General features: G+C 42.8%; 3 protein-coding genes, 1 long non-coding RNA gene and 9 other non-coding genes across 16 annotated transcripts; 1 reads left to right on the top strand and 12 right to left on the bottom strand.

Annotated features, from left to right (window-relative positions):
- The first annotated feature begins 2,634 nt into the window (after positions 1–2,634).
- Positions 2,635–4,184, top strand: LOC127910704 (uncharacterized). 2 transcript variants are annotated; one of them, XM_052475517.1, is made up of 2 exons: positions 2,635–2,974; positions 3,437–4,184. In XM_052475517.1, exons 1-2 carry the CDS (start codon positions 2,660–2,662, stop codon positions 3,875–3,877), a joined length of 756 nt encoding a protein of 251 aa, XP_052331477.1. In that variant the 5' UTR covers positions 2,635–2,659; the 3' UTR covers positions 3,878–4,184. The 2 variants fall into 2 exon arrangements, with proteins under 2 accessions (XP_052331477.1, XP_052331478.1); XM_052475518.1 differs by lacking the exon at positions 2,635–2,974 and adding an exon at positions 2,995–3,370.
- An 18,921-nt stretch (positions 4,185–23,105) lies between these two features.
- On the bottom strand, positions 23,106–24,903 carry LOC118401594 (uncharacterized). The gene is made up of 3 exons (XR_004829290.2): positions 24,132–24,903; positions 23,748–23,835; positions 23,106–23,346 (listed from the first exon to the last, which is right to left on the bottom strand). It is a non-coding gene; the product is annotated as an uncharacterized LOC118401594 (long non-coding RNA).
- On the bottom strand, positions 23,419–23,555 carry LOC118401612 (small nucleolar RNA SNORA57). The gene has a single exon (XR_004829304.1). It is a non-coding gene; the product is annotated as a small nucleolar RNA SNORA57 (small nucleolar RNA).
- Positions 23,915–23,987, bottom strand: LOC118401608 (small nucleolar RNA SNORD82). The gene has a single exon (XR_004829300.1). It is a non-coding gene; the product is annotated as a small nucleolar RNA SNORD82 (small nucleolar RNA).
- On the bottom strand, positions 24,642–24,778 carry LOC118401614 (small nucleolar RNA SNORA57). The gene has a single exon (XR_004829306.1). It is a non-coding gene; the product is annotated as a small nucleolar RNA SNORA57 (small nucleolar RNA).
- An 846-nt stretch (positions 24,904–25,749) lies between the features above and the next one.
- ncl (nucleolin) lies at positions 25,750–33,046 on the bottom strand. Of its 3 annotated transcripts, none has more exons than XM_052475489.1 (16): positions 32,881–33,045; positions 31,715–31,810; positions 31,507–31,621; positions 31,234–31,347; positions 30,755–30,865; positions 30,329–30,478; positions 29,931–30,014; positions 29,610–29,736; positions 29,144–29,280; positions 28,715–28,841; positions 28,475–28,611; positions 28,149–28,281; positions 27,671–27,816; positions 27,336–27,465; positions 26,721–27,010; positions 25,750–26,507 (listed from the first exon to the last, which is right to left on the bottom strand). In XM_052475489.1, exons 1-16 carry the CDS (start codon positions 32,896–32,898, stop codon positions 26,446–26,448), a joined length of 1,977 nt encoding a protein of 658 aa, XP_052331449.1. In that variant the 5' UTR covers positions 32,899–33,045; the 3' UTR covers positions 25,750–26,445. The 3 variants fall into 3 exon arrangements, with proteins under 3 accessions (XP_052331449.1, XP_052331450.1, XP_052331448.1); XM_052475490.1 differs by having other exon boundaries at positions 29,931–30,015; positions 30,333–30,478; XM_052475488.1 differs by having other exon boundaries at positions 31,234–31,621; positions 32,881–33,046.
- Positions 27,164–27,299, bottom strand: LOC118401607 (small nucleolar RNA SNORA75). Its single transcript, XR_004829299.1, has one exon. It is a non-coding gene; the product is annotated as a small nucleolar RNA SNORA75 (small nucleolar RNA).
- On the bottom strand, positions 27,885–28,016 carry LOC118401606 (small nucleolar RNA SNORA75). Its single transcript, XR_004829298.1, has one exon. It is a non-coding gene; the product is annotated as a small nucleolar RNA SNORA75 (small nucleolar RNA).
- LOC118401615 (small nucleolar RNA SNORA57) lies at positions 29,353–29,489 on the bottom strand. Its single transcript, XR_004829307.2, has one exon. It is a non-coding gene; the product is annotated as a small nucleolar RNA SNORA57 (small nucleolar RNA).
- LOC118401610 (small nucleolar RNA SNORD82) lies at positions 29,806–29,878 on the bottom strand. The gene has a single exon (XR_004829302.1). It is a non-coding gene; the product is annotated as a small nucleolar RNA SNORD82 (small nucleolar RNA).
- On the bottom strand, positions 30,558–30,631 carry LOC118401609 (small nucleolar RNA SNORD82). Its single transcript, XR_004829301.1, has one exon. It is a non-coding gene; the product is annotated as a small nucleolar RNA SNORD82 (small nucleolar RNA).
- Positions 30,958–31,094, bottom strand: LOC118401613 (small nucleolar RNA SNORA57). The gene has a single exon (XR_004829305.1). It is a non-coding gene; the product is annotated as a small nucleolar RNA SNORA57 (small nucleolar RNA).
- Positions 33,047–54,882: 21,836 nt separating the features above from the next.
- Positions 54,883–60,251, bottom strand: nppc (natriuretic peptide C). Its single transcript, XM_035799216.2, has 3 exons — positions 60,031–60,251; positions 58,285–58,577; positions 54,883–55,332 (listed from the first exon to the last, which is right to left on the bottom strand). The coding sequence occupies exons 1-2, from the start codon at positions 60,121–60,123 to the stop codon at positions 58,308–58,310; spliced, it is 363 nt and encodes a 120-aa protein (XP_035655109.1). The 5' UTR covers positions 60,124–60,251; the 3' UTR covers positions 54,883–55,332; positions 58,285–58,307.
- Between the last annotated feature and the right edge of the window lie 697 nt (positions 60,252–60,948).

Here is a 60,948-nt window from a genome sequence, read left to right as displayed (position 1 = left end):
TATACATCAATGTTGTTGTTTGACGCAATGCGGAACATATCCCAATCCACGTGATCGAAACAATGAATGCAGCCTCAGGATATGTGGTTTCCAGTTTACATAGAGTCAAATAAAGTTCGTTCAGGGCCATCGATGTATCTGCTTGGGGAGGAATATATGCAGCTGTGATTATAATCGAAGAGAATTCTCTTGGTAGATAATGCAGTCGACATTTGACTGTGAGGAATTCTAAGTCAGGTTAACAGAATGACTTGAATTCCTGTATGTGGTTATGATCACACCACGTCACGTTAATCAAAAGCCATACCCCCCCTGCCCCTCTTCTTATGCTTGTTTCTGTCGGCGCGATGCGTAAAGAAACCAGCTGGCTGTACCGACTCCGATAGTGTGTCTCGAGTGAGCCATGTTTCCGTGAAGCAAAGACAGTTAGTCTCTTTTATCTCTCTGGAATGCTACTCTTGCTCGGATTTCATCAACCTTATCAAGAGACTGGACATTGGCGAGTAGTATGCTCGGGAGCAGTGCGCGATGTGCTCATCTCCGGAGCCTGACCAGAAGACAGCTTCGTCTGCCCCTTTCACAGCGTGTTGTTTTGGTTCGCCGGCTGGGATCCGATCCATTGTCCTGGGTGGTGGGCAAAACACAGGATCCGCTTCGGGAAAGTCGTATTCCTGGTCGTAATGATGGTGAGTTGACGTTGCTCTAAAATCCAATAGTTCCTCCCGACTGTATGTCATAAAACCTAAGACTACTTGGGGTACCAATGTATGAAATAACACGTAAAAAAACAAAATACTGCATAGTTTCCAAGGGATGCGAAGCGAGGCGGCCATCTTTGTCGACGCCGGAAGGAATACAGCTCAGGGATTCGTCAGCTCTCGGTTACTGGCCCCACACTTTAACCACTATGGTACCTGCCGCCCCTATGCTTAGTCTAATACAGTGACAACTAAAAGACAAACAGCTGTTGTCTGCTATTGATTGTCTAGATGTGAGTCCACACCCATGGTTTCTCAGGCCTCGTTTTAAAAAGGGAAGAAGGAAAACCTTTAGGTAAATACTTTAACCCTGTTTATACCTGGTTCTTACATGCTTCCTTTGTTCTGATCTTGTCCCCATTCTGATTATGCACAAACATTTTGACAGGTGTACGTGATTAAAAGCCACATTGTGGTCTGATTGTGATTAGACCTTTCCAAACCACCTCCAGAGGTAGACAAACACACATTGTGTCTGTATATCTGACAAGTGTAGACAGATCTGGACAGTGAAACCATTGAAATCATCATTGTCCCACCCTCTACAATCATTGACAAGAGATGCTATTGACTTACGGCATCAACATGTGTCATAAAATGAATAAATATTATTTTGAAGTAATATTTACCAAATAACTTGTATACAGGGAGGGGCCAGGATATCTGGTCACAATGCAGACAAAGTGGACCGATAAGAGACACATTTTACTGCCATGTGTAGATGTAACATCAGAGACACATTTGACTACCATGTGTAGATAGATTCAATAGCAGACCAGAGACACATTTTACTACCATGTGTAGTAGATTCAACAGCAGATCAGAGACATTTTCCTACCATGTGTAGATATGTCTCTGATGTTACATTTTACTACCATGTGTAGATTCAACAGCAGAGACACATTTTCCTACCATGTGTAGATGTTGTTTTATTTATTTCACCTTTATTTAACCAGGTAGACTAGTTGAGAACAAGTTCTCATTTGCAACTGCGACCTGGCCAAGATGAAGCATAGCAAAATCGACACATACAACAACACAGAGTTACACATGGAATAAAAAAACATAGTCAATAATACAGTAGAACAAAAGAAAACAAAAGTCTATATACAGTGAGTGCAAATGAGGTAAGATAAGGGAGGTAAAGGCAATAAATAGGCCATGGTGGAGAAGTAATTACAATATAGCAATTAGAGATACTAGGGTCCAAGAAGAGATACTAGGGTGCAAATGAGCAAGATAAATACTGTATGGGGATGAGGTAGGTAGATAGATGGGCTGTTTACAGATGGGCTGTTTACAGATGGGCTATGTACAGGTGAAATGATCTGTGAGCTGCTCTGACAGCTTGTGCTTAAAGCTAGTGAGGGAGATATGAGTCTCCAGCTTCAGAGATTTTTGCAGTTCGTTCCAGTCATTGGCAGCAGAGAACTGGAAGGAAAGACGACCAAAGGAGGAATTGGCTTTGGGGGTGACCAATGAGATATACCTGCTGGAGCGCGCACTACGAGTGGGTGCTGCTATGGTGACCAGTGAGCTGAGATAAGGCGGGGCTTTACCCAACAGAGACTTGTAGATAACCTGTAGCCAGTGGGTTTGGCGACGAGTATGAAGCGAGGGTCAACCAACGAGAGTGTACAGGTCGCAATGGTGGGTAGTGTATGGGGCTTTGGTAACAAAACGGATGGCACTGTGATAGACTGGGGTAGCCAGGTGGAAAGCATGGCCAGCCGGAGAGAAATGATTATTGAAATTCTCAATTATAGTGGATTTATTGGTGGTGACAGTGTTTCCTAGCCTCAGTGCAGTGGACAGCTGGGAGGAGGTGTTCTTATTCTCCATGGACTTTACAGTGTTTCCTCAGAGCAGTGGGCAGCTGGGAGGAGGTGCTCTTATTCTCCATGGACTTTACAGTGTTTCCTAGCCTCAGTGCAGTGGGCAGCTGGGAGGAGGTGCTCTTATTCTCCATGGACTTTACAGTGTTTCCTAGCCTCAGTGCAGTGGGCAGCTGGGAGGAGATGCTCTTATTCTCCATGGACTTTACAGTGTTTCCTAGCCTCAGTGCAGTGGGCAGCTGGGAGGAGGTGCTCTTATTCTCCATGGACTTTACAGTGTTTCCTAGCCTCAGTGCAGTGGGCAGCTGGGAGGAGGTGCTCTTATTCTCCATGGACTTTACAGTGTTTCCTAGCCTCAGTGCAGTGGGCAGCTGGGAGGAGGTGCTCTTACTCTCCATGGACTTTACAGTGTTTCCTAGCCTCAGTGCAGTGGGCAGCTGGGAGGAGGTGCTCTTACTCTCCATGGACTTTACAGTGTTTCCTAGCCTCAGTGCAGTGGGCAGCTGGGAGGAGGTGCTCTTACTCTCCATGGACTTTACAGTGTTTCCTAGCCTCAGTGCAGTGGGCAGCTGGGAGGAGGTGCTCTTACTCTCCATGGACTTTACAGTGTTTCCTAGCCTCAGTGCAGTGGGCAGCTGGGAGGAGGTGCTCTTACTCTCCATGGACTTTACAGTGTTTCCTAGCCTCAGTGCAGTGGGCAGCTGGGAGGAGGTTCTCTTATTCTCCATGGACTTTACAGTGTTTCCTAGCCTCAGTGCAGTGGGCAGCTGGGAGGAGGTGCTCTTACTCTCCATGGACTTTACAGTGTTTCCTAGCCTCAGTGCAGTGGGCAGCTGGGAGGAGGTGCTCTTATTCTCCATGGACTTTACAGTGTTTCCTAGCCTCAGTGCAGTGGGCAGCTGGGAGGAGGTGCTCTTACTCTCCATGGACTTTACAGTGTTTCCTAGCCTCAGTGCAGTGGGCAGCTGGGAGGAGGTGCTCTTATTCTCCATGGACTTTGCAGTGCTTCCTAGCCTCAGTGCAGTGGGCAGCTGGGAGGAGGTGCTCTTACTCTCCATGGACTTTACAGTGCTTCCTAGCCTCAGTGCAGTGGGCAGCTGGGAGGAGGTGCTCTTATTCTCCATGGACTTTACAGTGCTTCCTAGCCTCAGTGCAGTGGGCAGCTGGGAGGAGGTGCTATTACTCTCCATGGACTTTACAGTGCTTCCTAGCCTCAGTGCAGTGGGCAGCTGGGAGGAGGTGCTATTACTCTCCATGGACTTTACAGTGTCCCAGAACTTTTGAGGTAGTACTTCAGGATGCAAATTTCTGTTTGAAAAGCTAGCCTTTGCTTTCCTAACTGCCTGTGCATATTGGTTCCTAAATTCCCTGAAAAGTTGCATATCACGGGGGCTATTCGATGCTAATGCAGTACGCCACAGGATGTTTTTGTGCTGGTCAAGGGCAGTCAAGTCTGGGGTGAACCAAGGACTATATCTATTCCTAGTTCTACATTTTTTGAATGGGGCATGCTTATTTAAGATGGTGAGGATGGCACTTTTAAAGGAATAGCCAGGCATCATCTTCTGACGGGTTGAGGTCATGGTCATTCCAGGACACCCCGACCAGGTCAATTAGAAAGGCCTGCTCGCAGAAGTATTTTAGGGAGTGTTTGACAGTGATGAGGGGTGGTCGTTTGGTCGCAGACCCATTACGGATGCAGGCAATGAGGCAGTGATCGCTGAGATCTTGCTTGAAAACAGCAGAGGTGTATTTGGAGGGCGAGTTAGTTAGGATGACATCTATGGGGGTGCCGTTGTTAACGAATTTGGAGTTGTACCTGGTATGTTCATTGATAATTTGTGTGAGATTGAGGGCATCAAGCTTGGATTGTTAGATGGCCGGGATGTGAAGCATTTCCCAGTTTAGGTCACCCAGTAGCACGAGTAGCAAGATAATCCATCCACCTGATAGGTGTGGCATATCAAGACGCTGATGAAACAGCATGATCATTACACAGGTGCACCTTGTGCTGGGGGGCAATAAAATACCACTCTAAACTGTGCAGTTTTGTCAACACAATGCCACAGATGTCTCAAGTTTTGAGGGAGCGTGCAATTGGCATGCTGACTGCAGGAATGTCCACCAGAGGTCCTGTCAGAGAATTGGATGTTCAATTCTCTATCATACGCCAACATCATTTTGAGAATTTGGTAGTACGTCCAACCGGCCTCAAAACCGCAGACCACATGTAACCACATCAACCCAGGTCCTCCAGATCCAGCTTCTTTGAATGTGGGATCGTCTGAGACCAGCCACCCGGACAACTGATGAAACTGAGGAGTATTTCTGTCTGTAACAAATCCCTTTTGTGGGGAAAAACTCATTCTGATTGGCCGGACCTGGCTCCCCAATGGGTGGGCCTGGCTCGCAAGTGGATGGGTCTATACACTCCCAGGCCCACCCATGGCTGTACCCCTGCCAAGTCAAGTGAAATCCATTAGATTAGGGCCTAATTTATTTTGAGTGATTTCTTTATATAAACTGTAACTGTAAATGTGTTGAAATTGTTACGCGCTGCATTTCTATTGTTCTATTATAGGACTAAGTGAACAGCCCTTTGAGTAACAACCTTATTCCTGGTACAAACTCCAGCAACCTCACTAATTTCTGAGTATCTAACTGGAAGATGTAAATAGATGTAAATATGCCCCGTAGTTTTTCCATAGTTCATAGGCCATTGGATGGAGGCAGCATTGAAAAAGACAAACTTTGGTTTTGCCTGAGTGGCCCAACTTCAGTTATTACAACACCAAACCAAAGATGTTAGTGCCCCCTGCTGGAAATATTAGGCACTGTCGTCTTCTGCAAAAACAAAAAATCTTTACTTAACCAGGTAGACCAGTTGAGAACAATATAATAATAATAATAATAATAAGAACAGTTCTCAATTACAACTGCGACCTGGCCAAGATAAAGCAGAGCAGTTCGACAGATACAACGACACAGAGTTACACATGGAATAAAACAAACATACAGTCAGTAATACAAAATCATACATAAACAAAAACAACAAACAAACGTACAGTCAATAAAACAACAGAAAAATCTATGTCGTGTGTGTAAATGGAGAAGAGTAGGGAGGGTAAGGCGATAAATAGGTCATGGAGGCGAAATAATTATAATTCAGCATTAACACTGGAGTGATAGATGTGCCGAAGATGATGATGTGCAAGTAGAGATACTGTTGTGCAAAAAGAAAAAGAGCAATAAAATATGTTTCTTATATTGGCTACTTTTCCTCTCTGGAATCACTATCACAATATGTACCTTTTATTGTAATTCATTTTATCTAAATTAGGTTCGTGCTGCTTTTGACCTGTAGTAATGGTGACTGCATATTATTGCTTGGTAGGTATGTGTATGTACTATGTATGAATGCATTGTATTATTGAATATGCACTGGCAATGCAATTGCTATAATACAATGATGTCTATTCTGCCTTTTTTTGCTTAAAAAAAACTATAATTAAAAAACTGTTGATCTCCAAAAAGAAAAAAAATGATAGATGTGCAGTCGATTGGGCCTAGGGATTGGACGGTTTTATCCCTAGACTCTAGAGTCTATGGATAAACTAGTCTCGAATGGGCATCCTTCTAAATCTCTTCTCGTTAACTCTTGATTATTGGTTCGCTAATCGCGTTAAGATTATCCTCCGTTTTAAAATGTTAAGGACTACGTCGTGGATTGTAAATTGTGTGTCTTGCTGTGCTTTCCTGTAACAGAACATACAGAAACCATTAAAAAAAATATATATAAAAAGGTTTCCCCGTGACATCATTTAAAGAACATTTTAAAAACAGTGATCTTCAAAACACTAAGACATTCACGGTGATGTGGGGAGCAAGGCCATACCCTTCCTCTGGCTAGAAACTCAATAGAGCTTTTGGAAAAAAATCACTGCTTTTATCCTTACTTTTAAAATCCTTACTTTTACCTTTAACTACTGTGCCATTATGCAGAATTTAAATTGCCCGTCGACAAATTTCAAACTACAAGATGGTACACCGTATTTAAACCGAAAACCCTCCCACTTAAAATGAATGTACCCTGTTGAATAAAAACGCTGAGAGAAAATCACCAACCGAAAACCCTCCCACTTAAGATAAATGTACCCTGTTGAATGAAAACGCCAAGAGGAAATCGACAACCGAAAACCCTCCAACTTGCTGGCCAACAGATGTTCTTGTGGACTTTGCATTCATTGAACAATCTACCCTAATCCTGACTAATCATAAAACTGTATGACAATGGTCCAGCTGTCATGGAATGTGCGCCAGGCTCCAATTTAAACTGTCATGTGTGGTCTGAGCTCCATAAGGATTCAAATAGGCTACATGTCCCAGATTATTGATGATCCCTGTAGACAAATGTGAAACCATAAGTAAAAAAAAAAATAATTTTAAACCATCGCTATGTGTATTTACAATCCTCTTCTCCAAACAAATGATTAAAGTACCTAGTGCTTATCAATGGCTCTTATACAATTTATAAATTACAGTGCATGGAGAGAACATCTGAAAAAATAAAGTAGATATTTTTTTCTACTTGGAACCGAAAGGTTTGCTCAACCTTATTCATGGTTTCCTCGTGGGTAAAGGTGGTGGAATTATCAGGGAATTAAGTCAAGGTCAGAATATGGTTTGCCTGTACACACTTTCTGCACACCTTCATTTCTTAAATTTCCACCCCAAATTAATAACGGGGTGAATAGCATACTATTCTCATGCTTAAATTCAAAGTCAGAATACAAGTAAAGAGAAAAGTGCATGAATATTTACAGGTGCTTAATTCAGGTCAGATTTCCCCCATAGTTATTAAATGCCAAAAAGACAGTAGTAATGTCACATAAAGCTAAGTCCAAGTTCCTGCAAAATACTGCACGAATTTGCAGTCCAAGGCTACGGAGCCTCAGAATTTATCTGGTAAACCTGTCCGGGGGATTCTCCCCATTGGAAAACCATGAACTAGGGGAAAAAAAAGTTTTAACAAATATTTCCAGAAGTCAGCTTGTTTGACTTGTATGTAAGTATGACCTGCTCTGTATGAATAATGAGACTAATCAAGAGATGAATCAATAACCAGGCATGGACAGGTTAATCATTAATCAGCTTTGTGGTGTTAAGATGGTATTAAATCTAGTTTCGTGGATATTATGAAAGGTGTACAGCAGGGACCCGTTCTTTTTGCTATTGGTATAAATAATACTGGTCTATCTGTTAAAATGTGCAATATTCATGTGTATGCAGATGATACCATAGTCCCAACTGTAGGCCAGGCATTGCACTAGCTTTAAGCACCAACTGTCAGAGCAGCTCACAGAGCCCACCACATAGGCCACCTATAATTTAGCCCAAACAACTACCTCTTTCCCTACTGCATTTATTTTGCTCCTTTGCACCCCATTATTTTTATTTCTACTTTGCACATTCTTCCACTGCAAATCTACCATTCCAGTGTTTTACTTGCTATATTGTATTTACTTTGCCACCATGGCCTTTCCCTCCCTTATCTCACCTCATATATAGACTTGTTTATTGACTGTATGTTTGTTTTACTCCATGTGTATGTTTATTTATTTTACGAGGCAAGTCAGTTAAGAACACATTCTTCTTTTCAATGACGGCCTGGGAACCGTGGGTTAACTGCCTGTTCAGGGGCAGAACGACAGATTTGTACCTTGTCAGCTCGGGGATTTGAACTCGCAACCTTCCAGTTACTAGTCCAACGCTCTAACCACTAGGCTACGCTGCCGCCCCTGTGTCATTGTATCTGTCGAACTGCTTTGCTTTATATTGGCCAGGTCGCAATTGTAAATGAGAACTTGTTCTCAACTTGCCTACCTGGTTAAATAAAGGTGAAATAAATAATAATAATAAAAAAATTGTTAAGAGTTGCAATCTGACTTTGTTGCCTTGACGCAACGCAATTCATTAATGTAATTCATTTTTTTCTATAATAATAATGATTTATGTTCACCGTACTTTTAAGGCTCGGGATATTTTTCCAATAAAAATCTTATTGCAATGTTACAGTGCAGAAAAGCCACATCCCTGATTGGCAGATGTGTGGCAACCCTGAATAGAGGCACCTTCTGCTCATCAGTTGTTCTTTACAAATGCTGTTTTGAATTAAACAAAAATTGTACCCACACATTGAAGAAAGCTGTAAAGCTGAAATGTCTGTGTATGCTATCCCCGATGCAGTAAAAAATATATATATATTATTTTATTAAATAAGGAAGTATTGTTTGTGCAACATTTTTTGGAGTGCCAACCCATTACACCGGTTGGTCTGAAATGGGTTTTTTATGCACCAGCCAAGCTTCTGGGAGAGCATGATAGCTCTCTTTTGATTGGTTAAAACTTCTAGATAACGTGGACAAGACTAAATACACTACATGACCAAAAGTATGTGAACACATGCTCGTTGAACATCTCATTCCAAAATTATGGGCATTAATATTGAGTTTGTCCCACCTTCGCTGCTGTAACAGCCTCCACTCTTCTGGGAAGGCTTTCCAGTAGATGTTGGAACATTGCTGTGGGAACCATTCAGCCACAAGAGCACAAGAGCATTAGTGAGGTCAAGGCACTGATTTTGGGTGATTAGGCCTGGCTCGCAGTCAGCATTCCAATTCATCCCAAAGATGTTCAATGGGGTTGAGGTCAGGGCTCAACCCCATTGACTGGTCAGGGACAGTCTAGTTCTTACACACCAATCTTGACAAACCATTTCTGTATGGACCTCACTTTTGGATGGGGGCATTGTCATGCTGAAACAGGAAAGGACGTTCACCAAACTGTTTCCACTAAACTGGAAGCACAGAACCGTTTAGAATGTAATTGTTTGCTGTAGTGTTAAGACTTCCCTTCACTGGAACCAAGGGGCCTAGACCGAACCATGAAAAACAGCTCCGAACATTATTCTTCCTACACCAAACTTTACAGTTGGATGGTGAAGTGTGATTCGTCACTCCAGAGAACGCATTTCCAATGCTCCGGAGTCCGATTGCTTTGAGCTTTACACCAACCACTCCAGCCAACACTTGGCATTGCACACGTTGATCTTAGGCTTGTGTGCGGCTGCTCGGCCATGGAAACCCATTTCATGAAGCTCCTGACGAACAATTATTGTGCTGACGTTGCTTCCAGAGGCAGTTTGGAACTCTGTGGTGCTACGAGCTTCAAGACTTGGCGGTCCAGTTATGTGAGCTGGTGTGGCCTACCACTTTGCGGCTGAGCCGTTGTTGCTCCTAGACGTTCCCGCTTCACAATAACAGCACTAGCAGGGCAGAAATTTGACAAACTGACTTGTTAGAAAGGTGGCATATGACGGTGCCATGTTGAAAGTCACAGAGCACTTCAGTAAGTGGCTGAAATTCACTCACTTGAAGGGGCATCCACATAACAACATATACACTATATATACAAAGGTATCTAATCCTCACAATTCTCAGATGGACTAAATATTGGTTCTCCTAAAACATAGTTAAAATAATATATTAGTATTTCTTTTTATGTATTTTGGAAATAACCCTAACCCTATCCTTAAATAGCAGGCTATGGTGACACCATTTACCAGAATGAAGCAGCCAATACTGTTAAACCGTTGGATGCCAATTGCCATAGCGCCCTTCGCGTTATCACAGGTGACAGTTTTAATACTCATCACTGTATCCTGTATCAAAATGTTGTCTGGTCCTCAATAAAGCAGGTCACTTCATTATTTAGAAAGCTCTACTACACAAGCCTCCGACTTACCTAACTTTACTGTTAAAATCTAAATACCAAACCCATTCACAGGGTTGGTTAACCCTTGAGGTTCCTCAGGGTCTCCACCAAAGTAGGTACAGTGCCTTCAGAAAGTATTCAAACCCCTTGCTTGATTAGCTAACTAGCTAACTGAGACTTGCTACATTCGGTTCATGTCCTTTGCAGATGTCACATTACTGACAAAAGTTTGTCCTTCGAAAAAAGATCTGTAAGGGGAGATGTAAAATAAGAATTTTGTGTAAATGTTCATTCATAGTCATAACATACGTTTACAGACCTAACGTTTACGTTTGATGTTTTCTTCCAATCCCAACAATTTACATATAGATTTTCTTACGATCCTAACGATAGGTACGTTCAACCTTTTGGCAGCTATCTTGCTCCATAGAAATCCCAAATCCCACATCATGCTGGAAAGGCGACTTCATAAAGCTGACTTCATCGGGTTTAACTGCCGTCTCGCACCGAACTGCGCATGTGCGAGCCGTCAAATCAAAAGGTAGTCCTTCGATATATCGTTGTTTTTTGACGAAAATGAAAACGTGTCAGTTTGTCACTCTCACGAGGTTACGGTAATAACAATATTATATACTTAAGACATTCTCGAATCTAAGTTGTCTCTTTAGATTGAGAAAATTAACAGCTTAAGGAAGAATTTTTAACTTCTCTCTGTCTGTTTCGCAAGAATTCCCGGAAGTCTTGCGATGTTGCGCCTCTGTCCTTAGACACTCTGTGGTTACACATGGAGGTAAATTAACGACGGAATTATACAAGCATGTAAAGTATGGTTTGCACACATAAAATATGAGTTGCACCTTTATAATGGGTTTTGTAGTTGCCTTTTTTTGCTGCAAACATTTAACTTCTTTTGCAAATAAATGAAACACTTGCAAGCGCATAACCTGAGGTGTGAATAAATACAACACCTGCAAACATGTCAATTGAGATGTGAATACTTTCAATAAGATTTGCAAGCATGCAACTACATTTACTAAACTTGCGACTGGTGATGCTTCTGTGAAACAAAACTATACTGGGCAAAAATATAAACACAAATATCAAATCAAAACATGCAAAAATTTGTGGGGAACCTGTAGCTCTGTCCTGTAGCTCAGTTGGTAGAGCATGGCGCCTGTAACGCCAGGGTAATGGGTTCGATTCCCGGGATCACCCATACGTAGAATGTATGCACACATGACTGTAAGTAGCTTTGGATAAAAGCGTCCGCTAAATGGCATATATATATTTTATTTCAATGATTTTAACAGTGTTACAGTTCATATAAGGAAATCAGTTAATTTAAATGAATTCATTTGCCCTAATCTATGGATTCCACATGACTGGGCATTGTGCAGCCATGGGTGGGCATAAACCCCACTAATAGTCGGCAGAACCCAGAAGATGAGGCAGACACAGCAGTACTTGAGACGGTGTTGTAATAAAGTAAAAAGGAAAGTTCTTCAGGCCAAAAAATATAAATCCACAAAGTCAAAAGTAATTCCAAGAGTACAAATGTAATCCTCCAAGACAAAAAGGTAAATCCACAAGGTACAGCAGAAAAAAGCCTCAAAAGATAATCAAAAAATAAATAAACAAGAACAAAAACAGAGGACCACAAGCGAGTCCAACTGGAGCAACAAATGTTCACAGCATCACTGGGGCTGGGTGCCAACATTCAAACACAGAGCAAAGAACTGAGGAAAACTAAGGGTTTAAATACAATCAAGGGAAACGAGGCACAGGTGCCAATAATAACTGGAAACAAGGGAAAACAAAAAGGGTCAAAAAGCCCCTGGGGGCATCTAGTGACCAAAACCGGAACAACCCTGGCCAAATCCTGACACAGGGCTTTTTATTCTGACCAATCAGGGGAGGTGTTATCATTCTGGAATGTGCAGGACATGTGTTTCACTCTATACTTCAGTGGTTTCACCTTGGAGACAGGTGAAAGCATGGCTCGGTGAAATCCACCTCAGGTGAGTTTTTTTAAACATAATAATCCGTTTAGTTAGTTGGACTAATGCATGTGTAAAGCAGCACAAGCAGATTGTGAATAGAAGCAACATTAACGACAGTGTAAAGTATTCATAGGTTAAACATCCGTGCAGATAGCTATCGTTGGCAAGCTAAAATCCGGTGTTCTCCCCTCAATTTAAGCTAGCTAACGTTATACTGCATTCAAAGTCAATCTGCATGGCGACACAAAATGATGACAAAAGGTTTTCCTACTAATCATTTGCACCCTGTGTAAATATTGTATATCCAATCCACTTGAATGCAATTTTGATGTTCATCAGCTCCATTTGACAATGCATTATTGTGACGAAACGTGCAACCATGACTAGCTTGTATAGCTGTAGGCTAACGTCTTGGCGAGTGCTGAGTGGTTCCCCTGATCCGAGTTGCCTACCTGGGGTCGGCCGGCCGGGCCACTGGCTGCGAGTGACCTACCTGCAGGTCCATCAGCCAACAACCAACTATCCACCAAGAAGTGCAAAGGTTATTATTGGCTTATTTCTCAAATAATTTGACACAGCGGAGAGTGAAAATGTGGCGCCTCCATTATTAGCGTGAACCCTAGTAATTACTGCTTCATGTTACCTTCTCTTTTATCCATCTGTGAAATCATAGATCATTTCCATCTACGTTCCGCAGAGATCGCCAACGGGGATAAGGAGGTTTCTGGAACAACCAAGGGTCACTGCCGTCAAGCAGGTGTTGCTCCAGTTCTATCTTATGTCTGAAAACACTGATAGAACTCCCAAAGGCTCAGATGAGCTAATGCTCCTGCAAGCAGGGCTTGGAAGGAGAGTCATATCAATGGCAGAAGATACATGTTACACAGAGGTTAGTATCGTTTCTAATATAAAGATCTAGATGAGATATACACTACCGTTTAAAAGTTTGGGGTCACCTTGAAATGTCCTTGTTTTTGAAAGAAACTTTTTTTTGTCCATTAAAATAACATCAAATTGATCAGAAATACAGTGTAGACATTGTTAATGTTGTAAATGACTATTGTAGCTGGAAACGGCTGATTTTGAAGGGAATAGCTACATAGGCCCATTATCAGCAACCATCACTCCTGTGTTCCAATGGCGCGTTGTGTTAGCTAATCCAAGTTTATCATTTTAAAAAGGCTAATTAATCATTAGAAAACCCTTTTGCAATTATGTTAGCACAGCTGAAAACTGTTGTTCTTATTAAAGAAGGAATAAAACTGTCCTTCTTTAGACTAGTTGAGTATCTGGAGCATCAGCATGTGGGTTCGATTATAGGCTCAAAATGGACAGAAACAAAGAATTTTCATCTGAAACTCATCAGTCTATTCTTGAAATTAAGGCTATTCCATGTGAGAAATAGCCAAGAAACTGAAGATCTCATACAAGGCTGTGTACTACGCAAACTGTCTCTAACCAGAATAGAAAGAGGAGTGAGAGACCCCGGTGCACAACTGAGCAAGAGGACAAGTACATTAGTGTCTAGTTTGAGAAACAGACGCCTTACAAGTCCTCAACTGGCAGCTTCATTAAATAGTACCCGCAAAACACCAGTCTTAACGTCAACAGTGAAGAGGCGACTTAAGGATGCTGTCCTTCTAGGCAGAGTTGTAAAGAAAAAGCCATATCTCAGACTGGCCAATAAAAAGAAAAGAAGATGAGCAAAAGAACACAGACACTGAACAGAAGAACTCCTCCGTAATGTACCTGTCCTCTTCCTCTTGAGAAAAATCTTTTCAATCTCCTCAGGGGGAAGGGTGTTGTTGTGCCCTCTTCACGACTGTCTTGATGTGTTTGGACTATGATAGTTTGTTGGTGATGTGGACACCAAGGACCTGAAACTCTCGACCCACTCCACTTCAGTCCCGTCGATATTAACGAGGGCCTGTTTTGCCCTCCTTTTCCTGTAGTCCACAATCAGCTCCTTTGTCTTGTTCACATTGATAGAGAGGTTGTTGTCCTGCTACCACACTGCCAGGTCTCTGACCTCATCCCTACAGGCTGTCTCAGCGTTGTCAGTGATCAGGCCTAGCACTGTTGTGTCGTCAGCAAACTTAATGATGGTGTTGGAGTCATGCTTGGCCACGCAGTCGTGGGTGAACAGGGAGTACAGGAAGGGATAAGCACGCACCCCTGAGGGGCCCCAGTATTGAGGAGCAGCGTGGCAGATGTGTTGATGCCTACCCTTACCACCTGGGGGGCGGCCGATCAGGAAGTCCAGGATCCAGTTGCAGTGGGAGGTGTTTAGTCCCATGGTCCTTAGCTTAGTGATGAGTTTTGTTGGCACGATGGTGTTGACCGCTGATGCAGTCAATTTACAGCATTCGATTGAGTGCGATTGAGATTGCGTCATCTGTGGACTCAGTACTTTGTTGAAGCGCCTTTGGCAGTGATTACAGCCTCGAGTCTACCTGAAGCTACAAGCTGGACACACCTGTATTGGGGAGTTCCCATTCTTCTCTGCAGATCCTCTCAAACTCTGTCAGGTTGGATGGGGAGTGTCGTTGCACGGCTATTTTCAGGTCTCTCTAGAAATGTTCAATCAGGTTCATGTCCAGACTCTTGCTGTGCCACTCAAGGATATTCAGACTTATCCCGAAGCCACTCCTGCGTTGTCTTTGCTGTGTGCTTAGGGTCATTGGGTCACTTAGGGTTGTTGTTTTATTGGAAGGTGAACCTTCGCCCCAGTCTGTGGCCATGAACGCTCTGGAGAAGGTTTTCATCAAGGATCTCTCTATACTTTGCTCCGTTCATCTTTTCCTCATTCCCGACTAGTCTCCCAGTCCCGGCCACTAAAAAACACACCCACAGATGGTGCATGTTTCCTCCAGACGCGACACTTTTGTCATTTAGGCCAAAGAGTTCAATCTTGGTTTCATCAGACCAGAGAATCTTGTTTCTCATGGTCTGAGAGTCTAAATGCTTTTTGACAAACTCCAAGCTGGCTGTTATGTGCCTTTTACTGAGGAGCGGCTTCTGTTTGGCCACTACCATAAAAGCCTGCTTGGCGGAGTGCTGCAGCAAGGATTGTCCTTCTGGAAGGTTCTCCCATCTCCACAGAGGAGCTCTGTCAGAGTAACCATCAGGTTCTTGGACACCTCCCTGACCAAGGCCCTTCTCTAGGAAGAGTCTTGGTGCTTCCAAACCTCTTCTATTTAAGAAGGATGGAGGCCACTGTGTTCTTGGGGACATTCAATGCTGCAGACATTTTTTGGCACCCTTCCCTAAATATGTGCCTCCACACAAACCATTCCTTTTGCTCTGATATCCACTTTCAACTGTGGGACCTTATATAGACAGGTGTGTGCCTTTACAAATAATTTTCAAACAATTGAATTTACCACAGGTGGACTCCAATCAACTTGTAGAAACATCAAGGATGATAAATGGAAACAGGATGCTCCGGAGCTCAATTTCAAGTCTCATAGCAAAGGGTCTGAATACTTATGTAAATAAGATATGTGTTTTTATATTAGCAAAAATGTGTAAAAACCTGTTTTCGCTTTGTCATTATCGGGTGCTGTGTAGATTAAGGAAATTTTATTATTTAATCCATTTTAGAATAAGGCTGTAACGTAACAAAATGTGGAAAAAGTCAAGGGGTCTGAATACTTTCTGAATGCACCATATAGGAAGTGTATTTATTTTAAATGACTATATTACCAGTGTTAACCTTCCTTCAGAATTCTGTCAGTGAATTTAAGTGTTAACATTTCTCCAACTCAACCCCACCAAGTCTTCATAGTATCCAAGTGCTCGGGGTGATGTTTTTTGTACAAAGATTGTGAATGACATATCATGCTGTAACTATGCATGTATACCAGAGAGGACAACGCAGCAAGGCCATGGCTGTGGACTAGTGATGCGCAGGGTTGACTCATAACCCACAGTTCCTGCAGTTATATCTGCTTGAGAGGCGTGTCTCGGATCATGAAATATATATACACATATATTTTTTTATGGGGGGGGTAATTGCATTTTCTCCCTGGTCTCTGAACATCTTTGCTGCATGAGAGAAGCAGAGGTGAAAGATTGAAGCAATAGTTATACGGATATAGGACATTCTGGTGAGCAAGGGATTATTCCGTATTCTAGGGCAACAAGAAATGACGGAAGAAAAGCTGCATGTAGGCCTCTCTCATTATAGACAACAAATATGCTACCAAAATGTCGGCACAGACTCAATTCGTCAGGGGATGAGCTCTACATGTTGACTCCAACAGTTGTGTCAAGTTGGCTGGATGTCCTTTGGTTGGTGGACCGTTGTTGACTGTGAAAAAAACAAACAAAACAGCAGCATTGCAGTTCTTGACACAAACCTGTGCATCTGGCATCTACTACAACACCTAGTTCAAAGGCACTTGCATATTTTTTTGCCCAATTACCCTCTGAATGGCACACAAACACAATCCGTCTTAAGGTTTAGAAATCCTTTTTTAAACCGGTCTCCTCTCCTTCATCTACAATGATTGAAGTGGCTTTTAAAAGTGACGTTGTGGCGGGCCGGGTGCCTGCAGGCTTGACCTCGGTCGTCAGTTGAACAGTGTTTCCTCTGACACATTGGTGCAGCTGGCTTCTGGGTTAAGAAGGCAGGTGTTAAGATACTCGGTTTGGCAGGTCATATTTTGGATGCATGACTCGACCTTACTCTCACAAGCCCGTTGGGGAGTTGTAGCGATGAGACAAGATCAAAATTCTCCCACAGCCCCATCCCCTGCAGTGCAGCAACATAAATGTCACTGCCAAAAGCCTGCGATGGTCCCATTGAGTCAACCGCTACCATCAGTCCCGCAACAACTTCTGCACTCAGTTTCAGGCACCTGGACGCTAGTGTTTGTGTCATCAGGGCCGTAGACCACTGCTGTCCCAATTTACATGTGGGATGTTCCCAAGTCCTGTAACATGAACAACACTTAAAAACAAAGGGTTTATATACTGTACGATTCTGCTGGTCTTTACTTGGCAGGGTCCCTGCCAATGGCGTGACTTGCTCTAAAGAATTTCACATCGTCTGAAAATAACAAGTATATTGGAATTCAGCAAACACACTAATAATATACAATAATAAAAGTAGAAAATGTTTACTGGTTCCTTAACATTTCATAGAAAACTATAACAATGCTGTCAAGTCAATAGTATCCCTCTGACCATGGACCACTGCCGTTTCCTGATGACAAAGATTTCAAGGTGAGCCGTCTCCCACCAGAAATATGCTGTAGCTTGCCCATCTCCAAGGCAAATATGGTTGAAAAACAAAGTCATTGAGTAAAACACATTGTAATTTACCTTTATGGAAAACAAAAGCCAGGGAGGTTGAGGTGAGACTGTTTGTGGCAGCACCACGGTACATGTATTGATCCCTGACACCAATGTATCCAGCTATTCCTCTGACAATGGGTTATATAATGCCATTCCCAAAAGTCCCTAATCTGTCATGCACCTGTTTACTGTTCTTATGGATACCCCCCCACACAAACAGCTTTGCAAAACATGAGAGCAAGAGCAAGCAAAGGAGTCGGGGTATAGTCTTCATGAATGCTTATGGTTGGACATCCAGTCATCCCATCCTCAAATTCCATATCAGTGTGTGCTTCTGCAGCTTGATAGAAATTAGTGACCAAACGATGTAGCTTACTAAAGGCGTTCGACCACTTCAAGGGGAATCCCGATTTGGTTTGCAACGGAACTGAGCACTACAAACTCCAAGAAGTCAAGGTCGAGGGGAGCTCGCTCTAGCAATTGCATCAAGTTAAATTTGAGCCTTTCCAACACGATTTATAGCAGCAAATCTTGAAAAATGAAGACTATTTTTGTTCTTTTTTCTTATAGTTAAGGTGAACGTTTGGAGTAGTTCAAGCTAAACTTCACTGACTAATGCTTGGAGCCAAATGTATCTCTGTGCATCTGTACTAAATAAAGCAAGCAGTGGCAACAGCCCTTGTGCACGCAAACAACAGCTCATGGTCCCCTGGCGCAGCCATTTAGGTGAATCACTAACATACCTGGCAGCATGAGTCCAAATGAGCCCCGCTGGGCAACTGAAAGATGTCCTGGCAGTGACAGGGATTTATTGGAGAATTGCCTTTTAATTTCTTCTGTAATTCAAACCAATATTAAGAAAGGCCAAACTAGTCCCATGTAAAAGATGAATCACGTCGTCTGGATGTCCATTGGTCTCATGTGCAGCACAGTCACACAGATATATTAGCTTGCCATGGTTGCCCATTTCGTCACAATAATGCATTATCGAACAGCACTGATGAACATCAAAATGGCATTATAGTGGATTGGATATACAATATTTCCGCAGGGTGCAAATGACAAGTAGGAAAACTTTTGTCATCATTTTGTGTCGCAATGCAGATTGACTTCAGATGCAGTATAACGTTAGCTAGCTTAGATTGAGGGGAGAACACCGGATTTTTAGCTTGCCAACGATAACTTTGATTGCTATTTGCGCGAGGTTTAACCCTATGAATACTTTTACATACTTTACATTAACGTTAATGTTGCTTTTATTCACAATCTTCCTGTGCTGCTTCTCACATGAATAAGTCATATTCCAACTAACTAAAAGGATTAATGTCAAAAACTCACCTGAGGTGGGTTTCACCGAGCCATGCTTTCACCTGTCTCCAAGGTGAAACCACGGAAGTATAGGGTGAAACACATGTCCTGCACATTCCAGAATGACAACACCTCCCCTGATTGGTCAGGAAAAAAAAACCTGTCCACCAGAGCTCGTGTTTCTGTGCTGCTTGCTTGTAAGATTTTTAATCTGCAATTTTTTTTGGCATAGTTTAGTCACAAAATGGAGTGCTAAAGCTATGGGTCCACAGATTCAACATCGGCAAATTTAGTTTTGATTCGCAGACGTCACAAATTAAGTAAATTAGTTGGATTAATTCTCAAATGTCGTTGCATGTTTGCAAATCTTATTGAATTGATTCACATCTCAATTTTACATGTGCAAGTTATACTTTACATGCTTGTATAATTTTGTCATTAATTTACATCCATAGTTACGTGATTTTTAAATTGATTCAATTTCGATAAAACATTTTTTTTAAAGTATTTATTTTTAAACCGGCCAACTCATAAAAGCCCATAATGTCAAAGTGGAATTGGGTTATTACACCAAACCGGTAGGATTAGGTCTTTGACATTGTGATTTTATACCCAAAAAAATGCAAAACTATTCTGAACATATTTAAACTTCAAAGAAAACATATTTCCCCATCTTGGGCATCAACGCCCTATTAGCATAGGCCATTCTGATGTGGATTTGTCTTCAACCCCGTTGTGGACACTATGGACGTTGTCTGATTAGGATACGTAATTAAACCAACATTTCCATATTAATCCGGTGTCCCTCAAACCAATTAAATTACTGAAAACATAAAATCTGAGACCTCAATTAAAAAAAAAAAAATAAGTATGGTTTCACTTCCGAATTCAAACTAAAATAAATTCTCATAATGGCTCTTAACATTTTAGACTGAGTTACACAAAACATTAAATTAATATTTCACAAACCTTCCAAAATGTTATCACAAAATTCTCACGTTACTAGGGTAACGGGGGTAAAGAGATGCATACGGTTTCCACATAAATTGGTTATTTACTCTCAAATTCACTCCAAGATTTTCAATAACATTTTTATTTCATAGATAGAACCATGTAAATGAGGACAACATAATTTTAATTAGAAGAGCTTTATTAACCCAACTGCAGTAAGACACTAAACAAAAACATAGCAGACATTAACATTGAACCGGTCATGAGAGCAGGTCAGCTTACCAAACCGGTCATCAGAGCAGGTCATGAGAACCGGTCAACAGAACAGGTGAACAGAACATGAAAGCGTGTGAACATTATGACCTTTTCAGAGTAATGTAGGCTCCCAGAACTGCTGTTACAACACCTACGTCATCACAACCATCTTCTACACTCCTCAACAGCTACTGGAGGAATGGAAAGACCCGAAAAAAAAAAACACTACAGGCTGGGTTCCCATTGGGCACACTTCCTGTTGTCAGGCTGTGGCATTGAGGTATGTTCTGTGTGTTTGAGTGTGTGTGCAGCATGGAGCTGGTTTCACAGGTAGGTCAATATTTTAGGGTTGTGTGTGTGTGTCTGCCTCTTGCGTCATGGTGTTCATCCTGATAGTATGGCCCACACCTCTTGTTCAAGATCTTTATGTGGCAAGATATCAGTGGATGTCAACACGAGCAGACCAGAAGTAGCCGTTTGATCCGACCCAGATGTATACACTTCACCCGGACATGTGTTTTCATGTGTTAAAGATGATGCCTGGATACTGTAGGTCTTCATTGTATCTGAGACTACACCAAAGCAGCCTTGGATTTCCCCATTTCCTTCCATGGCTGTGAGTTTCCTTCACCGACTTACTTTTTTTGGAACAAATTCTTATTTTCAATGACGGCCTAGGTGGGTTTACTGGCCTAGGAACAGTGGGTTCACTGCCTGTTCAGGGGCAGAATGACAGATTTGTACCTTGTCAGCTAGGGGATTCGAACTTGCAACCTTCCGGTTACTAGTCCAACGCTCTAACCACGAGGCTACGCTTGCCTCCCCTCCCTCTAACCACGAGGCTACGCTGCAGATCAAACGAAAACAAGTAGAGTGACGGGGTTTCGTTTTTGGGCACAAAATGGACACCACTCCGGTGAAGAACTGGAGACCACATGGCATGCAAGAAATATATATTTTTTAAATTAAGTTTTTGGTAAGTAGTAGTTTATTTAATGTAACAAAAGTTAACCCCAATCTAACAAAAATCTATGAAATATAGATATCTTTTATAACTTTGCCTGTCTTTACACCATGTTGTTCAGAAGACTTGTATGTCACCAGATAAGTACACTATTTTATGTGGGGGGGTCGTTGGCACAACGGGGTTGAGGGTAGACTGAGGTACACAACTAAATGGTGTGATTCAAGTCAATTAATCATGCATTTATTTGGGGAAAATATATTCAACAAATGAGCACATATATATGTTGACATTTATGGCTCATTTGTGCCAAAGTACAAATTCGGCAAAGGCCACGACAAACTGCTCGGTGTGGACTCACTGTGTGCAATAAGTGTTCAAAAAAATAATGTGGGACTTCCTGATCTCTGTACCTCACAAAATATATTCTCTTTAAAAAAAAAAGGTCCCTCAGTTGAGCAGTGAATTTGAAATACAGATTTAAACACAAAGACCAGGGAGGTTTCTTGCCCTGAATACATTGGGTTTGGGGCAAATCTAATAAAACACATTACTTAGTACCAATTCAAGCAGAGAGGTGCCTGCATCATGTGACAGGTATTCCTGTAATCATCAAGGACTGGGTCGCGTTTACAGATAAATCAAAACGGAAGTTAAAACAAGCTAAATCCAAGCGGAAAATCTGGTTTACACCAGACAGTGAGTGGGTGATGAATTCACCTTTCAGCAGGACAATAACTTATAACTACACTAGAGTTGCTTTCCAAGACAGTGGAAGGTCCTGAGTGGCCGAGTTAATTTATTTAAAATCAGCTTGAAAATCTATGCTAAAACCTAAAAATGAGTGCATAGATATGGACAGCGGTCTAAGGCACTGAATCTCGGTGCTAGAGGCGTCCCTACAGACCCGGATTAGGGTCCCCATCACAACCGGTCATGATTGGGTCCCATAGGTTGGCTCGGTGTCGTGAAGAGTTTGGCCGGGGTAGGCCATCATTGTAAATAAGAATTTGTTCCTAAACTATCCTAGTTGTGCAAATATTGTTTTAAAAAAAAACATGTGCGCAAAGCTTACTCACCCTGAAAGACCGCTGCAATCCCTGCCAACGGTGATTCTAGCATGCATTGCGACTCAAGGGTGTGAAATGCAATATTCATACAAGCAATTCATTTCAATTTCAATAAATGTGCAAATAAACTATTAAAAAAACCTTTGTCATTACGGGGTATCCTTTGTAGATGGGAGTAAAAAATATCAATGTAATCTTATTTGATTTCAGGCTTTAACGCAACACGAATAAGTCAAGGGGTATGAAGAGTTTCTGAAGGCACTGTTAAATCCTGCTTTATCCTTCTCAACTAACATCAAGGCGGTGGCCCGTTCCTGTAGGTTCATGCTCTACAACATCCGCAGAGTACGACCCTGCCTCACACAGGAAGCGGCGCAGGTCCTAATCCAGGCACTTGTCATCTCCCGTCTGGATTACTGCAACTCGCTGATTTAGATTTAGATGCACTATTGTAAAGTGGCTGTTCCACTGGATGTCATAAGGTGAATGCACCAATTTGTAAGTCGCTCTGGACAAGAGCGTCTGCTAAATGACTTAAATGTAAATGTAATTTAACACACCTCACTCCTGGAGCAAGTTACATAAAGTGGATGATCAATTTCAAGTGTGGATTAAGGACCCGAGTTTTCCTTAAAAATAGTGTTGTATTTTTTTTAAAAACATTGGACTACTGTGATCACGGCACGAGACCCCTGGGCTCAACGGGTTCTCTATAAATACCAAAAATAATTAGCTGGCTTCAGCCAATGGCTTGTCGTCATTAGTCAACTTACTCATGTCACACTAGTTTATTTTTTATTTTTATACCACTTCAGAAAGTGCCATCACAGGAAAGAACAATGTACACAATCGTTGGAAGCTCCAAGTATTATGAAAGGAAAGGTCAAGACTTTAAAATCACTTCAGTTTATTCAATTATCACATTTGTGAAAACCTTAGTTTCAAACAGCAAGATTTAGTCAATGCACTACAAATATCAACAGTAATATAAATGTACCTTTGTCCCCCTGGGAGTTCCCTTTGCTGCGGGTCTTGTCCATTTTCAGCTCCTGTCCCATGCACTTCTTGCCGTTCAGCTCCATGGCCGTCTGCATGTCCTCCGCTGAGGCAAATTCTACGTAGCCAAACTTCCTGGTGCGCAAGACAATGTGCATTAGAAGACTGCATATTAAACCCATCAATTAAGCTTCATTGTCTTTTTTCAAGTGTGCCAGCGATTGAGGATAGGACCAGCAGACGATAACACACACTGGTACCGAAGACATAGCACTGGCTTTGTTCTACCTCCGTACAATCACACGTGAGTACTGAGCAACTACAGGTGTGCCAAGAAATGGAGGGAATGCCCGTTCTCCCGTAGACGTGCCAACGCCAAAAGGCGGAGGCAGGGGCTAATGTAGTGTTCACCTGCTAGTCACAACTAGGAAACTGAAATGGGGCAATAGGGGCGTCACCCAGCGGTGATGACTGCCGGCGACCAAGCCACCCCTTTCACCAAATTAGTAATTAACCTTAATCAAAATATCACTTACCATCATCGTCACGACTCTTTAGCCTTGACCATGCCTGCTTTCTTTGCTGCGGGTGCCGGGGTGGTGTCCACCTCCTCTTCCTCATAGTCTGGAAGGCACGACAGATGGCTTTAGTCTCACTAGACCCAAATCATCAACTACAGACCCATTTACTGACCAGGGATTGGGCACATCAGATCAAATAAGTAGCGACATCAAATACATTCAGTATTAAGTCCCTTGTTGTTCATCAAGTGTGCTTGTGCTCAGCTGACCCCCGATATCGATCTGCCAGTGTGGCCCGTACCACATTGAAGTACCATAATGTTGCGTACCACCCATTCTTTCGACCAATAAGCCCTACATGCAACGCCCAAGATAGGCAGCAGCGGGCCCCATCCTTACCCCTCATCATCGTCGTCAGACTACTCCTTGGCTGCCATGACCTTCAGCCTTCTTTGGGGGTGGTGCCTCCTCCTCAAATTCTTAATCTAAAGACAATGGAGTCACATTAAACATGAGCATTTGCAGTCTAGTTGGTAAAACCACTTAAACACGAGGGCCCCAGGTAGAATTAAACATTCTACGGGTCTACCACCTTTAAAAAGAAGTACACCTGTCCAGTACCAAACATGTGAAAATGGTGCATGTTCGTAGTAACAAATAAAAACAAATTGTTTTTCCAATGACATCGGTGTGCATTGAGTGATTGACCAATAGCGAGTAGGCATTGCCTACAAACATCTTCCTCTGCTACGAAACATAGAAAGACACCATTCTTACATGTTGATGTGGTGCTGGAGATTAATATGTAGACTTTAAAAATAAATTCCCTTTTAAGGAATACTATACCCTAAAAATCATTTGAGTGTTGCATAGAGAGCCCATTTAAATCAGGCCCCGTTCCATATTAGTAAGTGTGCCAGCGATTGAGGATAGGACCAGCAGACGATAACACACACTGGTACCGAAGACATAGCACTGGCTTTGTTCTATCTCCGTACAATCACACGTGAGTACTGAGCAACTACAGGTGTGCCAAGAAATGGAGGGAATCCGGGTTACTAGTAGTCACGTAAATCGCTCAAACCATAAACCACTGATAAGTGTCCAGCCCTCATTAATTGTCCTGACAGTTTCACTGTGTATCCAATAGAAATATAAAAATTACGTATGGGGAGATATTCATACCGTAGTCATCATCTGACTTCTGCATTGGCTGGAGCTTTTGTGGGTGTGGTTTCAGCCTTTTGGGGGTGGTGGCAGGGAGGGGCCTCCTCAGACTCCTCTGAAAGGGCAACAAGTGTAAGGGCAGTACAAAAAAAAGCATTGATGGTCAGTACAAGTAGCCTTGGGAAACGATCAAATTTCAATAAACAGAACCTTGGAAGGGAAGTGTTTTAAACAGTTCCCTTTGAAATCAATGCTGCCGATTGAGAACTTAATTCAATATCTACCAGTAACTTTATGGTGGAAAAAAGTACAGAAAATGATAAGGTTCTTACCCAAGTCAACCTCACTTTTAGCTGCTTTCGGTGCTGGCTTTGCTGGTGCGACAGCCTTCTTTGCTACTGCTTTTGGTGGGGCCTGGAACATTGTTAACACATTAAGATCAAGGCGCGTTTCTGGAGAGAATGTGTCCACTTGAGAGGTTAGTCTTACCTCCTCTGCATCACTTCCTTCCTCTTCCACTGCTTCAGGTGGCGGGGCCTTTTCTTGGGGGTTAACCTGTTTCTCTGGGTGGCTAATTTAAAAATATTAAAAGGACAGAGTGGCAGCTTCGCCCAAATGGTGCATTTTTCTGCTTAACTTTTACCGCTATCGGGGCAGCCGTGAGAATGAGATCCTGGGTGCAATCGGGTTATCCTTAACTATAAAAAAAAAAGAGAGAGTCATCTAGCTTCACCGAATGCTTGTCTTTAGTCAACTGATTAAGTTCCTCTTCAACTGAAATAAAGGGCCATAATAACAAATGATTCTTTGGAAAGTTCCAGAGTATTATGAAAGGAAAGGTCAAAAGACATTTAAAAAAAAAAATCTCCACTTCGGTTTATTCAATTATCACACTTTGTGAAAACCTTTACATTTTCAAACAGCAAGATTTAGTCAATGCACTACAAATATCATATGATACATTTTTTTTTGTATAACGTTATTCGAGGCCTCTAGTACCTCTAGACTTCTAAAGACATTGACTGTACCCCACCCAAAACATGACAAAACACCGATTTACGAGATTCTAAACGCCCGACAGACATGGGCCGATTTAATCTTCCATCCATTACAATATGCCTTGCACATTTTTTACCGTTATACAGTCTCACCTAGAGCAAACTAGAACAAAACAAGGATATTAAAGGATACAGGACTTTCTTACAAAAAAGGTAAAATGAAATACAAATTGTTGAATGTACAATATGTACCTGAACAAACAGGGCTTTTTCACAGCAAACAGGGTTGCCAGACATTCCATTAACTCTTTTGGGGGGGAAAAAAACAAAAACAAAACTCATGTGGATGATGCAGGAAGGACAATTCAAAACTGACAGGCAGCTCTCAAGCTGAGAGGGTGAAAAGGTTGGTGCGGGGGGGGCGCTAGAGAGCCCATTACAGTTATATATATCAATGAAGCTTTCTGGAATGTCCAAAAGGCTCTGCCAGCGTATGGGTACGGTGATGAAAACAGAGTCTTTTCAAAACAGTAAAATAGACAGGGGTTTTAATCATCAAATTTGATCTTCTTGCCCTGGGGCTTGTCTCCGAATCCACCGCCTCTTCCACCTAGAAAAGGGAAGGAGAAAAAAAAAGAAAGTCACGGTCTGTTCCTTTGAAAGAAGCACATTAACACGAGGGTCTAAGTTAGGAGACTGCTTCAGCAGTTCAATGGACCAGATCAGTACCTACTATCTATGAGATTCATCACAAGATATCAGAGTGAAAAGTATCCATCATCTCCGGTCTACGCAACACAAGAGCCAAACTCTGAACCTTTACCTCTGAATCCACCGCGTCCACCCCCACGGTCACCTCCTCTGCCCCCCCTGAAGCCACCGCCACGACCTCCCCTGCCGCCGCCGAAACCTCCGCCGCCACGGCCGAAACCACCACCGCGACCTCCCCGTCCACCGCCGCCAAAGCCTCCGCGACCCCCACGGAATCCACCGCTGTCTCCTTTGGGCTTGGCGTAGTCCAGGTTCACACTGCTGCCGTCAATTTCGCCGCCCTCCATGGCCTCTTTGGCCGCCTTGCAGTCGCTCTCGCTGTCAAAGTCGACAAATCCAAAGCTGGAGGGGGAAGGAAGGTGACAAATGAAGGGAGAAGTGCACGTCTGCAGAAAGGAACAGGAAGTGGTGATATCTAACAAGCACAATTGATTTGCAACGCAAACGCAGTAGCCCTTCAGTAATCACCAGAGGCATATTGCTAACATCTCGTCATTTTGTTTCACATCAGACATGGGCAAACTGCCACGGAGATCAAGGTAGGTGCCTGTTTTGACTGTGATTTGGCTCTACTTCTCGTGCGAATCCATTCACTGTCATGGTGTGGGACAGGAGGAGCTCATGAGAAGAAGTCCCAAGGCTACATAGGAGTTACAACATCATTTACCATTTAGAGTTGCCGGTGTCACGGTCCGTCACCACTCTGGCTCCAGTGGCACTGTCGAAGGCATCTCTGAGTGACTGGTCTGTGGTGTCTCCAGAAAGCCCTCTGACAAACAGGGTTTTCGTGGGACCTCCTGGCAGGGGGGTTGGAAGAGAGAACTTATCAATGCTACATTTAACAGACGTTCTTACCCAGAGCGACTTAATATTGATGCATACAGGTAGCTGGATGAGCCAACCACTCACACAGGAGCCAAGAAGCCAACTTCCTTTCTAACTGACAACAGTCTACACAACCGAAGACCGACAACAACGGGAGTAAAGTTTAAAAAAACCTACCGGATCCTCCTCTGCCGCCGGCGTCTCTGCCTCCACTGTTCTGGCTGTACTCTAGCCGGATTTGCCTGCCCTCAATCTCTGTTCCGTTAAGGTTGTCCAGCGCCTCCTTGGCTGCCTCTGCACTCTCAAACTCCACAAAAGCAAACCTGCACAGGAGAGACAAATGGGTTTAAGTTCCCGAAGCTTTGATGGGGGGTTGTTGATGAGATCTTAAAATTGTTTCACAGCAGACATGGGCAACACCTGTTGAGATTAGGGGGTGCCTGTTCAACTTGTGATTAGTCTCTACTTCTCGTGCGAATCCATACAACGCCACTGATTGGCAGAGAGGAGCTCATGAGAAGCCCTGAGGGTTTTGGTCTGACCCATCCCACGAGGTCACATCCAACAGAGCAGTAGGTACTGCCGGTTTACCAAAACCCCCCCACACTAAGTCAGGAAACTAGTGATGCTACAGGGGGAAAAAAAAACTCCTCACCCTTTGGGCCTGCCGTTGTTCTGTGGTACCCTGATGGAAACAGCCCCCTCGAATGCACTCTGAAGGGAGTCTTCTGTAGCACTGTAGGACAGGTTGTTAACGATGAGGGTCTTGCTTTCAGCCGCTGCCTGAGCTAAGAGAAGGAACAAGATGATAACGGTGGATGTTGGCGTGCATCGGCACCACGGAAGTAAACATAGCAACAGACCAGTATTTCAGTACTTGACTATCTTTGAAATCATCACAGAGTGTCAGGAAGGAAAATGTTTCATCACGACATGGTCCCGATTGAAGAACTAAAATGCCCCGTCGCCGGTGGTGCGTACCTGGTGGTCTTCCTCCCTTCTGGCTCTTGATGCCTGTGTAGTCGACCATGATAGAGCGTCCCTGGACATCGGCACCCTGTGCCTCTGTTAGCATCTTGTCCGCCATGGCCTCAGTCTTGAACGCAATGTAGGCAATGCTGTGGGGGGTGCAGCTTGGTTAAATTTACTACTATAAATCAGGCCTTAAGAGAAGATACAATATGCAAATGCATTAACCAGGAAACAAAGACAGGTCCTCACCCTCTATTGGAACCGTCCTGGCCTGGGGGTATCCTGATTTCAACAGCATCCGCAAACACTTCCTTCAAGTCGTCTTCTGTGGCCGAGAAGGGCAGGTTTTTCACAAATAAGGTCCGCGCGTCCCTATCTGTTAAATGAGAGAATGACAAAAAAAATTGACACAAGAGGGCGATGTGCACAAGAGTTGAGACAGGTGAGTTCTTAAAATACTGACAATGAGCATTCAGCTGCACCCAAAATAGTTACTATGCAAAAGTTCAAACACTTACAATCTTAGCATCTGTTCAAGCAAGAATCAAAACAACTCTAAGATAACATGTTCAGAAGTAACAAATGTAAATCTGGGTTGTTGAACAAGCACAGATCTCTATGGCTTTCTCACTTAAGCCAAGAGCACGAATCGGTCTGCAAGGAAACAACCCCCCTTACCTTTCTTCTCATCCTGGGAGTTCCCTTTGCTGCGGGCCTTGTCCATTTTCAGCTCCTGTCCCATGCACTTCTTGCCGTTCAGCTCCATGGCCGTCTGCATGTCCTCCGCTGAGGCAAATTCTACATAGCCAAACTTCCTGGTGCGCAAGACAATGTGCATTAGAAGACTGCATATAAAACCCATCAATTAAGCTTTATTGTCTTTTTTCAAGTGTGCCAGCGATTGAGGATAGGACCAGCAGACGATAACACACACTGGTACCGAAGACATAGCACTGGCTTTGTTCTACCTCCGTACAATCACACGTGAGTACTGAGCAACTACAGGTGTGCCAAGAAATGGAGGGAATCCTGGTCAATAAAGTCAAAAATCAACTACCCTCTCCCATCAAGAACACCAGTTGTGTCTGGCCAATTGAAAAGTAGGAACAATCATAACATAGGAATCCACCGGCACGTCACTTACTTTGATGCGCCAAGTCTGACGTCCTGAACCTCAAGGTTCTTCTTTGAGAAGAAAGCTGCCAGGGCTTCTTTGATTTCATCAAAGTCCTTGTTTGAGTTCAGGTTGCCGATAAATAGACAGAACGTATCTGAGAGGGGGGAGGGGAACGATCAATCAGGTTACTTTTTAAATGATCTTCATCAACGGCAACCTACGAACACCGTCAGAACAACACGAAGGTGACATCAAACGAATCAGTATTAAGTCCCTTGTTGTTCATCATGCGTATTATGGTTCAGTGTGGGAGCAGCTGTTGAAAGGGCTGACTGTAAAGGCCCTTACCATCACTTTCGGACTTGGCCTTCTTGGCAGGCGGGGTCTCCTTCTTGTTGTCGGCCTTCCTCTTTGCAGGAGTCGCTGGGGCCTCTGTGGAACAAGACAGCCTGCTTAGGACCCAAATACCTTCAAATAACAGGTGCGCTTTTGTATAGACCAGCTCTGTACTATATATGTGCCAACACCAAAAGGTGGAGGCAGGGGCTAATGTCGTATTCACCTGCTAGTCACAACTAGGAACCTGAAACGTCCAACTTGATAACGAGTTGAATGTGACACGTTTGCCTACAACATGTTAGCAAGTTGGTCATTTCAGAGTACTGGCCAACATGTGAACGTGCCTGCCGGAGACCAAGCCACCCCTTTCACCAAATGGGTAATAGAAATAAACCTGTATTACTTACCATCATCATCATCGTCGTCATCATCATCATCATCCTCCTCGTCTTCGTCATCATCATCATCGTCGTCGTCAGACTCCTCCTTAGCCTTGACCATGCCTGCTTTCTTTGCTGCGGGTGCCGGGGTGGTGTCCATCTCCTCTTCCTCAGAGTCTGGAAGGCACGACAGATGGCTTTAGTCTCACTAGACCCAAATCATCAACTACAGACCCATTTACTGACCAGGGATTGTGCACATCAGATAAAAATAAGTAGTGACATCAAATACATTCAGTATTAAGTCCCTTGTTGTTCATCAAGTGTGCTTGTGCTCAGCTGACCCCCGATATCGATCTGCCAGTGTGGTCCGTACATTGAACTACCACCCATTATTTCAACCAACAAGTCCTACGTGTAACGTCCAAGATAGACAGCGAGATCCATCCATACCCTCATCATCATCCTCGTCGTCGTCAGACTCCTCCTTGGCTGCAGTAACCTTCACTGAGGGCTTGGCAGCAGCCTTCTTTGGGGGTGGGGCCTCCTCCTCGGATTCTTCATCTACAGAAGAGAGTAACGTTAAACACCCCCATGTCCAGCTTAAATCAGTAAAACCACCTAAAGGTGCATCTAGAACTCATCAATTGGGCTTCAAGTGTGCCAGCGATTGAGGATAGGACCAGCAGACAATAACACACACTGGTACCGAAGACATAGCACTGGCTTTGTTCTACCTCCGTACAATCACACGCGAGTACTGAGCAACTACAGGTGTGCCAAGAAATGGAGGGAATCCGGGTTACTAGTAGTCGCGTAAATCGCTCAAACCATAAACCACTGATAAGTGTCCAACCCCCATTAATTGTCCTGACACTTCCATTATGTATCCAATAGATATATAAAAATTGCGTATGGGGAGATACTCATACCATCATCGTCATCATCATCATCTGACTCTTCTGTCTTAGCTGGAGCTTTCTTTGCAGGTGTGGCTTTGGCTGGGGTCTTTTTGGGTGGGGGGGCCTCCTCCTCAGACTCTTCCTCTGAAAAGTCAACAAGTGTCAGGGCAGTGTAATTCAATTCACCAAAACTACAATCTTTGGTCTGTAATTTCACTAAACACACGTAGTAAAAGGTGTAAATAGCTCCTTTGAAACGAATGCTGCCGATTGAGCGCTTGATTAAAATGACATGGTTCTTACCAGAGTCATCGTCCTCTTCACTTTCTGCTTTTTTTGCTGCTTTCCCATTCTTAGCTGCTTTCGGTGCTGGCTTGGCTGGTGTGACGGCCTTCTTTGCTACTGCTTTTGGTGGAGCCTGGAACATGTGAACATAGTCAACACATTAAAAAAACAAAGTTATTTTTCCATAGAGAATGTTACCACATGATGTTACACAGGTCAGTTTTACCTCTTCCTCTTCGCTTTCTTCTTCACTGGATTCCTCTTCCACCTCTTTAGGAGGTGGTGGGGCCTTTTTCTTGGGGTTAGCCTGTTTCTTCGCTGCCTGTGAAAATTGGAAACTTGGGTTCAGCATTATAAAAAGTTATGGACAACAAATCAAATCTAGACATTTGTTTAGTGGTTTTACTTGCTAGCCATTTTCCTGAACGCAAAAGCGACTTGCTATGAACATATGGGCAAAAATTTATTTTAGGACAGCCAGTAACTAACCTATTTAAATTTGAGGCAATTTCGAGCGAATGTGACAAACCATTCATGCTTGACAGACCAGACTTGCTTTTAACTTGCCGAGTTTGGGGCTCGCACCTCGTGTGTGGCATTTGGGGGCTGGCGCACAACCCACGTGGGGAGCACAAGTACGGCGCTAGCTAGCTAGCTGCTAATATTAATTATTTTTGTCAGTTTTGTTGTACACCAAATTAGCGTGTCTCAAAGTATTGTCGCCGCGTTTAATTAGGAATATGCCGGGTTGAAGAAACATTCAGCTCATAAATAACGAACATGGTACACGACAGACCTCAAAACATTTGCGCTAGGCAGCTAGTTAGCATTAGCTAGCTAAACCAGCACATTGCCTACGGAAGCCAAAAATCCAACTTGTCTTAGATTGAACTAATAAAATGTCATAACGCCATAAACAAAACAAAAATCAACTACTATCAAAATTACAGAAATAAGTTGTTAACTAGTTAACGTACGAGCGAGCCAGGGTACGAAAGAGCACGCTTGATTCGCGAACGCGCATGCATGGCCATTTTAGGCAGAACTGTAAGAACAGAGAAAACATGGCTGATCAAATCTGGGTCGAGATAAACGTTAACTGCTTAACCTCCAATAAAAAAAAAATTAAAGGCCACAAAACAACGATTGTATTAGACTTAGCACCAAATACATATATATATACACACATGTTTTGTTGCTAAGTAGTAGTAGAATGAAATGGGCAAGCCAACATTAATGCGTGTCTCTGCCATTTTCTAATGTCGGGCTGTCGTCTATTGCAATAGAGGATACCTCATTTTGGATGTAAAAAAAATAAAATAAAAACACCCGCATTGACAAACCAACACGATTTAAGTAACGGAACATAAAGAGTGTAAACAGTTGTCTTACCTTAGCTAATTTCACCATGGTTGTGTTGTGTTTGGACGATTTTGGACGTGTAGAATGTTAAAGCTCAACAAAAAAAAAGGATTACTGTTCGCTGCACGTGGCCCAACCTACTCTTTCGAACACCGAGGAAGAAAGACAGATACGTAGAGAGACGCGCGGGTTACTTTCCTGCTCTGCGCGTACACTGTACCCCGCCCACATTACAAATCTCCTCCACTCACAGAGCAAACATTTGCATAGTGTCTGCGTATGGGGCTTTCACGTGCACGCGGATTTTGCACTTGATTTTAAAACAAGCCCCCCCCCCCCACCGAAAAAAAAGCAGTTACTCGAATGTGAATTTAAACGAATCGGTTATCGTTGAATCACACGCTTGGTTATTTCAAATTATATTTCTTTGTTCACATCTGACTAATTATATAACTGCAAAAAAATGATATCCTTTGAGGCTTGGGCTATGCTTATGTATGTCCAATGTAAGCCTACAAGCGTCCTTGGTCCACCATACCTACACATATTTTGAAGCCATTATGTATGTTTGTACATGTCACCTAGCTATTAGACAGCTAAAATTTCATGACATGTCGATTTGTCGAAAAATACACTATAAAGCTCAATAAATTGCTGGAATTTGTTACAATTTTTCGATTGAAATGACACTTTGTATTGATACACAGCTGTTTCGATTTGAGCCACGTGGTCTCCTCCAGCTGCCTATCAACCACGTGCTTCTTCTTTGACTATTGTGTGCTGATGTTCAGCACTGCGCTAATTATCTGATCCACATCAACTCTACGTTATACAACGAACTGTGACTGGTATAATGATGAAGACATGATTAAGCTTCAGATCAGGGAATCTGCGCAGGCTTTGAGCCACAAAGAGTTTATAAACCCAGAGGCGAAACATCACGACTTTCAGAACCGCATGGTGAAGTAGACCGGGATTTAGGGTTTGAGAAGTCAATGCTAGAAGTGAACAATTCCTGTTTAGCGGGTCATTTTATCGAAATCTAAAGTCACAACCCAGATTCGAGCCAGATTCTTACGCAGTTGAACATGTTATTACTCCAACCTATTGGAAGTGACAAACTGACACGTTTTCATTTTCTTCAAAAACGACTTTAATATCGGAGCGTGACGACAGTTTAGACCAGATGACGTATTCTGCTCATTAATTTTTACATAGCCGACGTCGCCTTACAAGCGTGATCGGGGGATTTCTATTGTAGAAGCAAGCAGCTTCTGCCAATCTTCATACTATTTACTACTGACTTTGCTTGAGCATTCTGAACAAACTTTTTTTAGGCCACACAAATTTACCTTCCTGCTCTGTGCGTGCACTGTACTCCGCCCACATTACAATCTCCTCCACTCACAGATCAAACATTTGCATATTGTCTGCGTATGTTCTTCACATGCACGAGGTTTGCGATTGACAAGAAAAACAACCCAAAAGCAGTTACTCGAATTAATCGACATGGTGAATCACACGTTTTGATATTTAAATGTAATTTCTTTGTTCATCATACAGGTTCACCATCTATTTAAAAACATTGAATAATTACATAACTGCGAAAATAATACCCTTGGGACTTGGGCTAGAGCATGGCCAATGTAGGCCTTACAATGGCGTCCTTAATCCACCATGCCTATACATATATTAATGTAATGATGTATACATTTGTACATTCCACCCAACTGGACAGCTATAATTGCAATGTGTGTTGATATGTCTAAATAATATACCAGAATGCTCAAAGGTGGTCAAAAAATTCTAGATTGAAATGACCCTTTGTATTCATACATAGCTGTTTGGATTTGAACCACATCTGCATATCAACCAGTGGAGGCTGGTGGGAGGAGCTATAGGAGTACGGGCTCAATGTAAATGCTGAAATGGAATGGTTTTAAACAAAACATATGGAAACCATGTTTGACACCCATAACAATGAGCCTGTCAATCAATCAAAATGTATCAATAAAGCCCTTTTTGCATCAGCCGATGTCACAAAATGCTGTGTAGAAATTAAAGTGCCATTATTTAACGTGACTAGTGATCCATTTATTAAAGTGTCCAGTGATTGGGTCTCAATACAGTATATACATGTGATGTATATGATTGGGTCGCAATACAGTATATACATGTGATATATATGATTGGGTCTCAATACAGTATATACATGTGATATATATGATTGGGTCGCAATACAGTATATACATGTGATATATATGATTGGGTCTCAATACAGTATATACATGTGATATATATGATTGCGTCTCAATACAGTATATACATGTGATATGAGTAATGTAAGATATGTAAACATTATTAAAGTGCCATTATTTAAAGTGACTAGTGATCCATTTATTAAAAGTGTCCAGTGATTGGGTCTCAATGTAGGCTGCTTCCTCTCTTTGTGAGATTAGCAGTCTGATGAACTATCTCTCGGTCCCAGCTTTGATGAACCTGTACTGACCTCGCCTTCTGGATGATAAGCGGTGTGAACAGGCAGTAGCTCGGGTGGTTGTTGTCCTTGATTATCTTTTTGGCCTTCCTGTGACGTCAGCTGTTGTAGGTGTCCTAGATGGCCGGTAGTTTGCCCCCGGTGATGCATTGTGCAGACAGCACCACCCTCTGGAGAGCCTTCGTGTTGAAGGCGGTGCAGTTGTCGTACCAGGCGGTGATACAGCCCAACAGAATTCTCTCGATTGTGCATCTGTAAAAGTTTGTCAGGGTTTTGGGTGACAAGACAAATTTCTTCAGCCTCCTGAGGTTGAAGAGGTGCTGCTGAGCCTTCTTCACCACACTGTCTGTGTGGGTGGACCAATTCAGTTTGTCTGTGATGTGTACGCTAAGGAACTTAAAACTTTCCACCTTCTCCACTGCTGTCCCTTAGATATGGATAGGGGGGTGCTCCCTCTGCTGTTTCCTGAAGTCCACAATCATCTTCTTTGTTTTATTGACGTTGAGAGAGAGGTTGTTTTCCCGACACCACACTCCGAGTGCCCTCACCTCCTCCCTGTAGGCTGTCTCGTCATTGTTGGTGATCAAGCCCACTACTGTTGTGTCGTCTGCAAAGTTAATGACTGAGTTGGAGGCGTGCGTGGCCATGCAGTCGTGGGTGAACAGGAAGTACAGGAGAGGGCTGCGCACACACCCCTGTGGGGCCTCTGTGTTGAGGATCAGCGAAGTGGCGATGTTGTTTCCTACCTTCACCACCTGGGGGCGGCTCGTCAGAAAGTCCAGGACACAGTTGCACAGGGAGGGGTTGAGACCCAGGGCCTCCAGCTTGATGATGAGCTTGGAGGGTACTATGGTGTTGAATGCTGAGCTGTAGTTGATTCTCACATAGGTAGTCAATGAACAGCATTCTTACATAGGCATTATTTTTGTCCAGATGGGATAGGGATGTAAGTCGGATAAGAGCGCCTGCTAAATGACGTAAATGTAAATGTGGCATTGTGCAGTGCGATAGCTGATTGCGTCATCTGTGGACCTCTTGGGGTGGTATGCAAACTGAAGTGGGTCTAGGGTGGCTGGTAAGGTGGCGGTGATATGATCCTTGACTAGCCTCCCAAAGCACTTCATGATGACAGAAGTGAGTGCTACGGGGCAGTAGTCATTTAGTTCAGTTATTTTTGCCTTCTTCGGTACAGGAACAATGGTAGCCATCTTAAAGCATATGGGGACAACAGAATGGGATAGGGAGCGATTTAATATGTCCGTAAACACACCAGACAGCTGGTCTGCGCATGCTCTGAGGACGCGGCTGGGGATGCCGTTTGGACCGGCAGCCTTGCGAGGGTTAACACTTTTAAATGTCTTACTCACGTCAGCCACTGTGAACGAGAACACATAGACCTTGGGAGCGAGCCACATTGGTAGCACTGTGTTATCCTCAAAGCGGGCGAAGAAGGTGTTTAGCTTGTCCGGGAGCAAGACGGTGTCCGCTGGTTTTCCCTTTGTAACGTTTTGCCTGTTTGATTGCCTTACAGAGGGAATAACTACAATGCTTGTTTTCAACCATATTCCCAGTCACCTTGCCATAGTTAATGCGGTGGTTCACGCTTTCAGTTTTGTGTGAATAGTGCCTTCTATCCATGTTTTTTGGTTTGGGCAGGTTTTAATACATTTACATTTACATTTACATTTAAGTCATTTAGCAGACTCTCTTATCCAGAGCGACTTACAAATTGGTGCATTCACCTTATAATAGTCACCGTGGTAACAACATCCCATATCCACTTCCTGATGAACTCAGTCACCTTGTGTCTGTGTAAACGTCAGTGTTATTCTCAGAGGCTACCCGGAACATAACCCAGTCCGCGTGATCAAAACAATCTTGAAGCATGGATTCCGATTGGTCAGACCAGTGTTGAATAGACCTTGGCATGGGTACATTCTGTTTGAGTTTCTGCCTATAGGAAGGGAGGAGCAAAATGGAGTCGTGATCTGATTTACCGGAGGGAGGGCGGGGGAGGGCCTCGTAGGCATCTCGAAAATGCTAATTGCAGTGGTCAAGGGTTTTTCCTAAGCGAGTCCTACAGTCTATGTGTTGATTTTTTTATTTGACCTTTATTTAACTAGGCAAGTCAGTTAAGAACAAATTCTTAATTTCAATGATTGCCTAGGAACAGTGGGTTAACTACCTTGTTCAGGGGCAGATTGACAGCTTTTTACCTTGTCGGCTCGGGGATTCGATCTTGCAAGACCAAACCTCTAACCACTAGGCTACCTGTTGCTACCTGCTACCCCCTGATAGATCTTTGGTAGCGTTTTCCTCATATTTGCTTTGTTAAAATCCCCAGCTACAATAAATATTGCCCCGGGATATGTTGTTTCCAGTTTGCATAAAGTCCATTGTAGTTCCTTGAGGGCCGTCGTGGTATCGGGTTCAGGGGTCAATACACACGGCTGTGACTATAACCGAATAAAATTATCTTGGGAGGTAATACGGTCTGCATTTGATTGTGAGGTATTCTAGGTTGGGTGAACAAAAGGTCTTGAGTTTTTGTATGTCATCACAATCACACAAAACATACACTACAAACTTCCCAGAGAGTTCTTTATTCCTGTCTGCGTGATGAACTGAGAACCCAGCTGGTGAGTTACCACCGCTCTGATATACAAAAGTTCCTTTCGGCTGCATGTAATAACACAAAAACATTCTGGGCTATAATAATGTAAGAAATAACACACAAAACAAAATACTGCAAAGTTGCTTAGGAAATAGAAGCAGATTTGAATGTCTGTCGGTGCCATCTCTTGAGGCCTGTTGGATGTACTGCCAGATTCTCTTAAATGATGTTGGAGGTGGCTTATGGTAAAGAAATTAACATTCAATTATCTTGCAACAGCTTTGGTAAACATGCCTGCAGTCAGCATTCCAATTGCATGTTCCTTCAAAACTTGACACATCTGTGGCATTGAGTTGTGTGACAAACATCACATTTTAGAGCGGCCTTTTATTCCCCGGCACAAGGTGTACCTATGTAATGATCATGCTGTTTAATCAGTTTCTTGATATGCCACACCTGTCAGGTGGATGGATTATCTTGGCAAAGGTTAAATGCTCACTAATAGGGATGTAAACAAATTTGTGCACACAATTTGAGAGAAGTAAGTTTTTTGTGCATTTGTAAAATGTCTGGGATCTTTTATTTCAGCAGGGCAGAAATTTGATAAACTGACTTGTTGGAAAGGTGGCATCGTATGACAGTGTCCACACACCCCTTAACTTTTTCAACATTTTGTTGTGTTACAGCCTGAATTTAAAATGTAGTAAATGTAGATTTTGTATCACTGGCCTACACACAATATCCCACAATGCCAAAGTGGAATTATGTTTTCAAGTTACTTAAAAACGAAAAGCTGAAATGTCTTGAGTCAATAAGTATTCAACCCATTTGTTATGTCAAGCCTAAATAAGCTCAAGAGTAAAAATGTGCTGAATAAGTCACATAATAAGTTGCATTGACTCACTCTGTGTGCAATAATAGTGTTTAACATAATTTTTTAATGACTACCTCATCTCTGTACCCCCCACATACAATTATCTGTAAGGTACCTCAGTCGAGCAGTTAATTTGAAACACAGATTGAACCACAAAGACCAGGGAGAATTTATAATCCCTCGCAAAGAAGGGCCCCTATTGGTACAGTAAGTTGGTAAAAAAAAAACAGATATTGAATATCCCTTTGAGGATGGTGGTTAATTAGTCTTTGGATGGTGTATCAATACATCCAGTCACTATAAAGATACAGGCGTCCTTCCTAACTCAGATGCCGGAGAGGAAGGAAACCACTCAGGGATTTCACTGTGAGGCCAATGGTAACTTTGAACAGTTGCAGAGTTTAATAGCCGTGGTAGGAGAAAACTGAGGATGGATCAACAACTGCAAAGAATGTGACAAAGAAATTCATTGTATGTCCTGAATTCAAAGCGTCATGTTTGGGTCAAATCCAACACAACACATCACTGAGTACCACTCTTCATATTTTCAAGCATGTTGGTGGCTGCATCATGTTATGGGTATGATTGACATGGCTGCATCATGTTATGGGTGTACTTGTCATCGACAAGGACTAGGGAGTTTTGTTTAGGATAAAAAGAAACGGAAAGGATGATTTCCATTCAGTTTGCAATTGACCTCTGTCAATCGAAGAAATTAGAGACTCTGAATTCAATGAAAAAAGGGAAATCACTTGGCCCCTATGGCCTGTCAGTTTAATTCTATAGGCAGTTTTGGGAGTTTACTGGTGTTTTCTGTAATAAACTCAGTGATCACTGTTTTAGAGCCTGTGTTCGTAATGGCTGCTCAGTGAAATGACCTGTCCTGATTTGTCATAGACACTTGCTAGAAAACTTGAATGAGCAAGCCTTCCTTCATGACCTGGTCTCTGGTATAGAATCAGCTTGATCCCCTCTGTCAAAGACACTTGGACCTTTATATTTTCAGTGGTTTCATGCCCCCATGAAGAAAATTAGAATTAAAAACAGGTTCAGTCCCTGGTTCCACCATAATCTGGCAGAGTTACTTCACCTCAAGAATTCCATTTGGTGAAAAGCTTGGCACACACATACTCAGGCTGACTGGCTCTCGTTCAAGCAAATGAGAAATAAGTGCACTCAGGCTGTCTGGAAGGCCAAAGTTAGTTATTTTAAGGAGCAGTTCTCTCTCTTTGGGTCTAACCCCAAGAAGTTCTGGAAAATGGTTTTAAAAACCTGTAGAATAAGCCCTCCTCCTCACAGCTGCCCATGTCCCTTAATGTTGATGATGTGGTTGTTACTGACAAGAAGCACATGGCTGACCTCTGTAATCACCACTTCATTAAGTCAGGATTCCTATTCGACTCAGCCATGCCTCATTGCCCGTCCAACATTTCCTTATTTCCCACCCCTTCTTAATGTGACTAGCCCTAATGCTCCTCCATCTTTCTCCTATGCCCCGCTACAAAGGTTCTCCCTGCAAGCAGTGACTGAGTCAGATGTGCTAAAGGAGCTCCTGACTTGACCCCAAAAAGCCATCTCAGTCAGATGGTTTAGATAATTTATTCTTCAAAGTTGTAACCCGTATCATCACAAAGCCTATCCCTGACCTTTTTAACCTCTCTCCCCTCTCTGGGGAGGTTCCCATTGCTAGGAAGGCAGCCACGGTTTGTCCTTTTATTTAAAGGGGGAGATCAAGTTGATCCTAACTGTTATAGGCCAATTTCTATTTTGCCCTGTTTATCAAAAGTGTTGGATAAACTTGCCAATAATCAACTGACTGGCTTTCTTGATGACTATAGTATTCTCTCTGGTCTGCAATTTGGTTTCCACTCAGGTTATGGATGTGTCACTGCAACTTTAAATGTCCTAAATTATGTCACCGTTGGCATTGATTCTAAGCAATGTTGTGCTGCTATTTTAACTGACTTGGCCAAAGCTTTTGATACAGTAGACCCTTCCATTCTTGAAGGCCGGCTGAGGAGTATTGGTGTCTCTGAGGGGTCTTTGGCCTGGTTTGCTAACTACCTCTCTCAAAGAGTGCAGTGTATAAAGTCAGAACATCTGCTGTCTGTCACACTGCCTGTCACCAAGGGAGTACCCCAAGGCTCGATCCTGAACACCTCCAAAACTAAGGTAATGTGGTTTGGTAAGAAGAATGTCCCTTTCCCCACCGGTGTGATTACTACTTCTGAGGGTTTAGAGCTTGAGGTTGTCACCTCATACAAGTACTTGGGAGTATGGCTAGACGGTACACTGTCCTTCTCTCAGTACATATCAAAGCTGCAGGCTAAAGTTAAATCTAGACTTGGTTTCCTCTATCGTAATCGCTCATCTTTCACCCCAGCTGCCAAGCGAACCCTGATTCAGATGACCATCCTACCCATGCTAAATTACGGAGATGCAATTTCTAGATCGGCAGGTCAGGGTGCTCTCGAGCTGCTAGATGTTCTTCACCATTCGGCCATCAGATTTGCCACCAATGCTTCACTAAACTCTATACTCCTCTGTAAACTGGTCATCTCTGTATACCCGTCACAAGACCCACTGGTTGATGCTTATTTATAAAACCCTTAAGTCTTCACTCCCTCCTATCTGAGATATCTACTGCAGCCCTCATCCTCCACATACAACACCCGTTCTGCCAGTCACATTGAGTGGGTTGAGTCACTGACGTGATCTTCCTGTCTGGGTTGGCGCCCTCTCTTGGGTTGTGCAGTGGCGGAGATCTTTGTGAGCTATACTCGGCCTTGTCTCAGGATGGTAACCTACACCTGCATTGCTTGCTGTTTGGGGTTTTAGGCTGGGTTTCTGTACAGCACTTTGAGATATCAGCTGATATCTCTAAAGGTCCCCAAAGCACACACATCCCTGGGTCACTCCTCTTTTCAGTTCGCTGCAGCTAGCGACTGGAACGAGCTGCAAAAAACACTCAAACTGGACAGTTGTATCTCCATCTCTTCATTCAAATACTCAATCATAGACTCTTACTGACAGTTGTGGCTGCTTGTTGTGATGTATTGTTGTCTCTACCTTCTTGCCTTTGTATTGCTACCATGTTGTTGTCGTGTGGTGTTGCTACCATGCTATGTTGTTGTCTTTGGTCTCTCTTTATGTAATGTTGTGGTGTCGCCCTTGTCGTAGTGTGCGTTTTGTCCTATATATATATATATATATATATATACTGCTCAAAAAAATAAAGGGAACACTTAAACAACACAATGTAACTCCAAGTCAATCACACTTCTGTGAAATCAAACTGTCCACTTAGGAAGCAACACTGATTGACAATAAATTTCACATGCTGTTGTGCAAAATGGAATAGACAACAGGTGGAAATTATAGGCAATTAGCAAGACACCCCCATTAAAGGAGTGGTTCTGCAGGTGGTGACCACAGACCACTTCTCAGTTCCTATGCTTCATTGCTGATGTTTTGGTCACTTGGTCACGCTTTCACTCTAGTGGTAGCTAGAAGGAGTCTACAACCCACACAAGTGGCTCAGTTAGTGCAGCTCATCCAGGATGGCACACCAATGTGAGCTGTGGCAAAAAGGTTTGCTGTGTCTGTCAGCGTAGTGTCCAGAGCATGGAGGCGCTACCAGGAGACAGGCCAGTACATCAGGAGACATGGAGGAGGCCGTAGGAGGGCAACAACCCAGCAGCAGGACCGCTACCTCCGCCTTTATGCAAGGAGGAGCAGGAGGAGCACTGCCAGAGCCCTGCAAAATGACCTCCAGCAGGCCACAAATATGCATGTGTCTGCTCAAACGGTCAGAAACAGACTCCATGAGGGTGGTATGAGGGCCCGACGTACACAGGTGGGGGTTGTGCTTACAGCCCAACACTGTGCAGGACGTTTGGCATTTGCCAGAGAACACCAAGATTGGCAAATTCGCCACTGGCGCCCTGTGCTCTTCACAGATGAAAGCAGGTTCACACTGAGCACATGTGACAGACGTGACAGAGTCTGGAGACACCGTGGAGAACGTTCTGCTGCCTGCAACATCCTCCAGCATAACCGGTTTGGCGGTGGGTCAGTCATGGTGTGGGGTGGCATTTCTGTGGGGGGCCGCACAGCCCTCCATGTGCTCGCCAGAGGTAGCCTGACTGCCATTAGGTACTGAGATGAGATCCTCAGACCCCTTGTGAGACCATATGCTGGTGCGGTTGGCCCTGGGTTCCTCCTAATGCAAGACAATGCTAGACCTCATGTGGCTGGAGTGTGTCAGCAGTTCCTGCAAGAGGAAGGCATTGTTCCCCAGACCTGAATCCAATTGAGCACATCTGGGACATCATGTCTCGCTCCATCCACCAACGCTACGTTGCACCACAGACTGTCCAGGAGGTGGCGGATGCTTTAGTCCAGGTCTGGGAGGAGATCCCTCAGGAGACCATCTGCCACGTCATCAGGAGCATGCCCAGGCGTTGTAGGGAGGTCATTCAGGCACGTGGAGGCCATACACACTACTGAGCCTAATTTTGACTTTTAAGGACATTACATCAAAGTTGGATCAGCCTGTAGTGTGATTTTCCACTTTAATCTTGAGTGTGACTCCAAATCCAGACCTCCACGGGTTGATACATTTGATTTCCATTGATAATTTTTGTGTGATGTTGTTGTTGTCAGCACATTCAACTATGTAAAGAAAAAAGTATTTAAAAGTATTTAATAAGAATATTTAATTCATTCAGATCTAGGAAGTGTTACTTTATTGTTCCCTTTATTTAAATAAAAATCCCAGCCCCGTCCCCGCAGGAGGCCTTTTGGTAGGCCGTCATTGTAAATAAGAATCTGTTCTTAACTGACTTGCCTAGTTAATAAAATAAATAAATGTGACAGGGGCATTATATAGCAGTACTGTATTAATCCTCAAGGATACAGTCATAATATATAATAATAATATATGCCATTTAGCAGACGTTTTTATCCAAAGCGACTTACAGTCATGTGTGCATACATTCTACGTATGGGTGGTCCCAGGAATCGAACCCACTACCCTGGCGTTACAAGCGCCATGCTCTACCAACTGAGCTACAGAAGGACCACTTGTGACAGGGGCATTATATAGCAGTACTGTATTAATCCCCAAGGATACAGTCATGTGACAGGGGCATTATATAGCAGTACTGTATTAATCCCCAAGGATACAGTCATGTGACAGGGACATTATATAGCAGTACTGTATTAATCCCCAAGGATACAGTCATGTGACAGGGACATTATATAGCAGTACTGTATTAATCCCCAAGGATACAGTCATGTGACAGGGGCATTATATAGCAGTACTGTATTAATCCCCAAGGATAGTCATGTGACAGGGGCATTATATAGCAGTACTGTATTAATCCCCAAGGATACAGTCATGTGACAGGGGCATTATATAGCAGTACTGTATTAATCCCCAAGGATACAGTCATGTGACAGGGGCATTATATAGCAGTACTGTATCAATCTCCATGGCTCACCACTGAGCTAAAGGACAAGGCTTGGTTTGTCGTGCTAGTCATTCTGCTGTTGGTCCAGGCGTTTTGTTGTCCAAAGGGCGATGGAGGAGATGGGTGTCTGTGAGAGGAGGGAGAAAAATCACTGAGAAAGTGAAAAGAGGAAATATGTTAATACATATTGTTTTGTTGATAATTTTCTCTTTATGTTGCCTAACTACACACCAGAGAGCACCAACCTTCGTTTTAGCAATAGCAATCCTGTGTAATCCACTCTGATGTACCTAGTTGTTGAAGTGTTGCAGGAGTCCATCACACACTGTGTTTACATTATAGCTCCCATCCTCTCTGGAAGTGGCACTGCAGGCTGCTGAAATGCTGCATTCGCATTCGAAGAGGGACACGAAGGCGGAACAATGCATCATGTCTCTCCCACAAATAGTACTACGGCCCTTTTGCAGAGGACCTGGAAAGTATCTGCCGACATACAGGAGTTATCGATCCATTGTGGGTCTGAAAATTGTGCAACAGGGTCCAGACAGTGGGCGGTCGCCTGCAGTTCGGCAACGTGATAGATCTGAAACACATATATATGGTGGTCCTTCTGTAGCTCAGTTGGTAGAGCATGGCGCTTGTAACGCCAGGGTAACGCCAGGGTAGTGGGTTCGATCCCCGGGACCACCCATACGTAGAATGTATGTAAGTCGCTTTGGATAAAAGCGTCTGCTAAATGGCATATATTATATTATTATTATATTATATTACAGATCGTTTCTATAGCTTCATGGTATTGCTGTTACTACTTTATCCCACCCACAGAGATCCTGAGAGCAGTGACAATGACCATCCAGATGGCCTCTCCTGATCAGACAGTCTGGACCCAGGGAATCAATAGAATGTAAACTGGCCACTCCAAGTCAATGAAGGGACACACATCAACTCACCATAGAATAGGTGGAGATAAAACATAGTTGATTCATTATCATCTGACTAGGTCAGGAAGTGTTTTTCGAACAATAACAATGCTCAGCTAAAGTACTCTTGAAGTATTGAATGAGAATAGCTAGCTATTACACTTGCAAATGGTGCAGTCTGCAATATTACTCATGTATGATGTAACGTTAGGCCTAGGTTTGTACTGGATCTAACTTAAAACAAAAGATAAACATGATGTAGTTATCTTGCTAAACATAGAACAATGAATATCACACCAGCATACTGCAGAGTAATACCGTATTGCAGGACTGACCCTTATTGCAAAGCAACTGTTACAGCTGTCCTCTTTCAAAATACGTCTTGAACAATTCATGAAGACAAGATGGAGCTTCTCTTTCAACCGGCTGAAACCCTTTTCTCGCATGATTATACGTTGTGTATTTCTTCTTCTCCTCTATAGTCTGTTCAGTCTCCATTGCTGCCCACCAATGAAAGAAGGATGGCACAAATTGCTCGGCCAGCACATCTCCCTTCTCCACACTTAATGCCAGTCACCGAAGATCACAACAATATCGCTGTCGAATGTTGCCGTCTTAAAATAGTCACTAGCAGTTTTCCCCCCGCAAATTAAACCTAATCCTGTTTCCAGTTCCACATCAATTGGAAAAACTACCAAGAATCAACAAGGCTAGTTCGTGTTGGTTCCTGTTTCTTTCAAACGCACGGTTTGGTTCCTCTTGTGGAATTGTGACATTTTAGACTGCTTAAGTGCATTTTATCCTGAACCCATTCTACTGGGGTAAAAGAATAGGGACGTCATGCACCACAGCAGGAGGCGTGCATGTAGCCTAGTTGTTAGAGCATTGGACTTGTAACCGAAAGTTTGCAAAATTGAATCCCTAAGCTGACAAGGTAAAAATCTGTCAGTTCTGCCCCTGAACAAGGCAGTTAATGCACTGTTATTTGGCAGTCATCGAAAATAAGAATTTGTTTTTAACTGACTTGCATAGTTAAAAAAAGGTTAAAAATAAAATAAAAAATGCTTTGCAAACATGCCTGGACTTTAGACTGGCGTACTGTATTTGGGGCAAAATTCTTTAGGGACGCCTGGGTTTTTAGATCTTGGTGAAAGCAGAGGTTTCATGTAAAAGGGCCTCTGTATTTATTTTACCTTTATTTAACCAGGCAAGTCAGTTAAGAACAAATTCTTATTTTCAATGACTGCCTAGGAACAGTGGGTTAACGACAGATTTGTACCTCGTCAGCTCGGGGGTTTGAACTCACAACCTTCCGGTTACTAGTCCAACGCTCTAACCACTAGGCTACGCTGCCGCCCCAAGCTGAAGCTCAACATCATCTGACTCCGAAACAAGTCAGGACAGCCAAAGGTATCTGTAAAAAATGTAAAACCCTCTTGAGAATTAAAAAATCCCAAATCACCAATACACTTAATTAACTGTCTACAAGCTGAGTGCTCCTCAAACTTATCACACCCTTGCAGTCAGTTCTTTGGCACGATGGAGAGGTGCTGTTAGTACACTATTGTTGGCAGTACTTGTCTCCTTAAGACAACAATAAACTAGACTGTCTACAGGTCAAGGCCCCCCCTCAACCTTTTCACACCTTTGCCAACAGCTCATCTCAAGGCCCCATCAATGACTCTGAGTCACTGAACAAAACACATACCAGTCTACTGTACACTTTTTCATTTTACAGGTGAACATCCAATCCAATTGTATTGGTCGCAGAAACACATATTTAACAGATGTAATTGCAGGTGTAGCAAAATGCTTGTGTTCCTAGCTTCAATGGTGCGGTAATATCTAACAATACACACTAATCTAAAAGTAAAAGAATGGGAATGAAGAAATATAGGAATATTAGGACGAGCAATGCCGGAGTCTGGAGTATAAATATACAGTGCATTGGGAAAGTATTCAGACCCCTTGACTTTTTCCACATTTTGTTACGTTACAGCCTCATTCTAAAATGGATTAAATACGAACAATTCCCCATAATGACATCACAATACCCCATAATGACATCACAATACCCCATAATGACAAAGCAAAAACAGGGTTTTATATATTTTTGCAAAGTTATTAAAAAAAACAAGTGTAGTCCAGTGCTGGGTGCCAGGGGGTTACCGGAACTCATCTTACCTCTTATCCCTTCTGTGGCTCAGTTGGTAGAGCATGGCGCTTGTAACGCCAGGGTAGTGGGTTCGATTCCCGGGACCACCCATACGTAGAATGTATGCACACAGGACTGTAAGTCGCTTTGGATAAAAGCGTCAGCTAAATGGCATATATTATTATTATTATTATTACTCCAAGTGTAACTCTGTGTTGTTGTCTGTGTCACACTGCTTTGCTTTATCTTGGCCAGGTCGCAGTTCCAAATGAGGACTTGTTCTCAACTAGCCTACCTGGTTAAATAAAGGTGAAATAAAAATAAATAAACCAAGTGAGGCTCATTTCGACAACAGTACCCCCAGGTGGCACTGCCAATAGGGGTACATCACTGATCGCCAGAGCCCTTGTCCCCAAAGTGGGACGGGCTTTAGGCAAACCTTGTAACACAAACACATTTTTTTTTTCTGACCCAAGTTCAACAGTGTTCACGAGTGTCAAAAGTGTTGTTTCTTCCGCATGTGAGTTGGATGAAAAGTGTCCCTTCTCCACGTTCAGACACACATATGTCAAGAGTGGTGAAAATGGAAAAATAACCAATCTCTCCCAGTCCACAAGGTGGCGTCCCACCCCTACAGATGGCACTTCAGGGCATCTCACAGCCTAAGTCGGTCGCTTCGGATGTCCCTGTCAGGTCTATGGGCCATGGCCATGTGATGGGACCCTGATATTGTCAGGGGGCTCTAATGGGCTGAGTTGTATCCCACAAGGTGATCATGACAGATACATCCCTCCGAGGGTAGGGGTACACTGTACGAAGGCAACTCGATTCGGGGGGTATGGACATAGGTACAAAGAGCACTGCATATCAATTACCTGGAACTCCTACTGTTGTATCGGCCCTCAGCTACTTCCCCCACCAGTTTCCCAGTCCCTGCCGATGAAAAACATCCCCACAGCATGATGCTGCCACCACCATGCTTCACTGTGGGGATGTTTTTCATCGGCAGCGACTGGGAAACTGGTCAGAATTGAAGGAATGATGGATGGCGCTAAATACAGGGAAATTCTTGAGGGAAACCAGTTTCAGTCTTCCAGAGATTTGAGACTGGAATGGAGGTTCACCTTCTTGCAGGACAATGACCCTAAATGTCTTGGAATGGCCAAGTCAAAGCCCAGACCTCAATCCAATTGAGAATCTGTGGTATGACTTAAAGATTGCTGTACACCAGCAGGAACCCATCCAACTTGAAGGAGCTGGAGTAGTTTTGCTTGAAGAATGGGCAAAAATCCCCGTGGCTAGATGTGCCAAGCTTATAGAGACATACCCCAAGAGACTTGCAGCTGTAATTGCTTCAAAATGTGGCTCTACAAAGTATTGGCTTTGGGGGGGTGAGTTCTGTTTTTTTTTGTCTTATTTCTTGTTTGTTTCACAATAAAAATGATTTAGCATCTTCAAAGTGGTAGACATGTTGTGTAAATCAAATGATACAAACCCCCCAAAATCCATTTTAATTCCAGGTTGTAAGGCAACAAAATATGAAAAATGCCAAGGGGGGGTGAATATTTTCGCAAGCCACTGTAGGTCCTGGATGGCAGGAAGCTTGGCCCAAGTGACGTACTGGGCTGTAGGCACAACCCACTGTAGCACCTTGCGGTTGGATGCCGAGCAGTTGCCATACCAGGCGGTGATCCTATTGCAATACAACCAGATTGACCTTCACTCCTCACCCACCCACTCACTCACTCCTCCTCTACTACTCCATCTTCCCCCACGCCCCCTTCCTTACTTTTCCCCCACTCCTCCCCCTAAACTGTTACATTTCCTCAGTACAAGATAGGAAATTATAAACGGATGGTTTTGGCTCCCACACTGTTGAGTGGCCCTGTATATACAACAGCTTACAGTGCCGTTGAAAAGTATTCAGACCCCTTGACTTTTTCCACATTTTGTTACGTTACAGCCTTATTCTAAAATTGATTAAATGTTTTTTCTTTCAGGGTCTCCCCGAGTGGCGCGGTAGTCTAAAGCACTGCATTGTAGTGCGAGGTGTGCCACTAGAGAACCTGGTTCGAGTCCAGGCTCTGTCGCAGCCGGGGGCGTCCGGGTTAGGAGAGGGTTTGGCCGGCCGGGATGTTACTGTCCCATTGTGCACGAACCACACCTGTGGCGGGCTGGGCGCAATGCACGCTGACATGGTTGCCAGCTGTACGGTGTTTCCTCTGGATGGCACTGTGTCAAGAAGTAGTCAGGGATGCAAACTGCTGAGGGCCCAAAAAGGTGTTGCACTGAAACATACAAAACAATCCCTGAAATGCAGATTTTAACTAATTAAACGATAAAAGAAAATGATCGACATGATCAGTCTCTGTGTGTAAAATAAAAAATGGTTGATGTGAACCTAACTCACATCTAAAAAAATGTAAAGACAGCAATCTAATGTAACTTGTTGCCTAGACTTTACTGCAAATGACACTCAAGTCTTGGGAAAAAAAACAATACACTAATATTGCAGTTACCATGACAGCCTTTATAATAGAACGCTTGTGACCACAAACATAAATATTGCACTTGGGGAAAAAAACATCTTAAAGTAGAAATATAATTAAACAAACAGGCATTCTATTGTTGCCCCTATTATAGTGGCCACTATAGACATCTATCAAGTGCACAAGACTACATGTGTGCAAAAATAACATTCAATGAGTACATTTTTTTTAATCCCCTCGAGGTCGACCGATTAATCGGAATGGCCGATTAATTAGGGCCGATTTCAAGTGTTCATAACAATCGGAAATGTGTATTTTTGAGCGCTGATTTGTTTTTTTTTCTATATATTTTTTATACCTTTATTTAACTAGGCAAGTCAGTTAAGAACACATTTTTATTGACGGCCTAGGAACGGTGGGTTAACTGCCTCGTTCAGGGGCAGAACGATAGATTTTCACCTTGTTAGCTCGGGGGATCCAATCTTGCAACCATACATTTAACTAGTCCAACGCAATAACGACCTGCCTCTCTCTCGTTGCACTCCACAAGGAGACTGCCTGTTACACGAATGCAGTAAGCCAAGGTAAGTTTCTAGCTAGCATTAAACTTATCTTATAAAAAACAATCAATCATAATCACTAGTTAACTACACATGGTTGATAATATTACTAGCTATTATCTAGTTGAGCATACAAGTACAGTGGGGCAAAAAAGTATTTAGTCGGCCACTAATTGTGCAAGTTCTCCCACTGAAAAAGATGAGAGAGGCCTGTAATTTTCATCATAGGTACACTTCAACAATGACAGACAAAATGAGAAAAAAATCCAGAAAATCACATTGTAGGATTTTTAATGAATTTATTTGCAAATTATGGTCAGAGCGCTCGCTGATGCGGTAACTGGCAAGCTGCCTTTCCAGAGCTCTCGCTGATGCTGAAACTGGCAAGCTGCCTTTCCAGAGCTCTCGCTGATGCTGTACCTGGCAAGCTGCCTTTCCAGAGCTCTCGCTGATGCTGTAACTGGCAAGCTGCCTTTCCAGAGCTCTCGCTGATGCTGTAACTGGCAAGCTGCCTTTCCAGAGCTCTCGCTGATGCTGTAACTGGCAAGCTGCCTTTCCAGAGGCTCGCTGATGCTGTACCTGGCAAGCTGCCTTTCTTTCTTGCTGATGCTGTAGCTAGTAAGTTGGTTGTCTCTTCTCTCTTCAGTCGGGAGCTACGCTGCATTCTGTTGTTATGTCAATGATTGGCTGAGCTTTGAATACAGCCAGTATTGCTCCAAACGCGCATCACTCATTCGCTTATAGCCAGTAGTGATCCAACCTCCCTCTCCAAACCTTTCTCATTGGATCTACACGAATCACGTTGGTCACCTATTTTGGATTCAAAACGGTCTAATTTGCATCCCTGAGCAGTGCAGCTTGGCTGGGTTGCTCTTGAACTTCGCCTCTCCTGAGTCCGTACAAGAGTTGCAGCGATGGGACAGGACTGTAACTACCAATTGGATACCACAAAATTGGTGAGAAAAAGGGGTTAATAAAAAATAAAATAATAATAATCATTAAAAAAATCCTCATCAATCAACACATAATACCAATGCAAAAATATATTTTAAACATTTTAGCAAATGAAAAATATATATATATATATATATATATATATATATATATATATCGCATTTACGTTAGTATTCAAACCCTTTACTCAGTACTTTGTTGAAGGCAGCGATTACAGCCTTGAGTCTTCTTGGGTAAGACGCTAAAAGCTTGGCACACCTGTATTTGGGGAGTTTCTCCCATTCTTCTCTGCAGATCCCCTCAAGCTCTGTCAGATTGGATGGGGAGCGTCGCTGTACAGCTATTTTCAGGTCTCTCCAGAGATGTTTGATTGGGTTCAAGTCTGGGCTCTGGCTGGGCCAGTCATTGGCATTCAGAGACTTGTCCCGAAGCCACTCCTGCATTGTCTTGACTGTGTGTTTAGGGTCGTTGTCCTGTTGGAAGGTGAACCTTTGCCCTAGTCTGAAGTCCTGAGCGCTCTGGAGCAGGTTTTCATCAAGGATCTCTCTGTACTTTGCTCCGAACCTGATTAGTCTCCCAGTGCCTGCCACTAAAAAACATCCCCACAGCATGATGCTACCACCACCATGCTTCACCGAAGGGATGGTGCCAGGTTTCCTCCAGACGTGATGCTTGGCATTCAGGCCAAAGAGTTCAATCTTGGTTTCATCAGACCAGAGAATCTTGTTTCTCATGGTTTGAGAGTCTTTAGGTGCCTTTTGGCCAACTCAAAACATGTGCGTTTTCCTGAGGAGTGGCTTCCGTCTGGCCACTCTACCATAAAGGCCTGATTGGTGCTGCAGAGATGGTTGTCCTTCTGGAAGTTTCTCCCATCTCCACAGAGAAACTCTAGAGCTATGTCAGAGTGACCATCGGGTTCTTGGTCACCTCCCTAACCAAGGCCCTTCTCCCCCAATTGCTCAGTTTGTCCGGGTGGCCAGCTCTAGGAAGAGCCTTGGTGGTTCCAAACTTTTTCCATTTAAGAACGATGGAGGCCACTGTGTTCTTGGGGACCTTCAATGCTGCTGAAATGTTTTAGTACCCGTTCCCAGATCTGTGCCTCGACACAATCCTGTGTATTTATTCTACCCTTGCAAAAGAGTCCCCTTCTTAGCAGATTGATAAAACCGGTACAGCTAGTTACTGTTGTGTTGGAGGATAACTTATTGCCACTGCTTCGTAGGTACAGTAATAGTGACTGAAATTAGTAAAACTGAAATATAGAATGAAAATAACAATGTGTATGAATGAATATTAGGCTTCATTGTATTTGTATACATGTTCATAAACACAGAAATATGCAGCATTATGTATTAAATCGGAAGGAAATAATTCTCCAAAACATGACAAGATCAAATGCACTGAACATATATTCATTCATGTGGCTATCAAGATTCATAAATATCATTAAAACAATAAGCTGTACAAAATATCATCATGAATTGAATGTCAAATATGTTATGATTAATTTTACTTACAGACAATGCTTCTACAAAATGATAGCAAGAAGGATGGAGTTTAATAACGTCTGCAGCTCCACAGAGTGACTTTCACCATTTCGGAACGTAAACAATTCTTCTTCTACAAGGTTCAGCACATTAAACGAACAACACACCTCGACACAGGACAGTGGCCCCCAAGTGGTCAACAATTGGAATTACATGATCGCCTAAAGGAACTCAAACCCAACTATAGGGGCCAGAACAGTATTTGTTTATTATACTGTATCTAATAGATTTACTAAAATATATATATTTTTTGCAGTATCATTATTGGGTAGTTGTGTGCAGATTGCTGAGGATTTTTATTTATTTAATCAAATTTAGAATAAGGCTGTAACGTAACAAAATGTGGAAAGAGTCAAGGGGTCTGAATTATTTCCGAAGGCACTGTACATACTTTCTCGTCTTCTTATCTCAATTTCTTGTGTGTTTTTATTCTACTTTGTAGTGTAATATTTGTATTACTGGTATTGATTACTGCATTGTTGGGTTTAGAGCTTGCAAAAGAGGCATTTCAATGTACTTGTGCACGTGACAATAAAACTGGAAACTTGAATAAGGTGTCATTACAGACATCTCTTATGAGTCAGGTTGAGTCACAATTAGGTTGAGTCACAGTTAGGTTGTTCTTGCCCTAGAAACTACTCATAAAGAACAGATGGCTGATTAGAATACAGTAAACTGGTGTCCTAGATTTATATTACACAACCCCAATGACCATCGACCAACATATTATTCTTCTGAGTGGAGAAATTAAAAGCACTGTGTCTTACAATTTCCAATACCGCCCTAGAAACAAGACCATGGCAAAAACTGAGGAGCAGCTCATTAACCAAGAATAGGATGTCCTTTTCCCATGTATCCCCTTTCCTCTTAATTAAATAGGAACAAATCAAATTAGGGGAGAGCGTCACTCTTACACAGAACCTCCACGCTCGTCTTTTCATAGTGACTTCTCTGCAACACATGGATTCCTATGTAGTCTGTAACTAAAATAAATGTACCATGAGATGAGAGACCATGATGAGATGGGCGGATGGTGTTGATTACATCAAGCATTATGGTAAATACAGTAAATTGATCACATGTATTGCTATATATTCTTTGAAGGGCTGTCCATTTTGACATGTTCTAGATCATACCCTTCAAATGTTTCTGTCAGGGAGTCAGTTATCCATTTTCAGTGGTCTCTGATTGCCTTATAGCTCAGGCTCACTGGCATACAGCTCATGCACCTGCACAGTTGGGAGAATTCCACATTTATTTTCTCACTGCTGCCCTCTTGTGTTTAAATATCACACTGCTGAACACTTTCCTGTGTTCAAAATTTAGTTATGTTTGTCAAGAGCTGGTTGCAGGGTTGTGTTCAATAAGTACCAAATGGAAGAGAACGGATTGAAATAGGGACTTCTCCAATAAGAATTATTATTATTTTCATTTTTCTCCTGTAAAAACATTTCAAAACGTTAGGTGTCGTGTGTCCTAATGCTCAACATCCAGGTGATTCATACGGATATCTCTGCTGTAGATGTTCCAATGAATACACACATTCACATGATTGTAAAAAGGAGCTCCCCTGCATACATACGTGACCCTCATGAGGATTAATGAGGATATCCAAGCACTCCAGCCTGACATGTTAAAAGCTGTTTGCAGCTTAAGAAACAACAGTTGACTCCGATGATGAAACTGTTGAGAGGAAGCAAGTTATGTATACAGTATCTATATTTGCCATTTGGACTTGCCTAACAGTTTGTGTTCTTGTATATCTCTGTCCATTCACTTGTCCCTCTTAATAATAAAAAGAGAATTTACAACAGCACTCACAGAAGAGATTTGTTGGCCTATGTAAGCGGTTCACTATCACGGAACAAAGCCACAGCCTCAGACTCCCACTGAATAGAGCCCTAGACATGGTTTCCCCATATACAGAAACTGGAAGGAGACTCATAAGTGCATGGAATGTTTTTTTTTTAATCATTTTGAAAACATGTACAACTGTTTAGGACAAAAAAAAAGGTTACAAACAGAATTGACCTGCAGTTTGCATCCATTTCAAAATGTTGCATAAATAAAACTCATATTTATAAATATCTCTTTTATAAACATATAAATAGTTTTTAAAACATAAATACATTTATGCGGAATGAAAGTACACGAATGTACAGCAGCAGCGACAATATACAGCTTTGCGGTTTCTAGTTTTTCCACCCTTATCCGCCATTTTGTATTGTGTGTTGGTCTTTATGTTATACATATGTATTGGTTTTATCATTGTTGTCTCAGTCCTTGAATATGTTGGTCATGGTGGCTTTTCGTACCAAAAATCGGTCACTTTTTAGGTAATTTTCCTCAGGCGAGGACCAACTTAACCCAAGTTGTCCGAACCCATCGTCTGAATGCTCTGGGAAGAAAGAAGAAGAAAAGACCTGGTTAGATGGATTTGTTCACAGAAGCCTCTAAATAGATGGATTTGTTCACAGAAGCCTCTAAATAGATGGATTTGTTCACAGAAGCCTCTAAATAGATGGATCTGTTCACAGAAGCCTCTAAATAGATGGATCTGTTCACAGAAACCTCTAAATAGATGGATTTGTTCACAGAAGCCTCTAAATAGATGGATTTGTTCACAGAAACCTCTAAATAGATGGATTTGTTCACAGAAACCTCTAAATAGATGGATCTGTTCACAGAGATGGATCTGTTCACAGAAACCTCTAAATAGATGGATCTGTTCACAGAACCTCTAAATAGATGGATCTGTTCACAGAAGAGATGGATTTGTTCACAGAAACATCTGTTCACAGAAACCTCTAAATAGATGGATCTGTTCACAGAAACCTCTAAATAGATGGATTTGTTCACAGAAGCCTCTAAATAGATGGATCTGTTCACAGAAGCCTCTAAATAGATATGGACACAAATTATAGCCGATCACCTGTCAGTCTCACTAAAACAAACCCTCTAACTAAACAGTCTCAAAGCACACCTCTGCTCCGACCAACCACTGTCCAGACCTAGTCTCTCACACAATCCTTAATTGACTGCCCAATACTCTGCTCATCTCTCACTTCTCACATTAAAGTTAGTAAAAGGAGGAAGAGAGGTGTCTGCCCAGGAACCATACACACTTAGTCACATACTGTATAGACAGTCTGTGAGCCACAGCGTACGCAAGGCACCACACCAGCCCCCCGGCAGGATTTCACTGTTAGCCACACACAACCACATGAAGGCCAAGCACCCCTTAGCGTGATTCACCTGGTTTCCCCATTGCCTCATCCTGCATACCGCCCCTTTCATGTTCTGCTTTTCTTTCTGAGCAAAAGGGAAGGGTTTCCTGGAACATTCCTCCTAGGGTGCTGTGTGTGTGTGTGTGTGTGTGTGTGTGTGTGTGTGTGTGTTACATGTTTTCTGTGAGTGTGTCCATCTACAAAGAGAGGAACCTGCTCTCTCTCTCTCTGTAGGTGTTCCTCTTCCTACCCACTAGAGACTGGTCGATGACCTCATAATTGTCCCATAATCCATTCTGCATTACCAAACGGCCTTTGGCCTGACTCTGAGATCTACTGTAGATCTTATTGTCAGGCCAAAGGCCATTGATAAAGCAGACTGGAGTGTGGGACAATTATGAAGTCATTGATTATGTCCTCATCGTGTTCACATATGTCCCATTAGGCTTTCAGCCAATAGCTATGATTACTTATGACGATGTCCTGCAATGTGTATGGACTCCCTAAGGCCAATTTGATCACTTCCCACAGACTTGGAACATTTCAAGAGGGGATTTGTGATCTCATTCTACGGGGCTTTTGTACTCAACACAATGTTCTGTTACAGCATCAGTGGGACACATCGTTATGCCCTCTCCCACTGTCCCACACAGGAAAGACAGATAGCACATAGATGGACTGCTTGTAAAAGTCCATTTGCAGGTGATTGGTCATGATTTCAATCAAGAAGCAGATGCATTTGTAGGTCTCTCCCTATCCTTCTTCCTAATGCAGTCGTAACCAGATGTGTTTGTATTAGTCAGTAGGCCTAAACCAAAAGGATTAGTCTTGAAGGATGTATCCCTACTCTGAATTTTGAGGTCAGGCATGTGTCTTGCACAGATAAGAGTCTACCTGTGCAGAGCACCTGTCGCTTTGCCCTCCCACACGCCAAGTGCCCTTATTGGTGGTGGAATATTTTTTTTGTATTCAGTTTTGTCTGTTGTTCTGCCCGCAATTAGTCGTGACGTCGTCAAGTTTGCCACCCATACCCGTCCGTTGGTGGCCTGCCCTGTACGGTGCTCGCATGCCCAGAATCCAAACATGCATGGCTTGAGATGTGGTGACCGGTCGATCGTGTGTAGCTAGCTACTTAGTTTAAATATTAACAATATTGCCACAATATTGCCAATATGCCACAGCAGCATAACATTTGATTGACACTGAACAACACTTAGATTTACATAATCATCCATATTGGATCTGGTTGGCTGCTACGCGACACAGAGAGAGGCAGAAAGACAAAGAGGAGCCGTTGCATCTACGACCTTCCTATCCAACTCCATCCCTTCTGTCAGGAGTTGCACATGTGTCAGTGCAGCAGTGGCAGCATAGGTAGTCTGGACTCTAGCTAACAAGCCACTATGAGTTAAAATAGCATGAATACTAGGCTATATTATGAAGTCGTTATTTAACCATTTGAGAGCATTGAAGATAAGTCACAACATTCTAACATTTTTTAGCATAGGCCTATTTATTTCCGCATCAACACACTCGTCACAAATGCAAGGTAGTTACAGTGCCTCCTAAACGCATGATTTACATCGGCAAGAGGGTGGGCTATCAGCGGATCATTGATGTTGATGAATGTAACTCTGCTAGTGAGCTAGCTTGATTTTTTTTTATGAATATCGAGAAATGAATGATGAACGTATTTGTATTTTATTTTGAGGACCTGCCCCCTGAAAGGTCTTTGCACCTTCCAGGTTGAGACATTGCAACCTGTTGCCAGTCTGACGTGCTCACAGGGGGCCACATCATCACCTCCACGAGCATACATTAAAGGTTAAATAAATAAAAAACATGGGTATTTACTGCAAACTGTTCAACGCTTTTACAGTCTGTAGTCTATGGGTGACTCATCTGAAATTCTCACAGGAGTTACATTGGGGATGTTGTAGTAGACCCATAGAACGGTCCTCAAATTAGGTTGTTTTCCAATGGTCTTTAAAATATATATATATCATTCGCCTTTTTGTCTCCCATCCTAAATTGGTGGTGATGTACGTTCCTCCTGATTTAATCACATGATGTGCAATTGCGCATGGAGAAAGGGAGATAGCGTGAGAGGTTAGGTTACTTACCAACAAGTCTTGATATGCCTTCTCTAACAGCCCATGCCGCTAATGGTGCCTATCCTGTCCATTTTGTGTCCGAAGCAGCCGCTCCGGGCCGCGGATCCTTTCTTGGTGTTTGATTTGTGTCTCCGTGCGCTGGGCTGGTCGTTCAGCAGTCGCGCCCACATGGCCTTGGCGCGAGTGTCCATGCGCAGGTCTCGCAGCAAGCGTACCCGGGAGCGCACTTTTTCCAGCCTCTGCTCTCTCTCGTCCGACGCCATGAACTCCGACAGTTCCTCCCCCAGCAAACTTCTGAGAGACTGGGATACAGAAACAAGAGACACCCGCTTTAGATAATACATTCTATATGGAAACGACTTATGTAAGCACCTGTCAGCAGATTGCGCATCTGGGAATGATTCTGATTAACGACAAATATGCGTATTCGGGACATAAATGGCCTACTTCGGCAAGCAGTAAACTCACTATCCTGCACTTTTCCCGACACTTTTTGTTTTCAACTGGCCTTGTAAATATATTTATGTTCCATATGAAACCTTTGCTCAATTATAGGTTACATCTAGTAATGTCAGTGCTGTCTACACTTGACTCGCGTCGGGAGGAACCAAAAGACAGTAGCTACACGACGAGTTCTGACCTAAGTTAGATACTGAATAGAAATCACATAAAATGCTGCAATTAATTGGCCCGTCCTTTGAAACCAAATCCTGAATTTGTGTGTGGTGTTGCGTTTTAACACATGGGAAACGGTGTGTAGCCGTTCTAATTGCACATTCGTTGAATAAAGCGACAAACACTGGTGAGAAATGAGTCTCCCAGTCCCGGGGATTATCGGATGCAGCTGGAGAGACAGGTGCGCATGCAGTAGAATACCCACTCGCACAGACGTCAGTTCAACGTCTTGTTTTGATTTACATTTGGTTGAGTTGTCAACTAACTTGAATTCAACGTTTTTTTTTAACCATGTCGTTGTATTTAGGTTTAAAGTTGGGTAAAACAATTACTAAATTCCCTTACATTGAAGGACATAATGATTTTTGTTGTTGAATTATTTGCGCTATGAGTCTCTCCTGATGGCAGATGCGCCCTTTCAACGGGTGGGAAAGGGATGTTATCTGGTTTAAAAAACACGTTTTCAAAGATATGTAAGATTGACTTAGTAGCCTATTGAAGGCAACCAATATGTATGTTACATGTAGGACGCGCAAAAGCTCATTTGGGTAGTCTACATGTAAAGGTCACTGTGTCCTCGTATCTTATGTCCACTCGAGCGCTTCTCAAGACGCGCGCTTGGGTACCAGCATGAATATAGTCAACCGTATGCAATTAAGTAGCCTAAGTGGCTGTAGTTTCACCGTTGAACACAGTATCTATCCATATATCGCCCTGATCGTTTTAAAAATAAATAAAAAAGCAAGCCTTTCCTTCCAGTAATAGCCTATGCGTACGTTAATTAAGAAAGATACAAACCCCCATCTTCAATATGAGCGGTGTAATGTAAATGCAATGGTCTTAGTATAGTATATAGTATAGCCTAGGTTATATATATGATACATGGCCTTTGATAGTATGCATACCAATATATACATTCCCAGTAGTCTATACACTTGCATCAGTTGTTGATGCTATTTGGGGAACCGTAATGTGAATAATATTAGTTAGCCTATAGCTGTGCACCATGCAAATATATTTCTCCAAATAATCGCATTCCGCTCACAAATTACAGCGCGCACATCAATGAAGTGACCTCACCTTCTGTTGCGCCGGTGTCAGAGGCTTCGCCCCTGTCCGCAGTGAAAGCAGGGTGATCATAAGTCCACATGCCACCAAATGTGAGATGTTCATTCTGACAAGTTTTTTGTTGTAAAGGATTCCTCTTTGGCGAAGTTCAGTATACGATAAATTATATTGGTTCTCTGTCTCTGCGTCGGTCTTTACTCCAAGCTTCCCAAGTGCTACTCTAACTCTACGAATTACTACTCACGGCTTTATAGCCGGCCGCTGGTGATGTCATGACAACCTGCGTAATGGTCTTCCTTCCCCCTCCCTCTTGTACCTTGCCAATTTCGTTTTTTTTCCTTCTGCATAGGCCTACCTGCGTAATCTATTGAGGTTCGCGTCATGCTAATTTATGAATTAAAATTATATCTACACCGGTCATTATGGCTTAAATTAATGAAATAAAACAAAAAAACAATTACATTACTGTATCACCACGACTGGTTTGCCACCAAAACAATACTTAATTGCTTTGCTTGAAAAGGAGAAATGATATGCAATTCACAAGTGTAGCAGTGTGGCATTGGCAGACACATGATACTCTATTAAAATGCCAACCACCCACCGCGAGGAAATGAGGTTGGACAATGAGTTCCAAAGAAATCAAGACCTGACTTGTTAAATGCAACAGATTTTGTGGGGAATGATAAACCCACTCAATAACGCAGAATGGGGGTTATCAAACACCATTCCAAAAGATGTTCTGTCTTGGTAAATAAATGTGTATTTTTGTTTGGAATGATGTATTCGTTGGTCAGCTGTATTTTCTATTGATATACATGAACTCATAATAACAGATAGGCCTATTCAGCCTGTGCACCAACATGTGAAAAAAATAATGAATAATGCGTAACTTTAAAACACGAGTGTCTAAAACTTGAATTCAAAAGA

This window comes from Oncorhynchus keta, chromosome 22 (genome assembly GCF_023373465.1).
Source record: "Oncorhynchus keta strain PuntledgeMale-10-30-2019 chromosome 22, Oket_V2, whole genome shotgun sequence".
NCBI classification, from domain to species: domain Eukaryota; kingdom Metazoa; phylum Chordata; class Actinopteri; order Salmoniformes; family Salmonidae; genus Oncorhynchus; species Oncorhynchus keta.
The sequence above is the reverse complement of the archived record's forward strand: the minus strand, read 5'-3'. Positions and strand labels throughout refer to the sequence as shown.

Bases quoted from the DNA above. Each gene is read 5' to 3' on its own strand.
- LOC127910704 (XM_052475517.1), top strand. From the start codon at position 2,660: ATGGACTTTACAGTGTTTCCTAGCCTCAGTGCAGTGGGCAGCTGGGAG. The intron at 2,975-3,436 runs GTGCTCTTACTC...AGCTGGGAGGAG, and splicing joins CAGTGGGCAGCTGGGAGGAG to GTGCTCTTATTCTCCATGGA.
- ncl (XM_052475488.1), bottom strand. The intron at 31,622-31,714 runs GTAAAACTGACC...CACATGTTCCAG, and splicing joins AAGAAAGCGAAGAGGAAGAG to GCTCCACCAAAAGCAGTAGC. The intron at 27,466-27,670 runs GTAGGTTTTTTT...CCCCCCTGCCAG, and splicing joins CGGCGGCAGAGGAGGATCCG to GAGGTCCCACGAAAACCCTG.
- nppc (XM_035799216.2), bottom strand. From the start codon at position 60,123: ATGAACATCTCACATTTGGTGGCATGTGGACTTATGATCACCCTGCTT. The intron at 58,578-60,030 runs GTGAGGTCACTT...TCTGTATCCCAG, and splicing joins TGACACCGGCGCAACAGAAG to TCTCTCAGAAGTTTGCTGGG.